Consider the following 72089-nt stretch of genomic DNA (forward strand, 5'->3'; position numbering starts at 1 on the left):
CAGAGAACACGTTTCCACTGCTCCAGAGTCCAATGGCGGCGAGCTTTACACCACTCTATGGTGATCTTAGGCTTGTGTGCGGCTGCTCGGCCATGGAAACCCATTTCATGAAGCTCCTGATGAACAGTTCTTGTGCTGATGTTGGAACTCGGTAGTGAGTGATGCAACCGAGGACAGACAATTTTTACGCGCTATGCGCTTCCTGTTGTGCTCGGCCTCCGACCGCAAGGCACTACAGAGGGTAGTGCGTATGGCCCAGTACATCACTGGGGCCAAGCTTCCTGCCATCCAGGACCTCTACACCAGGCGGTGTCAGAGGAGGGCCCTAAAAATTGTCAAAGACTCCAGCCACCCCAGTCATATACTGTTCTCTCTGATACCGCACTGCAAGCGGTACTGGAGCATCAAGTCTAGGCCCAAAAGGCTTCTAAACAGCTTCTTCCCCAAGCCATAAGACTCATGAACATCTTATCAAATGGCTACCTGGATATTTGCGTTGTCCCCCCCCCCCCCCCTCTTTTATGCTGCTGCTACTCTCTGTTTAGTATCTATCCATAGTCACTTTAATAACTCTACCTACATGTAGATATTACCTCAATTTCCTCGACTAACCTGTGCCCCCGCACATTGACTCGGTACCGTTACCCCGTTACATTTCATAACACTTTTCTCAACACATTTAGTGTGTTCCCTCAGGCCACTACTCTACTACCACATATCTACAATACAAAATCCATGTGTGTGTAGAGTGTGTGTCTTACCATGTTTATGTGTGTATGTGTGATGAGCTTGAAGGGCACCATGGTGTTGAACGCTGCGCTGTAGTCAATGAACAGCATTCTCACGTAGGTGTTCCTTTTGTACAGGTGGGAAAGGGCAGTGTGGAGTGCAATGGAGATTGTGTCATCTGTGGATCTGTTGGGGCTGTATGCGAATTGGAGTGGGTACAGGGTGTCTGGGATGATAGTGTTGATGCGTCCTGGTAATAGTGTTGATGGGTCCTGGAATATAGCCTCGCAATTGTTATTTTACTGCTGCTCTTTAATTATTATTATTTTTATTTTTCATCTTTCTTGAAACTGCATTGTTGGTTAAGGGCTTGTCTGTAAGCATTTCACTGTAAGGTCTACACCTGTTGTATTCGGCGCATGTGACAAATACAATTTGATTTGATTTGATTTGTGTGGCCTACCACTTCGTGGCTGAGTCGTTGTTGCTCCTAGACGTTTCCACCACAATAACAGCACTTACAGTTGACCGGGACAGCTCTAGCAGGGCAGAAATTTCACAAACTGACTTGTTGGAAAGGTGGCATCCTATGACGGTGCCACCTTGAAAGTCACTGAGCTCTTCAGTAAGGCTATTCTACTGCCAATGTTTGTCTGTGGAGATTGCATGGCTGTGTGCTCAATTATTTCGCCTGTCAGCAACGGGTGTGGCTGAAATAGCCAAATCCACTAATTTGAAGGGGGTGTCCACATTTGTATTTGTATTTATTATGGATCCACATTAGTTCCTGCCAAGGCAGCAGCTACTCTTCCTGGTGTCCAGCAAAATTAAGGCAGTTCATACAATTTTAAAAACATTACATTCACAGATTTCACAACACACTGTGTGCCCTCAGGCCCTTACTCCACCACTACCACAGTGTACGTGTGTGTATAGTGTGTATGTTATCATGTGTTTGTATGCATGTGTCTGTGCCTATGTTTGTGTTGCTTCACAGTCCCCACTGGTCCATAAGGTGTATTTTTACCTGTTTTTTAAATCTAATTTTACTACTAGCATCAGTTACTTGATGTGGAATAGAGTTCCATGTAGTCATGGCTCTATGTAGTACTGTGCGCCTCCCATAGTCTGTTCTGGACTTGGGGACTGTGAAGAGACCTCTGGTGGCATGTCTTGTGGGGTATGCATGGGTGACCGAGCTGTGCGCCAGTAGTTCAAACAGACAGCTCGGTGCACCCAACATGTCAACACCTCTCATAAATACAAGTAGTGATGAAGTCAATCTCTCCTCCACTTTGAGCCAGGAGAGATTGACATGCATATTATTAATATTAGCTCTCTGTGTACATCCAAGGGCCAGCCGTGCTGCCCTGTTCTGAGCCAATTGCAATTTTCCTAAGTCCCATTTTGTGGCACCTGACCACACGACTGAACAGTAGTCCAGGTGCGACAAAACTAGGGCCTGTAGGACCTGCCTTGTTGATAGTGTTGTTAAGAAGGCAGAGCAGCGCTTTATTATGGACAGACTTATCCCCATCTTAGCTACTGTTGTATCAATATGTTTTGAACATAACAATTTACAATCCAGGGTTACTCCAAGCAGTTTAGTCACCTCAACTTGCTCAATTTCAACATTATTTATTACAAGATGTAGTTGAGGTTTAGGGTTTTTTGAATGATTTGTCCCAAATACAATGCTTTTAGTTTTATAAATATTTAGGACTAACTTATTTTACATTTACATTTTAGTCATTTAGCAGACGCTCTTATCCAGAGCGACTTACAAATTGGTGCATTCACCTTATGATAGCCAGTGGGACAACCACTTTACAATCTTTTTTTTTTTTTTTTTTGGGGTGGGGTAAGGGGGGGTAGAAGGATTACTTTATCCTATCCCAGGTATTCCTTAAAGAGGTGGGGTTTCAAGTGTCTCCGGAAGGTGGTGAGTGACTCCGCTGTCCTGGCGTCGTGAGGGAGCTTGTTCCACCATTGGGGTGCCAGAGCAGCGAACAGTTTTGAATGGGCTGAGCGGGAACTGTGCTTCCGCAGAGGTAGGGGAGCCAGCAGGCCAGAGGTGGATGAACGTAGTGCCCTCGTTTGGGTGTAGGGACTGATCAGAGCCTGAAGGTACGGAGGTGCCGTTCCCCTCACAGCTCCGTAGGCAAGCACCATGGTCTTGTAGCAGATGCGAGCTTCAACTGGAAGCCAGTGGAGTGTGCGGAGGAGCGGGGTGACGTGAGAGAACTTGGGAAGGTCGAACACCAGACGGACTGTGGCGTTCTGGATGAGTTGTAGGGGTTTAATGGCACAGGCAGGGAGCCTAGCCAACAGTGAGTTGCAGTAATCCAGACGGGAGATGACAAGTGCCTGGATTAGAACCTGTGCCGCTTCCTGTGTAAGGCAGGGTCGTACTCTGCGAATGTTGTAGAGCATGAACCTACAGGATCGGGTCACCGCCTTGATGTTAGCGGAGAACGACAGGGTCTTGTCCAGGGTCACGCCAAGGCTCTTTGCACTCTGGGAGGAGGACACAACGGAGCTGTCAACCGTGATGGCGAGATCATGGAACGGGCAGTCCTTCCCCGGGAGGAAGAGCAGCTCCGTCTTGCCAAGGTTCAGCTTGAGGTGGTGATCCGTCATCCACACTGATATGTCTGCCAGAGATGCGATTCGCCACCTGGTTATCAGAAGGGGGAAAGGAGAAGATTAATTGTGTGTCGTCTGCGTAGCAATGATAGGAAAGGCCATGTGAGGATATGACAGAGCCAAGTGACTTGGTGTATAGCGAGAATAGGAGAGGGCCTAGAACTGAGCCCTGGGGGACACCAGTGGTGAGAGCACGTGGTGCGGAGAAAGATTCTCGCCACGTCACCTGGTAGGAGCGACCTGTCAGGTAGGACGCAATCCAAGAGTGAGCCGCGCCGGAGATGCCCAACTCGGAGAGGGTGGAGAGGAGGATCTGATGGTTCACAGTATCAAAGGCAGCAGACAGGTCTAGAAGGACAAGAGCAGAGGAGAGAGAGTTAGCTTTAGCAGTGCGGAGAGCCTCCGTGACACAGAGAAGAGCAGTCTCAGTTGAATGACCAGTCTTGAAACCTGACTGGTTTGGATCACGAAGGTCATTCTGAGATAGATAGCAAGAGAGTTGGCTAAAGACGGCACGCTCAAGAGTTTTGGAGAGAAAAGAAAGAAGGGATACTGGTCTGTAGTTGTTGACATCGGAGGGATCGAGTGTAGGTTTTTTGAGAAGGGGTTCAACTCTCGCTCTCTTGAAGACAGAAGGGACATAGCCAGCGGTCAAGGATGAGTTGATGAGCGAGGTGAGGTAAGGGAGAAGTTATTCCTTGCCACCCACTCTGAAACTAACTGCAACTCTTTGTTAAGTGTTGCAGTCATTTCAGTCGCTGTAGTAGCTGACATGTATAGTGTTGAGTCATCTGCATACATAGACACTCTGGCTTTACTCAAAGCCAGTGGCATGTTGTTAGTAAAGATTGAAAAAGGTAAGGGGCCTAGACAGCTGCCCTGGGGAATTCCTGATTCTACCTGGATTATGTTGGAGAGGCTTCCGTTAAAGAACAACCTCTGTGTTCTGTTAGACAGGTAACTCTGTATCCACAATATAGCAGGTGGAGTAAAGCCATAACACATGTTTTTCCAGCAGCAGACTATGATCGATAATGTCAAAAGCTGCACCCACAATCTTTTTATCATCAAGTTCTCTCAGCCAATCATCTGTCATTTGTGTAAGTGCTGTGCTTGTTGAATGTCCTTCCCTATAAGCATGCTGAAAGTCTGTTGTCAATATGTTTACTGTAAAATAGCATTGTATTGGGTCCAAACTAAGAGTTGGTAACAGGCTGATTGGTCGGCTATTTGAGCCAGTAAAGGGGGCTTTACTATTCTTAGGTAGCAGAATTACTTTCACTTCCCTCCAGGCCTGGGGGCACACACATTCTAGTAGGCTTAAATTGAAGATATGGCAAAAAGGAGTGGCAATATCGTCCGCTATTAGCCTCAGTAATTTTCCATCCAAGTTATCAGACCCCGGTGGCTTGTCATTGTTGATAGACAACAATAATTTTTCACCTCTTCCACACTCACTTTCCGGAATTCAAAATTACAACGCTTGTCTTTCATAATTTGGTCAGATATATTTGGATGTGTAGTGTCAGCAATTGTTGCTGGCATGTCATGCCTAAGTTTGCTAATCTTGCCAATAAATAAATAATTTAAGTAGTTGGCAATATCAGTTGTTTTTGTGATGAATGAGCCATCTGATTCAATGAATAATGGAGCTGAGTTTGCCTTTTTGCCCAAAATGTCATTTAAGGTGCTCCAAAGCTTTTTACTATCATTCTTTATATAATTTCTTTGTTTCATTAAAAAAAAAAAAATGTTATAGTGTAGTTTCTTCTTCTTAATATTTGTTTCTGTTTAATCAAATTATTTCTCAATTTGCAGTACGTTTGCCAATCGGTTGTGGAGCCAGACCTATTGGCCATCTCTTTTGCTTCATCCCTCTCAACCATACAATGTTTCAATTCCTCATCAATCCACGGGGATTTAACAGTTTTTACAGTCATTTTCTTAATGGGTGCATGCTTATTAGTAACTGGAATAAGCAATTTCATAAATGTGTCAAGTGCAGTGTCTGTTTGCTCCTCATTACACACCACGGACCAACAAATATTCTTTACATCAACAACATAGAAATCTCTGCAGCAGTAGAAAATATATGATCAATACATGTTGTTGATTTCATTCCTGTACTGTTTGTAACTACCCTGGTAGGTTGACTGATAACCTGAACCAGGTTGCAGGCACTAGTTACAGTTTAAAGCTTTCTCTTGAGTGGGCAGCTTGATGAAAGCCAGTCAATATTTAAATCACCCAGAAAGTATACCTCTCTATTGATATCACATACATCATCAAGCATTTCAAACATGTTATCCAGATACTGACTGTTAGCACTTGGTGGTCTATATACAGTTGAAGTCGGAAGTTTACATACACCTTAGCCAAATACATTTAAACTCAGTTTTTGCTAGAGGTTGGGTTCCATAGCTGGACTGAAGACTAAAGGACAAACTATCTTGAGGTGCGGGCCGTTTCTTCCTGTATTGGACACAGACTGTTCATGTCCAGTTTCTGTCCAGGGGGGATTTGTAGGCTCAGCCCTAAACTATGTGCTCTCTGTCACCTCTGGGTCTGCATGGCAAATGGCCCAGGAACACAAGGAAAATACTCCCCCTGTTTAGAGGCCAACATGTCTCTCTCGCTCTCTCTCTCATACACACCCACACACACACACACACACACACAGCATACAGTGGACTGACTATTGGAATGTGTGACAGAATATTACTACTGCAGCCATGTGTGGTATCTATTTGAGACTTCTTGCCTGAAGAGAACACAGATAGATCCAAGATGGCGAGGTAGTGCAGTTGTTTTTTTGTTTTTTGTTGCACTACTTTGCTTTGTCTTGGCCAGGTCACAGTTGTAAATGAGAACCTGTTCTCAACTGGTTTACCTGGTTAAATAAAGGTGAAATAAAAAAAAAAAGAGTGGCCGTACAAGACAAGCTGGGAAGATCATGCTGCCACGATACTGGTACATGCAAGGTTGGCTGTGCGAGGCCAGTGGGGTAGATCACGCTGACATTGGACTGTTACATGCACGGCTGGCAATATGAGGCCAGCTGGGTAGATTACGGTACATTTACATGCACGGCTGGCAACTGATTACGCCGCAACTGTACCTTTACATTTACATTATTAGGTACACCACCCCATTCACGAAAATGGTTTGCCCCTAAAGCAGGCAGACAAGTATCGAGGCATTCATTACAGGTCCCCTGTAGCTCAGTTGGTAGAGCATGGCGCTTGCAACGCCAGGGTTGTGGGTTCATTTCCCACGGGGGGCCAGTATGAAAATGTATGCACTCACTAACTGTAAGTGGCTCTGGATAAGAGCGTCTGCTAAATGACTCACTAACTGTAAGTCGCTCTGGATAAGAGCGTCTGCTAAATGACTCACTAACTGGAAGTGGCTCTGGATAAGAGCGTCTGCTAAATGACTCACTAACTGGAAGTGGCTCTGGATAAGAGCGTCTGGTAAATGACTCACTAACTGTAAGTGGCTCTGGATAAGAGCGTTCTGCTAAATGACTCACTAACTGTAAGTGGCTCTGGATAAGAGCGTCTGCTAAATGACTCACTAACTGTCTAAATGACTCCCTACTATAGTGGCTCTGGATAAGAGCGTCTGCTAAATGACTCACTAACTGTCTAAATGACTCACTAACTGTCTAAATGACTCCCTACTATAGTGGCTCTGGATAAGAGCGTCTGCTAAATGACTCCCTACTATAGTGGCTCTGGATAAGAGCGTCTGCTAAATGACTAAAATGTCATTCAATTACTGTTTGATTGAATGTTAGAATGGGCAAAGCGAGTGACCTAAGTGACGTTGAGCGGTATGATCATTGGTGCCAGGCATCTCAGAAACGGCCTCCTGGGCTTTTCAAGCAGGACAGTGTCTAGGGTTTACCGAGAATGGTGCGACAAACAAAAAACATCCAGTCAGCGGTAGTCCTATGGGCGAAAACAGCTTGTTTATGAGAGGTCGAAGGAGAATAACAAGAAAGGTGCAAGCTAACAGGCGGGCCACAACAGACAAATAACGGCACAGTACAACAGTGGTGTGCAGAACGGCAACTCGGAACGCACAACTCGTTGATCCTTGTCACGGATGGGATATTGTGTATATATATATATATATATATACACACCGGGTTCCACTACTAACAGCTAGAGAGGGGCACGCATGTTGAGTGGAAAAATATTGCCTGGTCCGATGAGTCCTGCTTCCTGTTGTGTCGTGCTACCGGCAGAGTCAGGATTTGGCTTAAGCAGCATGAGTCCATGGCCCCATCCTGCCTGGTGTCACGTTAGGTCCTTTGATACCAATTTAGTCCCGAAGAATTCAGGCTGTTCTGGAGGAAAAGGTGGATCCAACCCGGTACTCGATGAGTGTACCTAATAAATTGGCACCTAAGTGTATATGGATGCATGATCTCCATGGTAACTTGTATCTGTACAGCTTGACGTCTGTATGCAAAGGGATTTAATATTGTTTTTAGGAATTATGCCATATTTGAATTGGTCTCATCCCCTACACAAGCCTTTGGATGCTGTGACATTGTGTCTAGGTGATCAGGTTACTGTAACTTGGTATCATTTGATTGGTCTATGGTGTTTGGTTTTGGTTTGAAAAGGTCACGCCTTCAGATGATATAAATGGAATGAAATGCCTTTGTTCTGTCTCTTGTCCTGCTACGAACTCTACAGAAATACAGTTGAAGTCGGAAGTTTACATACACCTTAGCAAAATAAATTTAAACTCAGTTTTTCACAATTCCTGACATTTAATCCTAGTAAAACTTCCCTGTCTTAGGTCAGTTAGGATCACCACTTTATTTTAAGAATGTGAAATGTCAGAATAATAGTAGAGAGAATGATTTATTTCAGATTTCTTTCATCACGTTCCCAGTGGGTCAGACGTTTACATACACTCAATTAGTATTTGGTAGCATTGCCTTTAAATTGTTTAACTTGGGTCAAATGTTTCGGGTAGCCTTCCACAAGCTTCCCACAATAAGTTGGGTGAATTTTGGCCCATTCCTCCTGACAGAGCTGGTGTAACTGAGTCAGGTTTGTAGGCCTCCTTGCTCGCACACGCTTTTTCAGTTCTGCCCACAAATGTTCTATAGGATTGAGGTCAGGGCTTTGTGATGGCCACTCCAATACCTTGACTTTGTTGACCTTAAGCCAATTTGCCACAACTTTGGAAGTATGCTTGGGGTCACTGTCCATGTGGAAGACCCATTTGCGACCAAGCTTTAACTTCCTGACTGATGTCTTGAGATGTTGCTTCAATATATCCACATCATTTTCCTTCCTCATGATGCCATCTATTTTGTGAAGTGCACCAGTCCCTCCTGCAGCAAAGCACCCCCACAGCATGATGCTGCCACCCCCGTGCTTCGCGGTTGGGATGGTGTTCTTCGGCTTGCAAGCTACCCCTTTTTCCTCCAAACATAACGATGGTCATTATGGCCAAACAGTTCTATTTTTACTTCATCAGACCAGAGGACATTTCTCCAAAAATTACGATATTTGTCCCCATGTGCAGTTGCAAACCGTAGTCTGGCTTTTTTATGGCGGTTTTGGAGCAGTGGCTTCTTCCTTGCTGAGCGGCCTTTCAGGTTATGTCGATATAGGACTCGTTTTACTGTGGATATAGATACTTTTGTACCGGTTTCCTCCAGCGTCTTCACAAGGTCCTTTGCTGTTGTTCTGGAATTGATTTGCACTTTTCGCACCAAAGTACGTTCATCTCTAGGAGACAGAACGCGTCTCCTTCCTGAGCGGTATGACGGCTGCGTTGTCCCATGGTGTTTATACTTGCGTACTATTGTTTGTATAGATGAACGTGGTACCTTCAGGCATTTGGAAATTGCTCCCAAGGATGAACCAGACTTGTGGAGGTCTGCACATTTTTTTCTGAGGTCTTGGCTGATTTCTTTTGATTTTCCCATGATGTCAAGCAAAGAGGCACTGAGTTTGAAGGTAGGACTTGAAATACATCCACAGGTACACCTCCAATTGACTCAAATTATGTCAATTAGGCTATCAGAAGCTTCTAAAGCTATGACATCATTTTCTGGAATTTTCCAAGCTGTTTAAAGGCACAGTTAACTTAGTGTATGTAAACTTCTGACCCACTGGAATTGTGATACAGTGAATTTTATGTGAAATAATCTGTCTGTAAACAATTGTTGGAAAAATTACTTGTGTCATGCACAAAGTAGATGTCCTAACCGACTTGCCAAAACTATAGTTTGTTAACAAGAAATTTGTGGAGTGGTTGAAAAATGAGTTTTAATGACTCCAACCTAAATGTATTTAAACTTCCGACTTCAATTGTAGGTTATATGATCAATTCTAATTTCCCTTCTAGGCTTTGAAGCATCATGGTACTGGTACATGCACTGCTGGCCATATGAGGCCATCTGGGTAAATCATGCCGCCACGGTACTGGTACATGCACTGCTGGCCATATGAGGCCAGCGGGGTAGATCACCCGGCCACGGTACTGGTACATGCATGGCTGGCTGTACAAGGCCAGCTGGGTAAATGACACCGCCACCGTTCAGTTACATGTACGGCTGGCCACATGAGGCCAGCTGGGTAGAGTACACCACTGGAATACTGTGACACGTACAAATGGCCATATGAGGCCATCTGGGTAGATCATACTGCTACAATACAGTTACATGTACGGCTGGCCATATGAGGCCAGCTGGGTAGAGTACACCGCTGGAATACTGTGACACGTACGAGTGGCCATATGAGGCCATCTGGGTAGAGACAGTAACAATACGTTGTGAGAGGATTACCAGACAATTTCTCTTTCTGCGTCTACGGCGGGAAAATCTCTCTGTCATATTTGCAGTTCACAAGACGGAGCTGATTCCCCCACAGTTTTGCTCATTAACAGTTGGGATGTTGGATCATATGTGTTGTAGACTTCTATATGACATGATAAGACTTCTGTTGCACACCACACTTACCTGTTTCCTCCAGCATCTTCACAAGGTCCTTTGCTGTTGTTCTGGGATTGATTCTTGGAAGAAAAGCTGATGGAGTGAAACACCAGTATGACAGACATCAATGTCTATATAGGGACTCACGAAACCCAGAAAAAAATCTAATTTGGGGGGATTTTCATGAAATGTCATTCATAGAATGGTCCTTTGGAGGATGGATTGTTGACACAAAATGTCATAAATATGCAACTTTCATTAAATATTTCTCAATTATGCTTTTAGATACAAATGTCAAATATGTGTCAACAATCTGTCCTCCAAAGGACCATTCTATGAATCTTATAATATCATGAAAATCCCCCAAATCATGCTCTTTTTTTTGTCTGGGTTTTGTGAGGAATCACTCAATAGATTGTTTCCTCTGTGTTGTCTAAGAATCATTACATTTATTTCTGTGGATGAAGGAGTTTTTTATGAAGTAGTGCTACTCCGTTGTGTTGTTCATATCTCCAACATCTGACAGTCTGCTAAAAACAGCTGTGAAATGATCAGCGCCAGTGAATAATATTATATAAGCCAGCTACCATGGGTAGGCCTACATGTTTCCTCAATGTTGTATTTATTAGGGATCCCCATTAGCTGCTGCTCTTCCTGGGATTCAAACATGTTAAAGATGTCTGAAGGATAATTCTACAAGGTTATATTTTACATTTGTTCACACGATTCATGTAAACTATAAGTCCATGTTTTTCACCTAAGCAACTTTCCCGATAAGCCTATGAAGCCTGTCTTTTGACAATCAATCACATGTATTTATAAAGCCCCCTTTTTACATCAGCAGTTGTCCCAAAGTGCTTAACAGTAACCCAGCCTAGACCCCAAAGAGGTTTAGGAAAGCTAGTAATGCATCAGAATACCTATGAAATTGCATCAGTGTCCCGGGTAGAGGCCCAGCTTTCAGACCAGTCCACCAACGCAGGAAGAAAAGTACTACCAGGTGTAGGGTTGGGGATTTACTGTAATCCGTTACGTTACCAGCAAAAATATTGTAATCAGATTACAGATACTTCTGAAAAACGACATGATTACTTCTAGGATTTATTTTCAATGCAGAAAGGATGTTTCTGAGAAAAAAAAAATGTTTCACACCTTTATTTTTCTCAATGACATTCAAATCAGCATTGAAAAAAGGGGCAAGTTTAAGTTTGTCTGCCTGAGTGAATCTGACCACAAGTCAAGTTTGATGGACCATGGGAAAATATCAGGAACAGGCTTTTGTAAGCTACAGTCCAACCTATGTCTTCCAATGGTGCGACTGCTGTCGGTATCCAAAGATTATCCAACTTGAATAAGCGCTTGGAGGATGACAGCAGTGGTGTAGCCTACGGCAGTGGTGTACTGCAGTTTCGCGGGGCCCCCGCAAGGTCCGAGCATGTTTTATGTTCTATATTTAGAACATAAAACAACATTTATAAAGCAAACATTATCCCTTAGGTCTAGCACAACAAATACTTCAATTGTTTAAGCACATGTTGCAGAACAGTGATTTAAATATTTTTCTGAATATTGACAAAAACATATTGACTCCTATCAATGACAGAGTTGACAAACCCCTGACGGAGTTGACAACATATACTCAAAACAGACATATTTTTTCCTCTAAAAATTAAAGTTAAATATAAACATTTGTAAAATGTTGACAATTATTAATTTAGAAAATGCCTGATAAAAACATAACCTATCAGATCTTTCCGCTCTGATGGAGATGATATTTCACGGAGTAATGTTTCTTCTTCATTCAAGAGGTACCAATTTAGTTTTTCCTCAGTTGCATTATGACTCCTAATTAAATGTAACATATTTGATTATATCTTAATCTATCAGGCAGATTGAGTTGACAGTTTATGGTTGTGACCATGGTGATTCCAGTATTGTTTGTTTAAATATATCAAAAGTAGAGAACTTTCCAGATCATGAATGGTCTTGCTGCACTACATGTAATGAGGACATGAATAAGGGGTCCTTATGGTATAGCTGACCCTGTTAATTCCTGATTCATTTAGGATTTTAGACAAATCTGACGAGTTGACCAAATGTTCGGACACTTCTTTTAGGAATCACAGTTTTGAGATTAATATTTTTTTAAGTCTCAGAGGGCTATTGCAAGAAACTACATAACTTGGTATTTTATTAGGATCCCCATTAGCTGTTGCGAAAGTCACAGCAACTCTTCCTGGGGTCCACACAAAACATGAAACATGACATAATACAGAACATTAATAGACAAGAACAGCTCAAGGACAGAACTACATACATTTAAAAACAGCACACATAGCCTACATATCAATACATACACACAAAATATCTAGGTCAAATAGGGGAGAGGCGTTGTGCCGTGAGGTGTTGCTTTATCTGGTTTTTGAAAGCAGGTTTGCTGTTCACTTGAGCAGTATAAGATGGAAGGGAGTTCCATGCAATCATGGCTCTATATACAGTGGGGAAAAAAAGTATTTAGTCAGCCACCAATTGTGCAAGTTCTCCCACTTAAAAAGATGAGAGAGGCCTGTAATTTCCATCATAGGTACACGTCAACTATGACAGACAAATTGAGAAAGAAAAATCCAGAAAATAACATTGTAGGTAAAATCTCATTTTGTCTGTCATAGTTGACGTGTACCTATGATGAAAATTACAGGCCTCTCTCATCTTGTTAAGTGGGAGAACTTGCACAATTGGTGGCTGACTAAATACTTTTTTCCCCCACTGTAATACTGTATGCTTTCTTGAATTTGTTCTGGATTTGTGGACTATGAAAAGACCCCTGGTGGCATGTCTGGTGGGGTAAGTGTGTGTGTCAGAACTGTGCATAAGTTGACTATGCAAACGATTTGAAATGTTACACACATTAATGTATCTTATAAAAAGAAGAAGTGATGCAGTCAGTCTCTCCTCAACTCTTAGCCAAGAGAGACTGGCATGCATAGTATTTATTTTAGCCCTCTGATTACAATGAAGAGCAATACATGCCGCTCTGTTCTAGGCCAGCTGCAGCTTAACTAGGTCTTTCTTAGCAGCCCTTGACCACATGGCTGGACAATAATCAAGAAAATATCAAACTAGAGCCTGCAGGACTTGCTTTGTGGAGTTTGGTGTCAAAAAAGCAGAGCATCTCTTATTACGGACAGACCTCTCCCCATCTTTACAACCATTGAATCTATATGTTTTGACCATGACAGTTTACAATCTAAGTTAACACCAAGTAATTTAGCCTCCTCAACTTGTTAAACAGCCACACCATTCATTACCAGATTCAGCTGAGGTCTAGAGCTTAGGGAATGATTTGTACCAAATACAATGCTCTTAGTTTTAGAGATGTTCAGGACCAGTTTATTACTGGCCACCCATTCCAAGACAGACTGCAACTCCTTGTTAAGGGTTTCAGTGACTCCTTTAGCTGTGGCTGCTGACATGTATATGGTTGAATCATCAGCATACATGGACACACAGGCTTTGTTTAATGCTAGTGGCAGGTCATTGGTAAAAATAGAAAAAAGAAGAGGGCCTAGAGAGCTGCCCTGCGGTACACCACACTTTACATGTTTGGCATTAGAGAAGCTTCCATTAAAGAAAACCCTCTGAGTTCTATTAGATAGATAGCTCTGAATCCACGATATGGCAGAGATTGAAAAGCCATAAAACATACTGTACGTTTTCTTAACAACAGGTTATGGTCAATAATATCAAAGGCTACACTGAACTCCCACAATCTTCTTATTATCAATGTCTTCCAACCAATCATCAGTCATTTGTGTCAGTTCAGTACATAAGATCATTTTTCAGTTAGTATTCAGTAACTGGCAGTTAAAAAAAAAAAAAAAAACTTTTTGGGAGAGTTTGAAATTGGGATCCTTTACGGAGAAGAGCATTTCCAGCCATAGAGCAAACATGGAAATGAATAATATTGAAGGTACTTTGAAAATTCCCAAACAAATATTTTCCCTTATAAAATTCCCTTAAATGTACATTTTAAGTTCAAATAATGCAACAAAATGAAGTTTGCCTGCCGGACAAGGATTGTCCCGACTTTCAAAAATCTCTGAGCTAATTTCCTACTATTCTACACATTTTGCCACGAGGCTGAGAGAGCGTTTTGCAGTTTAAAGCTAATTTCCTGTAATTCTTACGGCATGTTCATATACTATCTGGGGGGCCGACCTCAGGCGGGGTGTGTGCTACGCAAGCGGACTATGGGCGATATGGATATCACTTAAGGTATCATTGATATATACATAGCCCATTGATGTGAATCACACTACTGCTCTCTCATTTAGCTATTTGCACCTTACGGATTGTGGTTGTTGTGGATGGCTGTTCACAAATGTATACAGTGCATTCGTAAAGTATTCAGACCCCTTGACTTTTTCCACATTTTGTTGCGTTACAGCCTTATTCTAAAATGGATTACATTATTTGTTTTCCTCATCAATCTACACACAATACCCCATAATGACGAAGTGAAAACTGGTTTTTAGAAATTGTAGCAAATGTATTAAAATTAAAAAACAGAAATACCTTTTTACATAAGTATGTTTTCTCCTATGTTTGTAAACATTGTAAATGTCAGCAAATGCTGTATAGCCTCATAACATGGTTAAAACAATCATTTCAATGTCATGGATGGTCAGTCCTTGCATCCGTAGCTCTGTTTATTAATCTGAGAGTGGTTACATTTCTCCCCGCCCATCCCTCAGCTTTTTACCAAAACAGAGGCAGGGTGTCAATTTGTTATGGTTTCAACTGTGGATTCACCCTTTAAACAGCTGCAAATGACAGAGATATCAAAGTGTCTCCAACAAAAACATAAACAATAGGCCTATAGCAGCAATATGGAATACATTTTCCACATGCAAATATCCATTTCTGGCCAGCTATGTCAACTCTAACATTGATTTATCCTGCAATAGATGTCATTCAATTGGTAATATTAATTTGTGTCTTCTTCTAATGCCTCTTAAGGGGAAAGTAATCTAAAAGTAACTAAAGAAATCAGATTATGTTACTGAGTTTGGGGTAATCCAAAAGTTACTTTACTGATGACAATGTTGGACAGGTAACTAGTAACTGTAACGGATTACATTTAGAAAGTAACCTAGCCAACCCTGACCATGTGGTTTTTCTCTCCGTCCTATTCAGGGTTTTTTCCGGTTCTCTCCTTTGGACAGAGTAAATGGATGACGTCACGGCAGGGTTGGTCCCTGGTTTATTAGGCGAGGCGGAGTGCCAGGTTGCAAGAGCTGCTTCACACAGCGCTCTGTGTCTGCTGCTAACAGAGGACAACACAAACATTCACTAACTTTAACTAAACGTTCATTCGTTTAAAAGTCAGTTTGACTTTTAAATTAGCACGATAATTGTTTGTCTTTTTGCTGAGGAGCGGATTGCTTGTTAACTCTACTTTTGGGTTAGTTGATATTTTCTTAGTATCGAAAAGAAACTATAAGACTCGATCGAGATGGTTGCCCTGTCACTGACGGTACTAGTAGGATTTATAGGAAGTCTGACTTCAGCCGACAAGGTAAGTGTCTTTCACTTTACCGTTATCTGGATGCTTTGTGTTTGTTAACGACCTTTGAGTTACAAAGTGTGGGAAGCAGAAGTTACAAAGTTGCCTCGAACTTCTAGCAGAACTTTAGCAGAACGGTGCGCCTCTCTAAGATATCTTGAGAAGTTAGTTCAGTGACAGAAAGTATGTCTGAAGTTTGATCTAAAGTCTGGAACTTCGTGACTCCACCTGGTCAGATCACACAATGAAGCATCGAATACGAGCTTCTGAAGTAAAATTGTCAGGAATTTAGATAGGCCTATAGATGTTATTTCTTACCTAAAATATCACAGGCAAATCTAGTTGAAACACCATGCATATTTTATAGAAAAACCTTTATTAAAATGTGAACCATTCATTTTGATTCTGATTAAATTAAAATATGTTTTCTCTCCCTCTTCAGGCTGACGCCATAGATAATGAAGGTACGACTTTGTTATTCTTTTTTACCTTTGATTTATTAATTAACTTTTTTTTTGCATTAATATTAATTAATTAACTTTACTAACTCATTTCTTATTTCTCATGGGTTTTTATTTTGTATTTTTCTGTTATACTGTTTTGATATTGAATACTGCAGTGTTGGGTAGGGTTTGCAAGTTAAGCATTTCACTGTACTGTAGTGCTAACTGTGCCACTAGAGATCCTGGTTCGAATCCAGGCTCTGTCGCAGCCGGCCACGACCGGGAGACTCATGGGCGGCGCACAATTGGCCTGCGTCGTCCAGGGTAGGGGAGGGAATGGCCGGCAGGGATGTAGCTCAGTTGATAGAGCATGGTGTTTGCAACGCCAGGGTTGCGGGTTCGATTCCCACGGGGGGCCAGTATAAAAAAAGATGTATTCACTAACTGTAAGTCGCTCTGGATAAGAGCGTCTGCTAAATGACTAAAATGTAAATGTAAATGTACTGGTGAATGTGACAAATCAAACTTGAAACTTGAACTTAACTCATATATGAAGAGCTGGTTTGTAAACAACAGCTGTAGTGTTATGCTCAACTTAATATGGTAACTAATGTCTACTCTGGGCAAGGTGGGAGGGGAGGAGGTGTGACTGTCTAGTCAGCCAAACACACTCACTTTCATTACATGACTGAGTCGCTTTAAAGGTTTTATTAGAAGGGGAAAACTGCTGTTGCTAGAATCCTTTACATCTGGTGCCACTCTGAGGTTAGGAAGCAGTGAGCTGCCACAATGTCCTGCAGGATCCCAAATACATGTCTGCTAAATGGCATGTTATCATATTATATTATTACATATCCTACTTCCCCATCCAATATCACCACAACATCCTACATCAGGTTCCCCTCTAGCTCTGGTCCAGGGTGCTAGCGCGTTCCTTTCCTATAAACTGTTTAGTAGAGGAACACACACTAATGCACCTGGACCAGAGCTACAGTTGAAGTCGGAGGTTTACATACACCTTAGCCTAATACATTTAAACTCAGTTTTTCACAATTCAATTCAAATCAAATCAAATTTTATTGGCCACATGCGCTGAATACAACAGGTGCAGACATTACAGTGAAATGCTTACTTTAATCCTAGTAAAAATTCCCTGGCTTAGGTCAGTTAGGATCACCACTTTATTTTAAGAAAGAAATGTCAGAATAATAGTAGAGAGAATGATTTATTTCAGCTTTTATTTCTTTCATCACATTCCCAGTGGGTCATACATTTCGGGTAGCCTTCCACAAGCTTCCCACAACAATTCTAGCCCATTCCTCCTGACAGAGCTGGTGTAACTGAGTCAGGTTTGTAGGCCTCCTTGCTCGCACATGCTTTTTCAGTTCTGCCCACACATTTTCTATAGGATTGAGGTCAGGGCTTTGTGATGGCCACTCCAATACCTTGACTTTGTTGTCCTTAAGCCATTTTGCCACAACTTTGGAAGTATGCTTGGGGTCATTGTCCATGTGGAAGACCAATTTGCGACCAAGCTTTAACGTCCTGACTGATGTCTTGAGATGTTGCCTCAATATATCCACATAATTTTCCTTCCTCATGATGCCATCTATTTTCTGAAGTGCACCAGTCCCTCCCGCAGCAAAGCACCCCCATGATGCTGCCACCCCCTGTGCTTCACGGTTGGGATGGTGTTCTTCAGCTTGCAAGCCCCCCTTTTTCCTCCAAACATAACGATGGTCATTATGGCCAAACAGTTCTATTTTTATTTCATCAGTCCAGAGGACATTTCTCCAAAAATACGATCTTTGTACCCATGTGCAGTTGCAAACCGTAGTCTGGCTTTTTTATGGCGGTTTTGGAGCAGTGGCTTCTTCCTTGCTGAGCGGCCTTTCAGGTTATGTCGATATAGGACTCGTTTTACTGTAGATATAGATACTTTTGTTCCGGTTTCGTCCAGCATCTTCACAAGGTCCTTTGCTGTTGTTCTGGGATTGATTTGCACTTTTCGCACCAATGTACGTTCATCTCTAGGAGACAGAATGCGTCTCCTTCCTGAGCGGTATGACGGCTGCGTTGTCCCATGGTGTTTATACTTGCGTACTATTGTTTGTATAGATGAACGTGGTACCTTCAGGCGTTTGGAAATTGCTCCCAAGGATGAACCAGACTTGTGGAGGTCAACAATTTCTTTTCTGAGGTCTTGGCTGATTTCTATTGATTTTCCCATGATGTCAACAAAAGAGGCACTGAGTTTGAAGGTAGGCGTTGAAATACATCCACAGGTACACCTCCAATTGACTCAAATTATGTCAATTAGCCTATCAGAAGGTTCTAAAGCCATGACATCATTTTCTGGAATTTTCCAAGCTGTTTAAAGGCATAGTCAACTTAGTGTATGTAAACTTCTGACCAACTGGAATTGTGATACAGTGAATTATAAGTGAAATAATCTGTCTGTAAACAATTGTTGGAAAAATTACTTGTGTCATGCACAAAGTAGATGTCCTAACCGACTTGCCAAAATTATAGTTTGTTAACAAGAAATGTGTGGAGTGGTTGAAAAACGAGTTTTAATGACTCCAACCTAAGTGTATGTAAACTTCCGACTTCAACTGTTTATAGTAACCAAAAAAGTGTGCATTTCAATTAACAGGTGTGCCTTGTTAAAAGTTAATTTCGTGGAATTTCTTTCCTTCTTAATGGGTTTGAGCCAATTAGTTGTATTGTGACAAGATAGGATATACAGAGGATAGCCCTATTTGGTAAAGGATCAAGTCCATATTATGGCAAGAACAGCTCAAATAAGCAAAGAGAAACGACAGTCCATCATTACTTTAAGACATGAAGGTCAGTCAATACAGAATATGTATATTTTTTTGCTTTAGGTTATAGTGTTAATATTATTACAGTGTTATAGTGTTACAGTGCTTTAGGTTATAGTGTTAATATTATTACAGTGCTATAGTGTTACAGTGCTTTAGGTTATAGTGTTAATATTATTACAGTGTTATAGTGTTACAGTGCTTTAGGTTATAGTGTTAATATTATTACAGTGCTATAGTGTTACAGTGCTTTAGGTTATAGTGTTAATATTATTACAGTGCTATAGTGTTACAGTGCTTTAGGTTATAGTGTTAATATTATTACAGTGCTATAGTGTTACAGTGCTTTAGGTTATAGTGTTAATATTATTACAGTGCTATAGTGTTACAGTGCTTTAGGTTATAGTGTTAATATTATTACAGTGCTATAGTGTTACAGTGCTTTAGGTTATAGTGTTAATATTATTACAGTGCTATAGTGTTACAGTGCTTTAGGTTATAGTGTTAATATTATTACAGTGCTATAGTGTTACAGTGCTTTAGGTTATAGTGTTAATATTATTACAGTGCTATAGTGTTACAGTGCTTTAGGTTATAGCGTTAATATTATTACAGTGCTATAGTGTTACAGTGCTTTAGGTTATAGTGTTAATATTATTACAGTGCTATAGTGTTACAGTGCTTTAGGTTATAGTGTTAATATTATTACAGTGCTATAGTGTTACAGTGCTTTAGGTTATAGTGTTAATATTATTACAGTGCTATAGTGTTACAGTGCTTTAGGTTATAGTGTTAATATTATTACAGTGCTATAGTGTTACAGTGCTTTAGGTTATAGTGTTAATATTATTACAGTGCTATAGTGTTACAGTGCTTTAGGTTATAGTGTTACAGTGCTTTAGGTTATAGTGTTAATATTATTACAGTGCTATAGTGTTACAGTGCTTTAGGTTATAGTGTTAATATTATTACAGTGCTATAGTGTTACAGTGCTTTAGGTTATAGTGTTAATATTATTACAGTGCTATAGTGTTACAGTGCTTTAGGTTATAGTGTTAATATTATTACAGTGCTATAGTGTTACAGTGCTTTAGGTTATAGTGTTAATATTATTACAGTGCTATAGTGTTACAGTGCTTTAGGTTATAGTGTTACAGTGCTTTAGGTTATAGTGTTAATATTATTACAGTGCTATAGTGTTACAGTGCTTTAGGTTATAGTGTTAATATTATTACAGTGCTATAGTGTTACAGTGCTTTAGGTTATAGTGTTACAGTGCTTTAGGTTATAGCGTTAATATTATTACAGTGCTATAGTGTTACAGTGCTTTAGGTTATAGTGTTAATATTATTACAGTGCTATAGTGTTACAGTGCTTTAGGTTATAGTGTTAATATTATTACAGTGCTATAGTGTTACAGTGCTTTAGGTTATAGTGTTAATATTATTACAGTGCTATAGTGTTACAGTGCTTTAGGTTATAGTGTTAATATTATTACAGTGCTATAGTGTTACAGTGCTTTAGGTTATAGTGTTAATATTATTACAGTGCTATAGTGTTACAGTGCTTTAGGTTATAGTGTTAATATTATTACAGTGCTATAGTGTTACAGTGCTTTAGGTTATAGTGTTAATATTATTACAGTGCTATAGTGTTACAGTGCTTTAGGTTATAGTGTTAATATTATTACAGTGTTATAGTGTTACAGTGCTTTAGGTTATAGTGTTAATATTATTACAGTGCTATAGTGTTACAGTGCTTTAGGTTATAGTGTTAATATTATTACAGTGCTATAGTGTTACAGTGCTTTAGGTTATAGCGTTAATATTATTACAGTGCTATAGTGTTAGTGCTTTAGGTTATAGTGTTAATATTATTACAGTGCTATAGTGTTACAGTGGTTTAGGTTATAGTGTTACAGTGCTTTAGGTTATAGTGTTAATATTATTACAGTGTTACAGTGCTTTAGGTTATAGTGTTAATATTATTACAGTGTTATAGTGTTACAGTGCTTTAGGTTATAGCGTTAATATTATTACAGTGCTATAGTGTTACAGTGCTTTAGGTTATAGTGTTAATATTATTACAGTGCTATAGTGTTACAGTGCTTTAGGTTATAGTGTTAATATTATTACAGTGCTATAGTGTTACAGTGATTTAGGTTATAGTGTTAATATTATTACAGTGCTATAGTGTTACAGTGCTTTAGGTTATAGCGTTAATATTATTACAGTGCTATAGTGTTACAGTGCTTTAGGTTATAGCATTAATATTATTACAGTGCTTTAGGTTATAGTGTTAATATTATTACAGTGCTATAGTGTTACAGTGCTTTAGGTTATAGCGTTAATATTATTACAGTGCTATAGTGTTACAGTGCTTTAGGTTATAGTGTTAATATTATTACAGTGCTATAGTGTTACAGTGCTTTAGGTTATAGTGTTACAGTGGTTTAGGTTATAGTGTTAATATTATTACAGTGCTATAGTGTTACAGTGCTTTAGGTTATAGTGTTAATATTATTACAGTGCTATAGTGTTACAGTGCTTTAGGTTATAGTGTTAATATTATTACAGTGCTATAGTGTTACAGTGCTTTATGTTATAGTGTTAATATTATTACAGTGCTATAGTGTTACAGTGCTTTAGGTTATAGTGTTAATATTATTACAGTGCTATAGTGTTACAGTGCTTTAGGTTATAGTGTTAATATTATTACAGTGCTATAGTGTTACAGTGCTTTAGGTTATAGTGTTAATATTATTACAGTGCTATAGTGTTACAGTGCTTTAGGTTATAGTGTTACAGTGCTTTAGGTTATAGCGTTAATATTATTACAGTGCTATAGTGTTAGTGCTTTAGGTTATAGTGTTAATATTATTAGTGCTATAGTGTTACAGTGCTTTAGGTTATAGTGTTAATATTATTACAGTGCTATAGTGTTACAGTGCTTTAGGTTATAGCGTTAATATTATTACAGTGCTATAGTGTTAGTGCTTTAGGTTATAGTGTTAATATTATTACAGTGCTATAGTGTTACAGTGGTTTAGGTTATAGTGTTAATATTATTACAGTGCTATAGTGTTACAGTGCTTTAGGTTATAGTGTTAATATTATTACAGTGCTATAGTGTTACAGTGCTTTAGGTTATAGTGTTAATATTATTACAGTGCTATAGTGTTACAGTGCTTTAGGTTATAGTGTTAAAATTATTACAGTGTTATAGTGTTACAGTGCTTTAGGTTATAGTGTTAATATTATTACAGTGCTATAGTGTTACAGTGCTTTAGGTTATAGTGTTAATATTATTACAGTGCTATAGTGTTACAGTGCTTTAGGTTATAGTGTTAATATTATTACAGTGCTATAGTGTTACAGTGCTTTAGGTTATAGTGTTAATATTATTACAGTGCTATAGTGTTACAGTGCTTTAGGTTATAGCGTTAATATTATTACAGTGCTATAGTGTTACAGTGCTTTAGGTTATAGTGTTAATATTATTACAGTGCTATAGTGTTACAGTGCTTTAGGTTATAGTGTTAATATTATTACAGTGCTATAGTGTTACAGTGCTTTAGGTTATAGTGTTAATATTATTACAGTGCTATAGTGTTACAGTGCTTTAGGTTATAGTGTTAATATTATTACAGTGCTATAGTGTTACAGTGCTTTAGGTTATAGTGTTAATATTATTACAGTGCTATAGTGTTACAGTGCTTTAGGTTATAGTGTTAATATTATTACAGTGCTATAGTGTTACAGTGCTTTAGGTTATAGTGTTAATATTATTACAGTGCTATAGTGTTACAGTGATTTAGGTTATAGTGTTAATATTATTACAGTGCTATAGTGTTACAGTGCTTTAGGTTATAGTGTTAATATTATTACAGTGCTATAGTGTTACAGTGCTTTAGGTTATAGCGTTAATATTATTACAGTGCTATAGTGTTACAGTGCTTTAGGTTATAGTGTTAATATTATTACAGTGCTATAGTGTTAGTGCTTTAGGTTATAGTGTTAATATTATTACAGTGCTATAGTGTTACAGTGCTTTAGGTTATAGTGTTAATATTATTACAGTGCTATAGTGTTACAGTGCTTTAGGTTATAGTGTTACAGTGCTTTAGGTTATAGCGTTAATATTATTACAGTGCTATAGTGTTACAGTGCTTTAGGTTATAGCGTTAATATTATTACAGTGCTATAGTGTTACAGTGCTTTAGGTTATAGTGTTAATATTATTACAGTGCTATAGTGTTACAGTGCTTTAGGTTATAGCGTTAATATTATTACAGTGCTATAGTGTTACAGTGCTTTAGGTTATAGTGTTAATATTATTACAGTGCTATAGTGTTACAGTGCTTTAGGTTATAGTGTTAATATTATTACAGTGCTATAGTGTTACAGTGCTTTAGGTTATAGTGTTAATATTATTACAGTGCTATAGTGTTACAGTGCTTTAGGTTATAGTGTTAATATTATTACAGTGCTATAGTGTTACAGTGCTTTAGGTTATAGTGTTAATATTATTACAGTGCTATAGTGTTACAGTGATTTAGGTTATAGTGTTAATATTATTACAGTGCTATAGTGTTACAGTGCTTTAGGTTATAGTGTTAATATTATTACAGTGCTATAGTGTTACAGTGCTTTATGTTATAGTGTTAATATTATTACAGTGCTATAGTGTTACAGTGCTTTAGGTTATAGTGTTAATATTATTACAGTGCTATAGTGTTACAGTGATTTAGGTTATAGTGTTAATATTATTACAGTGCTATAGTGTTACAGTGCTTTAGGTTATAGTGTTAATATTATTACAGTGCTATAGTGTTACAGTGCTTTAGGTTATAGTGTTAATATTATTACAGTGCTATAGTGTTACAGTGGTTTAGGTTATAGTGTTAATATTATTACAGTGTTACAGTGCTTTAGGTTATAGTGTTAATATTATTACAGTGCTATAGTGTTACAGTGCTTTAGGTTATAGTGTTAATATTATTACAGTGCTATAGTGTTACAGTGCTTTAGGTTATAGTGTTACAGTGCTTTAGGTTATAGTGTTAATATTATTACAGTGCTATAGTGTTACAGTGCTTTAGGTTATAGTGTTAATATTATTACAGTGCTATAGTGTTACAGTGCTTTAGGTTATAGTGTTACAGTGCTTTAGGTTATAGTGTTAATATTATTACAGTGCTATAGTGTTACAGTGCTTTAGGTTATAGTGTTACAGTGCTTTAGGTTATAGTGTTAATATTATTACAGTGCTATAGTGTTACAGTGCTTTAGGTTATAGTGTTAATATTATTACAGTGCTATAGTGTTACAGTGCTTTAGGTTATAGTGTTACAGTGCTTTAGGTTATAGCGTTAATATTATTACAGTGCTATAGTGTTACAGTGCTTTAGGTTATAGTGTTAATATTATTACAGTGCTATAGTGGTACAGTGCTTTAGGTTATAGTGTTAATATTATTACAGTGCTATAGTGTTACAGTGCTTTAGGTTATAGTGTTAATATTATTACAGTGCTATAGTGTTACAGTGCTTTAGGTTATAGTGTTAATATTATTACAGTGCTATAGTGTTACAATGCTTTAGGTTATAGTGTTAATATTATTACAGTGCTATAGTGTTACAGTGCTTTAGGTTATAGTGTTAATATTATTACAGTGCTATAGTGTTACAGTGCTTTAGGTTATAGTGTTAATATTATTACAGTGCTATAGTGTTACAGTGCTTTAGGTTATAGTGTTACTATTATTACAGTGCTTTAGGTTATAGTGTTACAGTGCTTTAGGTTATAGTGTTACAGTGCTTTAGGTTATAGTGTTAATATTATTACAGTGCTTTAGGTTATAGCGTTAATATTATTACAGTGCTTTAGGTTATAGTGTTAATATTATTACAGTGCTATAGTGTTACAGTGCTTTAGGTTATAGTGTTAATATTATTACAGTGCTATAGTGTTACAGTGCTTTAGGTTATAGTGTTAATATTATTACAGTGCTATAGTGTTACAGTGCTTTAGGTTATAGTGTTAATATTATTACAGTGCTATAGTGTTACAGTGCTTTAGGTTATAGTGTTAATATTATTACAGTGCTATAGTGTTACAGTGCTTTAGGTTATAGTGTTAATATTATTACAGTGCTATAGTGTTACAGTGCTTTAGGTTATAGCGTTAATATTATTACAGTGCTTTAGGTTATAGTGTTAATATTATTACAGTGCTTTAGGTTATAGCGTTAATATTATTACAGTGCTTTAGGTTATAGTGTTAATATTATTACACTGCTATAGTGTTACAGTGCTTTAGGTTATAGTGTTAATATTATTACAGTGCTATAGTGTTACAGTGCTTTAGGTTATAGTGTTAATATTATTACAGTGCTATAGTGTTAGTGCTTTAGGTTATAGTGTTAATATTATTACAGTGCTATAGTGTTACAGTGCTTTAGGTTATAGTGTTAATATTATTACAGTGCTATAGTGTTACAGTGCTTTAGGTTATAGAGTTAATATTATTACAGTGCTATAGTGTTACAGTGCTTTAGGTTATAGAGTTAATATTATTACAGTGCTATAGTGTTAGTGCTTTAGGTTATAGTGTTAAAATTATTACAGTGGTATAGTGTTACAGTGGTTTAGGTTATAGTGTTAATATTATTACAGTGCTATAGGGTTACAGTGCTTTAGGGTATAGTGTTAATATTATTACAGTGCTATAGTGTTACAGTGCTTTAGGTTATAGTGTTAATATTATTACAGTGCTATAGTGTTACAGTGCTTTAGGTTATAGTGTTAATATTATTACAGTGCTATAGTGTTACAGTGCTTTAGGTTATAGCGTTAATATTATTACAGTGCTATAGTGTTACAGTGCTTTAGGTTATAGTGTTAATATTATTACAGTGCTATAGTGTTAGTGCTTTAGGTTATAGTGTTAATATTATTACAGTGCTATAGTGTTACAGTGCTTTAGGTTATAGTGTTAATATTATTACAGTGCTATAGTGTTACAGTGCTTTAGGTTATAGCGTTAATATTATTACAGTGCTATAGTGTTACAGTGCTTTAGGTTATAGTGTTACAGTGCTTTAGGTTATAGCGTTAATATTATTACAGTGCTATAGTGTTACAGTGCTTTAGGTTATAGTGTAAATATTATTACAGTGCTATAGTGTTACAGTGCTTTAGGTTATAGTGTTAATATTATTACAGTGCTATAGTGTTACAGTGCTTTAGGTTATAGTGTTAATATTATTACAGTGCTATAGTGTTACAGTGCTTTAGGTTATAGTGTTAATATTATTACAGTGTTATAGTGTTACAGTGCTTTAGGTTATAGTGTTAATATTATTACAGTGCTATAGTGTTACAGTGCTTTAGGTTATAGTGTTAATATTATTACAGTGCTATAGTGTTACAGTGCTTTAGGTTATAGTGTTAATATTATTACAGTGTTATAGTGTTACAGTGCTTTAGGTTATAGTGTTAATATTTTTACAGTGTTATAGTGTTACAGTGCTTTAGGTTATAGTGTTAATATTATTACAGTGCTATAGTGTTACAGTGCTTTAGGTTATAGTGTTAATATTATTACAGTGCTATAGTGTTACAGTGCTTTAGGTTATAGCGTTAATATTATTACAGTGCTATAGTGTTACAGTGCTTTAGGTTATAGTGTTACAGTGCTTTAGGTTATAGCGTTAATATTATTACAGTGCTATAGTGTTACAGTGCTTTAGGTTATAGTGTTAATATTATTACAGTGCTATAGTGTTACAGTGGTTTAGGTTATAGTGTTACAGTGGTTTAGGTTACAGTGTTAATGCTATTACAGTGTGCATTACATCTCAATACTCACCAATGAATCGAGTGCTAATTCTGACTTGTCATTGACCTGGGACCTAATGACTGTTAAGTACAGGCCTGGGCCTACCTAGCCTAACACACCAGGCCGACCACACTGCTCTGATGCAGTAGATCTACCACACTGATTACTGCAACCCAGAACCAAAGTAATGACTTGTTCCACACTGTTCTCATATTCTAACACAATATGATTCAGGATATACAGTGGTGTGGTGGGCGTGTCCCAAATCTGTCTTGCCTACTACTTAGTCTGCAGTAGAGGAATGGGAGGTGCAGTAGAGGAATGGAAGATGCAGTAGAGGAATGGGAGGTGCAGTAGAGGAATGGAAGGTGCAGTAGAGGATTGGAAGGTGCAGTAGAGGAATGGGAGGTGCAGTAGAGGAATGGAAGGTGCAGTAGAGGAATGGAAGATGCAGTAGAGGAATGGAAGATGCAGTAGAGGAATGGAAGATGCAGTAGAGGGATGGAAGATGCAGTAGAGGAATGGAAGATGCAGTAGAGGAATGGAAGGTGCAGTAGAGGATTGGAAGGTGCAGTAGAGGAATGGGAGGTGCAGTAGAGGAATGGAAGGTGCAGTAGAGGAATGGAAGATGCAGTAGAGTAATGGAAGATGCAGTAGAGGAATGGAAGATGCAGTAGAGGGATGGAAGATGCAGTAGAGGAATGGAAGGTGCAGTAGAGGAATGGAAGGTGCAGTAGAGGAATGGAAGGTGCAGTAGAGGAATGGAAGGTGCAGTAGAGGAATGGAAGATGCAGTAGAGGAATGGAAGGTGCAGTAGAGGAATGGGAGGTGCAGTAGAGGAATGGAAGGTGCAGTAGAGGAATGGAAGGTGCAGTAGAGGAATGGAAGGTGCAGTAGAGGAATGGAAGATGCAGTAGAGGAATGGAAGATGCAGTAGAGGAATGGAAGGTGCAGTAGAGGAATGGGAGGTGCAGTAGAGGAATGGAAGGTGCAGTAGAGGAATGGAAGATGCAGTAGAGGAATGGAAGATGCAGTAGAGGAATGGAAGGTGCAGTAGAGGAATGGAAGGTGCAGTAGAGGAATGGAAGGTGCAGTAGAGGAATGGAAGGTGCAGTAGAGGAATGGAAGATGCAGTAGAGGAATGGAAGGTGCAGTAGAGGAATGGAAGATGCAGTAGAGGAATGGAAGGTGCAGTAGAGGAATGGAAGGTGCAGTAGAGGAATGGGAGGTACAGTAGAGGAATGGGAGATGCAGTAGAGGAATGGAAGGTGCAGTAGAGGAATGGAAGGTGCAGTAGAGGAATGGAAGGTGCAGTAGAGGAATGGAAGGTGCAGTAGAGGAATGGAAGGTGCAGTAGAGGAATGGAAGGTGCAGTAGAGGAATGGAAGGTGCAGTAGAGGAATGGGAGGTGCAGTAGAGGAATGGGAGGTGCAGTAGAGGATTGGAAGGTGCAGTAGAGGATTGGAAGGTGCAGTAGAGGATTGGAAGGTGCAGTAGAGGAATGGAAGGTGCAGTAGAGGAATGGGAGGTGCAGTAGAGGAATGGGAGGTGCAGTAGAGGAATTCAGTGCTGAGGCAGAGGGCTCGTAGTGAGGACGACTGGCTGCTACTCTGAACTGTGTGTGGTGAGCTTTCTGGCACCCAGAGCTGCTGAGGCATCAAGTGGGTGCCAGACATTGTGAAGGAGGAGAAGTCCAGTAGCTATAAGATTCAGGCTGGTTCCCAGAGTAGCCTTCTACATGATCGTCACCAGACTCTTCATCAACCATCTCCCTGACCACCTTCCTCTGATCAAGCCATGAACTGTCCCTCTCCATCTTTGGAGAATGGATGCACTCAGACTTGGCCCCTATTGGTTGACCAACTATAGCTAGGCTACTCTATCGCTAGGCTACTCTATCGCTAGGCTACTCTATAGCTAGGCTACTCTATAGCTAGGCTACTCTATCGCTAGGCTACTCTATCGCTAGGCTACTCTATAGCTAGGCTACTCTATAGCTAGGCTACTCTATAGCTAGGCTACTCTATCGCTAGGCTACTCTATAGCTAGGCTACTCATGATGTGTTGCTGGGTTTTTCTTCTTTTGATGCGCTTTGAGATTATGAAAATCTAATCCATTATTATTATGCAAAATATGGTTTCTTTAGTTTAGTAGAGAAAACATCTCTGAAGGCTTTCAACTCCTGAAAAATATGAAAAGGATAGCTTTCAGCATGAAACATATTACATGTAAAGCCCTGTAATATGTATATCATCACACTTACAGCCATTGCATCATCAGAGCAGGACACATGCTGAACGTGGAACGAGAGAGAGCTCGGTTTGTTGTTTTGAAACTTTCTGAATAAATTGTTCCTTGAAATGCTAGCCAGGTTTTTATTTTTATATTTAACCTTTATTTATCTAAACACAGCCCGTGACGCGGTTAGCCCTTGTGTCTGTTTAAATCCCTGCTGTTTTCTATCGGCCCTGTAAGATGTGCTGTTAGCCTACGTTGCTACCAATGTTAGCCTACGCTTTTACCAATGTTAGCCTACGTTGCTACCAATGTTAGCCTACGTTGCTACCAATGTTAGCCTACGCTGCTACCAATGTTAGCCTACGCTGCTACCAATGTTAGCCTACGCTGCTACCAATGTTAGCCTATGTTGCTACCAATGTTAGCCTACGTTGCTACCAATGTTAGCCTACGTTGCTACCAATGTTAGCCTACGCTTTTACCAATGTTAGCCTACGCTGCTACCAATGTTAGCCTACGCTGCTACCAATGTTAGCTTACGCTGCTACCAATGTTAGCCTACGTTGCTACCATCATGCCTCCCAAAGTTAAAGAAGCCTGGAGTAATAGGGAGAGGACAGTGTTTCACTATCACAGGTGCATGATCTTTTATATCAATAAAAAGATGTCTACCAGCAATTGTTACAGCATTAGGAAAAGAACATCAAGAGCTTTGTCCAAATACTAATGGACTCAACTAACAGAAGAACGGCCGATCTGACCAGAGAGGTCCAGGACCTTAAGAACAGTTTGCAGTTCTCCCAGGGAGAGGTGATGTCCTGAAAGAGACTTGCAGCAAGATGACAACAAACTGGAAGTCCAAGTGAAATGACATCAGCACTTTCTTTGAATTGTTATTAACAATGGCTGGGAAAACAGACTATCTAGAGCAGGGGTGTCAAACTCATTTTAGCTCAGGGGCCACATGGAGGAAAATCTATTCCCAAGTGGGCCGGACCGGTAAAATCATGGTATATATATATAACTTAAAAACAACAACTTCAGATTGTTTTCTTTGTTTTAATACTATCAACATAAAACATAAAGCTGGAGCCTGAGGACAGTGTGTCCAAAATAGTACAAGCACAACATCACTATTAATCATAAAACACCTCAAGTTTATTTGAAAATTCTAAAGAAAAAGAACACAAACACAATGCCTCAGTGATTCACAGAACTGTTTCACAGATCACAGAACTATATCAGGGTGTCATTTCTCAGGCAGAAATGTAGATACAAATAATGAAATCCTGTTCCCCAAACAAGTGCAAGAACCACAGAGTCAAGAATAGGTTAAATATACAAATAAAATAAAATCAATTAAAAACAATAGCACATCAACATAAAAACATATAAACATAAAGCTGGAGCCTGAGGACAGTGTCCAAAAGCACAACATCACTATTAATCATAAAACACCTCAAGTTATTTGAAATTCTGAGGACAAACAACACACAAACACACAATGCCTCAGTGATTCATAGAAGTATATCACAGATCACAGAACTATATCAGGGTGTCTCATGCAGCACTTTAAGTGGGGTTGCATAGTTTATTTGACTCCTGATACCTGGCATCTTTTAGCTTTCACCAGCGCATCAAAATCAGGCATCACATCCTGAGTGGCAGCCAACTTCAGGATGTGATTCAAGTGCTTGTGCGTGAGCCTTGAGCGCAGCTTTGTTTTATTTATGCTCATTACAGAGAACTTGCTCACAAAGATATGTGGTTCCAAACATGCACAACAGTTTTGCAGCGAGGGCTGTCAAGTTGGGGTAACCTGGCAAGAGATTCTGATAAAATGTGTCCAAGCCAGCTGCAGCAAATTTGCCCTTCAAATCCGAGTCACACTGCAAGTCTATTATTTCAAGTTGGATGCTGATGGGCAGATCAGAGGGATTCACGGTGAATGGCGAACAAAAAAACGTTGAAGTCTTTCTCCAGTTCACCAAAAATCTGAAAGCGTTGCTCAAACTCCCTTAACAGTCCCGTTATTTTATCTTTGAACCGCTTCATGTCTGCCACATGTTGGGTCGCGCACACATTTTTCAGACAGGGGAAGTGAGCTGCATCACCACCGGCGAGTTGCGTCTCTCACAATGACAGCTTCAACTTGAAAGAACGTATGCTGTCATAATACTGCGTGGCAACTTTGTTGCGCCCTTGCAGCTGTTTGTTCAAGTTATTCAGGTGCTCTGTAACATCCACCATAAATGCAAGGTCCTGCATCCATTCTGCGGAATGAAATTCTAACACTGGTTTGCCCTTTTCTTCCATGAACTGTTCAATTTCTTCTCGTAAATCAAAGAAACGCCTCAGCACAGCACCTCGGCTTAACCATCTTACCTCAGTGTGGTATGGCAGGTCATAGATGTGGTCTTTCTCTCTGAGAAGGCTGTCAAACTGACGGTGATTCAGGCTTCTGGATCGGATGAAATTAACAGTTTGGATGACCACCTTCATGACGTTATCCATCTTTAATGACTTGCAACACAAAGCCTCCTGGTGCAAAATACAGTGAAAAGTCCAAAAATCACATCCTCCATTTGCAGATTGCACTTTCACTCTGAACTTTGTCACAACGCCTGCTTTTTTCCTGATCATTGAGGGCGCACCATCTGTAGCCAGGCTGACAGCGCGGGACCAGTCCACTCCGACCCTGTCCAGCGCGCCGACGAGTGCAGTGAAAATATCAGCTGCTGTCGTTGTATCTGTCATCGGCACCAACTCCACGAACTCCTCGGTGACGGTCAATGTGTCATCAACTCCGCGGATGAAAATGGCCAGTTGTGCAACATCTGTAATGTCCGTGCTTTCATCAATTGCAACCGAAAACGCAATAAATGACTTTACTTTTTGCTTCAACTGACTGTCCAAATCCACTGAAAGATCGGAAATCCTGTCTGCAACTGTGTTTCTTGTCAGGCTGATATTTGCAAAAGCCTGGTGCTTTTCAGGGCACACAATCTCTGCTGCCTTCATCATGCATGTTTTTACAAATTCACCCTCACTAAATGGTTTTGAAGCCACTGCGATTTCATTAGCAATGAGGTAGCTAGCACTGATGTCTCGGCTGTGAGTAAACACAGACTGCTGTTTCTTCAGACCCACCAACAGTTCATTCACCTTCTCTCTTCTCCGCTGTCCTTGAAAGTTGTCATATTTGTCGGCATGAAGACTCACATAGTGGCGACGAAGGTTATATTCTTTCAGCACTGCAACATGCTGTGAACACACCAAACATACAGCTTTCCCATTCAATTCCGTGAATAAATAGAAGGATGACAATTTTTCTTGGAACACTCTGCATCTACTTTTCTCTTTTTTGACAGAGACATATTGGGGCAATGAGGGTGCCAAATCACATAATGTTAAAAGTAGAAGCCGTAATAAATATCGCGGGCAAAACAAAGTAGCTCATCCGGACTGGCTGCACTTGCTTGACCTATTTGCTCTGCCCCGGTATAAACAGTTTGCTTGCTTAACACAATTGCTATTGCGCCATCCAGTGGACACAATTGGAACAGCAGTTTATTTTATTGAAAAATTGCAGCTCATTTTTATACTTTACAAAATCATCTCGCGGGCTGGATTAAACCCGTTTGCGGGCCTGATCCGGCCCGTGGGCCGGACGTTTGACACCCCTGATCTAGAGGGACATTCCAGGAGGAATAACATTGTTGTGGCATACCTGAGTCTCCACATGAGACCTGGATGGAGTCTGAGGAGAAAGTTTAAAAAATGATTCCCGAAAAGTTGCAGATGGATCATAGGCAGATTGAGATGTAGCATGCCCACAGGTCTGGAAAACCTGTAACCAGCCCAGGTGACAGACCCAGGCCGATAGTGGTCAGGTGACAGACCCAGGCCGATAGTGGTCAGGTGACAGACCCAGGCCGATAGTGGTCAGGTGACAGACCCAGGCCGATAGTGGTCAGGTGACAGACCCAGGCCGATAGTGGTCAGGTGACAGACCCAGGCCGATAGTGGTCAGGTGACAGACCCAGGCCGATAGTGGTCAGGTGACAGACCCAGGCCGATAGTGGTCAGGTGACAGACCCAGGCCGATAGTAATCACGTTCCTAAGGTTCAACCTGTAACCAGCCCAGGTGACAGACCCAGGCCGATAGTAATCACGTTCCTAAGGTTCAACCTGTAACCAGCCCAGGTGACAGACCCAGGCCGATAGTGGTCAGGTGACAGACCCAGGCCGATAGTAATCAAGTTCCTAAGGTTCAAGGACAAGATGGCTGTTCTGGAGAGAGCCAAGAACTTGAGAGGAACCAACATCTCCCTCAATGAGGACTTCTTGGAAGCTGTGTGCTAGAGGCAGAAATAACTTATCCCAGCTATAAAAGCTGCCAGAGAGCGTCAGGACATTGCTTACATCCAATGCGACAAGCTCATTGTCCACCCTCCCTCCCAAAAGCCTGGGAGGAGTGAGAGAGCCAAGCTTCAGCCCAACATCACATCACATATACACAAACGCATACACAAACACTCACAAGTGCCTGATCGCCTGACTATTAGCCAAACAATGTTTTTTTATTTTTATTTTACAAATGATTTTCTTCAGGAAAGTGCTAAGAATAGCGCATATTAATATATGTAGCCTTAGAAATAAGGTTCATGAAATCAATAACTTGGTAACATCGGATAACATTCATATACTGGCCATCTCAAAAACTCACTTAGATAATTCCTTTGATTATACAGCAGTAGAAATACAAGGATATAGCATCTATATAAAAGACAGGAATGCCTATAGGGGAGGTGTTGCTGTATAGGTTCACAGTCAAATTCCTGTAACGCCTAGACAAGATCTCATGTCAAATGTTGTTGAAGTGTTGTGTTTGCAAGTTCACCTGCCTCATCTTAAGCCTTTTCGTTTAGGGTGCTGCTGTAGGCCACCAAGTGCTAACAGTCAGTATTTGGATGATGTGTGTGCAATGCTTGATAGTGTGTATGTGATGTTAACAGAGAGGTCTATTTCCTGGGTGATCTGAACATTGACTGGTTAGCAGCTAGCTGTCCTTTCAAGAGGAAGCTTCGAACTGTGACTAATGCCTGTAATATGACCCAGGTTATCACTCAACCAGCTAGAGTGTATATCAATAGTGTTGATCTGTGACTAATGGCTGTAATATGACCCAGGTTATCACTCAACCAGCTAGAGTGTATACCAATAGTGTTGATCTGTGACTAATGGCTGTAATATGACCCAGGTTATCACTCAACCAGCTAGAGTGTATACCAATAGTGTTGATCTGTGACTAATGGCTGTAATATGACCCAGGTTATCACTCAACCAGCTAGAGTGTATACCAATAGTGTTGATCTGTGACTAATGGCTGTAATATGACCCAGGTTATCACTCAACCAGCTAGAGTGTATACCAATAGTGTTGATCTGTGACTAATGGCTGTAATATGACCCAGGTTATCACTCAACCAGCTAGAGTGTATACCAATAGTGTTGATCTGTGACTAATGGCTGTAATATGACCCAGGTTATCACTCAACCAGCTAGAGTGTATACCAATAGTGTTGATCTGTGACTAATGGCTGTAATATGACCCAGGTTATCACTCAACCAGCTAGAGTGTATACCAATAGTGTTGATCTGTGACTAATGGCTGTAATATGACCCAGGTTATCACTCAACCAGCTAGAGTGTATATCAATAGTGTTGATCTGTGACTAATGGCTGTAACATGACCCAGGTTATCACTCAACCAGCTAGAGTGTATATCAATAGTGTTGATCTGTGACTAATGCCTCTAATATGACCCAGGTTATCACTCAACCAACTAGAGTGTTTACCAATAGTGTTGATCTGTGACTAATGGCTGTAATATGACCCAGGTTATCACTCAACCAGCTAGAGTGTATACCAATAGTGTTGATCTGTGACTAATGGCTGTAATATGACCCAGGTTATCACTCAACCAGCTAGAGTGTATACCAATAGTGTTGATCTGTGACTAATGGCTGTAATATGACCCAGGTTATCACTCAACCAGCTAGAGTGTATACCAATAGTGTTGATCTGTGACTAATGGCTGTAATATGACCCAGGTTATCACTCAACCAGCTAGAGTGTATATCAATAGTGTTGATCTGTGACTAATGGCTGTAACATGACCCAGGTTATCACTCAACCAGCTAGAGTGTATACCAATAGTGTTGATCTGTGACTAATGGCTGTAACATGACCCAGGTTATCACTCAACCAGCTAGAGTGTATACCAATAGTGTTGATCTGTGACTAATGGCTGTAATATGACCCAGGTTATCACTCAACCAGCTAGAGTGTATATCAATAGTGTTGATCTGTGACTAATGGCTGTAACATGACCCAGGTTATCACTCAACCAGCTAGAGTGTATATCAATAGTGTTGATCTGTGACTAATGCCTCTAATATGACCCAGGTTATCACTCAACCAACTAGAGTGTTTACCAATAGTGTTGATCTGTGACTAATGGCTGTAATATGACCCAGGTTATCACTCAACCAGCTAGAGTGTATACCAATAGTGTTGATCTGTGACTAATGGCTGTAATATGACCCAGGTTATCACTCAACCAGCTAGAGTGTATACCAATAGTGTTGATCTGTGACTAATGGCTGTAATATGACCCAGGTTATCACTCAACCAACTAGAGTGTTTACCAATAGTGTTGATCTGTGACTAATGGCTGTAATATGACCCAGGTTATCACTCAACCAACTAGAGTGTTTACCAATAGTGTTGATCTGTGACTAATGGCTGTAACATGACCCAGGTTATCACTCAACCAGCTAGAGTGTATATCAATAGTGTTGATCTGTGACTAATGCCTCTAATATGACCCAGGTTATCACTCAACCAACTAGAGTGTTTACCAATAGTGTTGATCTGTGACTAATGGCTGTAATATGACCCAGGTTATCACTCAACCAACTAGAGTGTTTACCAATAGTGTTGATCTGTGACTAATGGCTGTAATATGACCCAGGTTATCACTCAACCAACTAGAGTGTTTACCAATAGTGTTGATCTGTGACTAATGGCTGTAACATGACCCAGGTTATCACTCAACCAGCTAGAGTGTATATCAATAGTGTTGATCTGTGACTAATGGCTGTAATATGACCCAGGTTATCACTCAACCAACTAGAGTGTTTACCAATAGTGTTGATCTGTGACTAATGGCTGTAACATGACCCAGGTTATCACTCAACCAGCTAGAGTGTATATCAATAGTGTTGATCTGTGACTAATGGCTGTAATATGACCCAGGTTATCACTCAACCAGCTAGAGTGTATATCAATAGTGTTGATCTGTGACTAATGGCTGTAATATGACCCAGGTTATCACTCAACCAGCTAGAGTGTATATCAATAGTGTTGATCTGTGACTAATGGCTGTAATATGACCCAGGTTATCACTCAACCAACTAGAGTGTTTACCAATAGTGTTGATCTGTGACTAATGCCTGTAATATGACCCAGGTTATCACTCAACCAGCTAGAGTGTATATCAATAGTGTTGATCTGTGACTAATGGCTGTAATATGACCCAGGTTATCACTCAACCAACTAGAGTGTTTACCAATAGTGTTGATCTGTGACTAATGGCTGTAACATGACCCAGGTTATCACTCAACCAGCTAGAGTGTATACCAATAGTGTTGATCTGTGACTAATGGCTGTAATATGACCCATGTTATCACTCAACCAGCTAGAGTGTATACCAATAGTGTTGATCTGTGACTAATGGCTGTAATATGACCCATGTTATCACTCAACCAGCTAGAGTGTATACCAATAGTGTTGATCTGTGACTAATGGCTGTAATATGACCCAGGTTATCACTCAACCAGCTAGAGTGTATACCAATAGTGTTGATCTGTGACTAATGGCTGTAACATGACCCAGGTTATCACTCAACCAGCTAGAGTGTATACCAATAGTGTTGATCTGTGACTAATGGCTGTAACATGACCCAGGTTATCACTCAACCAGCTAGAGTGTTTACCAATAGTGTTGATCTGTGACTAATGGCTGTAACATGACCCAGGTTATCACTCAACCAGCTAGAGTGTATACCAATAGTGTTGATCTGTCACTAATGCCTGTAATATGACCCAGGTTATCACTCAACCAGCTAGAGTGTATATCAATAGTGTTGATCTGTGACTAATGGCTGTAATATGACCCAGGTTATCACTCAACCAACTAGAGTGTTTACCAATAGTGTTGATCTGTGACTAATGGCTGTAACATGACCCAGGTTATCACTCAACCAGCTAGAGTGTATACCAATAGTGTTGATCTGTGACTAATGGCTGTAATATGACCCATGTTATCACTCAACCAGCTAGAGTGTATACCAATAGTGTTGATCTGTGACTAATGGCTGTAATATGACCCATGTTATCACTCAACCAGCTAGAGTGTATACCAATAGTGTTGATCTGTGACTAATGGCTGTAATATGACCCAGGTTATCACTCAACCAGCTAGAGTGTATACCAATAGTGTTGATCTGTGACTAATGGCTGTAACATGACCCAGGTTATCACTCAACCAGCTAGAGTGTATACCAATAGTGTTGATCTGTGACTAATGGCTGTAATATGACCCAGGTTATCACTCAACCAGCTAGAGTGTATATCAATAGTGTTGATCTGTGACTAATGGCTGTAATATGACCCAGGTTATCACTCAACCAGCTAGAGTGTATACCAATAGTGTTGATCTGTGACTAATGGCTGTAATATGACCCAGGTTATCACTCAACCAGCTAGAGTGTATATCAATAGTGTTGATCTGTGACTAATGGCTGTAATATGACCCAGGTTATCACTCAACCAACTAGAGTGTTTACCAATAGTGTTGATCTGTGACTAATGGCTGTAATATGACCCAGGTTATCACTCAACCAGCTAGAGTGTATACCAATAGTGTTGATATGTGACTAATGGCTGTAACATGACCCAGGTTATCACTCAACCAACTAGTGTTTACCAATAGTGTTGATCTGTGACTAATGGCTGTAACATGACCCAGGTTATCACTCAACCAACTAGTGTTTACCAATAGTGTTGATCTGTGACTAATGGCTGTAACATGACCCAGGTTATCACTCAACCAGCTAGAGTGTATACCAATAGTGTTGGATCTGTGACTAATGGCTGCAATATGACCCAGGTTATCACTCAACCAGCTAGAGTGTATACCAATAGTGTTGATCTGTGACTAATGGCTGTAATATGACCCAGGTTATCACTCAACCAGCTAGAGTGTTTACCAATAGTGTTGATCTGTGACTAATGGCTGTAACATGACCCAGGTTATCACTCAACCAGCTAGAGTGTATACCAATAGTGTTGATCTGTGACTAATGGCTGTAATATGACCCAGGTTATCACTCAACCAGCTAGAGTGTATACCAATAGTGTTGATCTGTGACTAATGGCTGTAATATGACCCAGGTTATCACTCAACCAGCTAGAGTGTTTACCAATAGTGTTGATCTGTGACTAATGGCTGTAACATGACCCAGGTTATCACTCAACCAGCTAGAGTGTATACCAATAGTGTTGATCTGTGACTAATGGCTGTAATATGACCCAGGTTATCACTCAACCAGCTAGAGTGTTTACCAATAGTGTTGATCTGTGACTAATGGCTGTAACATGACCCAGGTTATCACTCAACCAGCTAGAGTGTATACCAATAGTGTTGATCTGTGACTAATGGCTGTAATATGACCCAGGTTATCACTCAACCAGCTAGAGTGTATACCAATAGTGTTGATCTGTGACTAATGGCTGTAATATGACCCAGGTTATCACTCAACCAGCTAGAGTGTATATCAATAGTGTTGATCTGTGACTAATGGCTGTAATATGACCCAGGTTATCACTCAACCAACTAGAGTGTTTACCAATAGTGTTGATCTGTGACTAATGGCTGTAATATGACCCAGGTTATCACTCAACCAGCTAGAGTGTATACCAATAGTGTTGATATGTGACTAATGGCTGTAACATGACCCAGGTTATCACTCAACCAACTAGTGTTTACCAATAGTGTTGATCTGTGACTAATGGCTGTAACATGACCCAGGTTATCACTCAACCAACTAGTGTTTACCAATAGTGTTGATCTGTGACTAATGGCTGTAACATGACCCAGGTTATCACTCAACCAGCTAGAGTGTATACCAATAGTGTTGGATCTGTGACTAATGGCTGTAATATGACCCAGGTTATCACTCAACCAGCTAGAGTGTATACCAATAGTGTTGATCTGTGACTAATGGCTGTAATATGACCCAGGTTATCACTCAACCAGCTAGAGTGTATACCAATAGTGTTGATCTGTGACTAATGGCTGTAATATGACCCAGGTTATCACTCAACCAGCTAGAGTGTATACCAATAGTGTTGATCTGTGACTAATGGCTGTAATATGACCCAGGTTATCACTCAACCAGCTAGAGTGTATACCAATAGTGTTGATCTGTGACTAATGGCTGTAATATGACCCAGGTTATCACTCAACCAGCTAGAGTGTATACCAATAGTGTTGATCTGTGACTAATGGCTGTAATATGACCCAGGTTATCACTCAACCAGCTAGAGTGTATACCAATAGTGTTGATCTGTGACTAATGCCTGTAATATGACCCAGGTTATCACTCAACCAGCTAGAGTGTATACCAATAGTGTTGATCTGTGACTAATGGCTGTAATATGACCCAGGTTATCACTCAACCAACTAGAGTGTATACCAATAGTGTTGATCTGTGACTAATGGCTGTAATATGACCCAGGTTATCACTCAACCAGCTAGAGTGTATACCAATAGTGTTGATCTGTGACTAATGGCTGTAACATGACCCAAGTTATCACTCAACCAACTAGAGTGTATACCAATAGTGTTGATCTGTGACTAATGGCTGTAATATGACCCAGGTTATCACTCAACCAACTAGAGTGTTTACCAATAGTGTTGATCTGTGACTAATGGCTGTAATATGACCCATGTTATCACTCAACCAACTAGAGTGTTTACCAATAGTGTTGATCTGTGACTAATGGCTGTAATATGACCCAGGTTATCACTCAACCAACTAGAGTGTATACCAATAGTGTTGATCTGTGACTAATGGCTGTAATATGACCCAGGTTATCACTCAACCAGCTAGAGTGTTTACCAATAGTGTTGATCTGTGACTAATGGCTGTAACATGACCCAGGTTATCACTCAACCAACTAGAGTGTTTACCAATAGTGTTGATCTGTGACTAATGGCTGTAATATGACCCATGTTATCACTCAACCAACTAGAGTGTTTACCAATAGTGTTGATCTGTGACTAATGGCTGTAACATGACCCAAGTTATCACTCAACCAACTAGAGTGTTTACCAATAGTGTTGATCTGTGACTAATGGCTGTAACATGACCCAGGTTATCACTCAACCAACTAGTGTATACCAATAGTGTTGATCTGTGACTAATGGCTGTAACATGACCCAGGTTATCACTCAACCAGCTAGAGTGTTTACCAATAGTGTTGATCTGTGACTAATGGCTGTAATATGACCCATGTTATCACTCAACCAGCTAGAGTGTTTACCAATAGTGTTGATCTGTGACTAATGGCTGTAACATGACCCAGGTTATCACTCAACCAACTAGAGTGTTTACCAATAGTGTTGATCTGTGACTAATGGCTGTAACATGACCCAGGTTATCACTCAACCAACTAGAGTGTTTACCAATAGTGTTGATCTGTGACTAATGGCTGTAACATGACCCAGGTTATCACTCAACCAACTAGAGTGTTTACCAATAGTGTTGATCTGTGACTAATGGCTGTAATATGACCCAGGTTATCACTCAACCAGCTAGAGTGTATACCAATAGTGTTGATCTGTGACTAATGGCTGTAATATGACCCAGGTTATCACTCAACCAGCTAGAGTGTATACCAATAGTGTTGATCTGTGACTAATGCCTGTAATATGACCCAGGTTATCACTCAACCAGCTAGAGTGTATACCAATAGTGTTGATCTGTGACTAATGGCTGTAATATGACCCAGGTTATCACTCAACCAACTAGAGTGTATACCAATAGTGTTGATCTGTGACTAATGGCTGTAATATGACCCAGGTTATCACTCAACCAGCTAGAGTGTATACCAATAGTGTTGATCTGTGACTAATGGCTGTAACATGACCCAAGTTATCACTCAACCAACTAGAGTGTATACCAATAGTGTTGATCTGTGACTAATGGCTGTAATATGACCCAGGTTATCACTCAACCAACTAGAGTGTTTACCAATAGTGTTGATCTGTGACTAATGGCTGTAATATGACCCATGTTATCACTCAACCAACTAGAGTGTTTACCAATAGTGTTGATCTGTGACTAATGGCTGTAATATGACCCAGGTTATCACTCAACCAACTAGAGTGTATACCAATAGTGTTGATCTGTGACTAATGGCTGTAATATGACCCAGGTTATCACTCAACCAGCTAGAGTGTTTACCAATAGTGTTGATCTGTGACTAATGGCTGTAACATGACCCAGGTTATCACTCAACCAACTAGAGTGTTTACCAATAGTGTTGATCTGTGACTAATGGCTGTAATATGACCCATGTTATCACTCAACCAACTAGAGTGTTTACCAATAGTGTTGATCTGTGACTAATGGCTGTAACATGACCCAAGTTATCACTCAACCAACTAGAGTGTTTACCAATAGTGTTGATCTGTGACTAATGGCTGTAACATGACCCAGGTTATCACTCAACCAACTAGTGTATACCAATAGTGTTGATCTGTGACTAATGGCTGTAACATGACCCAGGTTATCACTCAACCAGCTAGAGTGTTTACCAATAGTGTTGATCTGTGACTAATGGCTGTAATATGACCCATGTTATCACTCAACCAGCTAGAGTGTTTACCAATAGTGTTGATCTGTGACTAATGGCTGTAACATGACCCAGGTTATCACTCAACCAACTAGAGTGTTTACCAATAGTGTTGATCTGTGACTAATGGCTGTAACATGACCCAGGTTATCACTCAACCAACTAGAGTGTTTACCAATAGTGTTGATCTGTGACTAATGGCTGTAACATGACCCAGGTTATCACTCAACCAACTAGAGTGTTTACCAATAGTGTTGATCTGTGACTAATGGCTGTAATATGACCCAGGTTATCACTCAACCAACTAGAGTGTATACCAATAGTGTTGATCTGTGACTAATGGCTGTAATATGACCCAGGTTATCACTCAACCAGCTAGAGTGTTTACCAATAGTGTTGATCTGTGACTAATGGCTGTAATATGACCCAGGTTATCACTCAACCAACTAGAGTGTTTACCAATAGTGTTGATCTGTGACTAATGGCTGTAACATGACCCAGGTTATCACTCAACCAACTAGAGTGTTTACCAATAGTGTTGATCTGTGACTAATGGCTGTAATATGACCCAGGTTATCACTCAACCAACTAGTGTTTACCAATAGTGTTGATCTGTGACTAATGGCTGTAACATGACCCAGGTTATCACTCAACCAACTAGAGTGTTTACCAATAGTGTTGATCTGTGACTAATGGCTGTAACATGACCCAGGTTATCACTCAACCAACTAGAGTGTTTACCAATAGTGTTGATCTGTGACTAATGGCTGTAATATGACCCAGGTTATCACTCAACCAACTAGTGTTTACCAATAGTGTTGATCTGTGACTAATGGCTGTAACATGACCCAGGTTATCACTCAACCAACTAGAGTGTTTACCAATAGTGTTGATCTGTGACTAATGGCTGTAACATGACCCAGGTTATCACTCAACCAACTAGAGTGTTTACCAATAGTGTTGATCTGTGACTAATGGCTGTAATATGACCCAGGTTATCACTCAACCAACTAGAGTGTATACCAATAGTGTTGATCTGTGACTAATGGCTGTAATATGACCCAGGTTATCACTCAACCAGCTAGAGTGTTTACCAATAGTGTTGATCTGTGACTAATGGCTGTAATATGACCCAGGTTATCACTCAACCAACTAGAGTGTTTACCAATAGTGTTGATCTGTGACTAATGGCTGTAACATGACCCAGGTTATCACTCAACCAACTAGAGTGTTTACCAATAGTGTTGATCTGTGACTAATGGCTGTAATATGACCCAGGTTATCACTCAACCAACTAGAGTGTTTACCAATAGTGTTGATCTGTGACTAATGGCTTTAACATGACCCAGGTTATCACTCAACCAACTAGAGTGTTTACCAATAGTGTTGATCTGTGACTAATGGCTGTAATATGACCCAGGTTATCACTCAACCAACTAGAGTGTTTACCAATAGTGTTGATCTGTGACTAATGGCTGTAACATGACCCAGGTTATCACTCAACCAACTAGAGTGTTTACCAATAGTGTTGATCTGTGACTAATGGCTGTAACATGACCCAGGTTATCACTCAACCAACTAGAGTGTTTACCAATAGTGTTGATCTGTGACTAATGGCTGTAACATGACCCAGGTTATCACTCAACCAACTAGTGTTTACCAATAGTGTTGATCTGTGACTAATGGCTGTAACATGACCCAGGTTATCACTCAACCAACTAGAGTGTTTACCAATAGTGTTGATCTGTGACTAATGGCTGTAACATGACCCAGGTTATCACTCAACCAACTAGTGTTTACCAATAGTGTTGATCTGTGACTAATGGCTGTAACATGACCCAGGTTATCACTCAACCAACTAGAGTGTTTACCAATAGTGTTGATCTGTGACTAATGGCTGTAACATGACCCAGGTTATCACTCAACCAACTAGTGTTTACCAATAGTGTTGATCTGTGACTAATGGCTGTAACATGACCCAGGTTATCACTCAACCAACTAGAGTGTTTACCAATAGTGTTGATCTGTGACTAATGGCTGTAACATGACCCAGGTTATCACTCAACCAACTAGAGTGTTTACCAATAGTGTTGATCTGTGACTAATGGCTGTAACATGACCCAGGTTATCACTCAACCAACTAGAGTGTTTACCAATAGTGTTGATCTGTGACTAATGGCTGTAACATGACCCAGGTTATCACTCAACCAACTAGTGTTTACCAATAGTGTTGATCTGTGACTAATGGCTGTAACATGACCCAGGTTATCACTCAACCAACTAGAGTGTTTACCAATAGTGTTGATCTGTGACTAATGGCTGTAACATGACCCAGGTTATCACTCAACCAACTAGAGTGTTTACCAATAGTGTTGATCTGTGACTAATGGCTGTAACATGACCCAGGTTATCACTCAACCAACTAGTGTTTACCAATAGTGTTGATCTGTGACTAATGGCTGTAACATGACCCAGGTTATCACTCAACCAACTAGAGTGTTTACCAATAGTGTTGATCTGTGACTAATGGCTGTAACATGACCCAGGTTATCACTCAACCAACTAGTGTTTACCAATAGTGTTGATCTGTGACTAATGGCTGTAACATGACCCAGGTTATCACTCAACCAACTAGAGTGTTTACCAATAGTGTTGATCTGTGACTAATGGCTGTAACATGACCCAGGTTATCACTCAACCAACTAGTGTTTACCAATAGTGTTGATCTGTGACTAATGGCTGTAACATGACCCAGGTTATCACTCAACCAACTAGTGTTTACCAATAGTGTTGATCTGTGACTAATGGCTGTAACATGACCCAGGTTATCACTCAACCAACTAGTGTTTACCAATAGTGTTGATCTGTGACTAATGGCTGTAACATGACCCAGGTTATCACTCAACCAACTAGAGTGTTTACCAATAGTGTTGATCTGTGACTAATGGCTGTAACATGACCCAGGTTATCACTCAACCAACTAGTGTTTACCAATAGTGTTGATCTGTGACTAATGGCTGTAACATGACCCAGGTTATCACTCAACCAACTAGAGTGTTTACCAATAGTGTTGATCTGTGACTAATGGCTGTAACATGACCCAGGTTATCACTCAACCAACTAGTGTTTACCAATAGTGTTGATCTGTGACTAATGGCTGTAACATGACCCAGGTTATCACTCAACCAACTAGTGTTTACCAATAGTGTTGATCTGTGACTAATGGCTGTAATATGACCCAGGTTATCACTCAACCAACTAGTGTTTACCAATAGTGTTGATCTGTGACTAATGGCTGTAACATGACCCAGGTTATCACTCAACCAACTAGAGTGTTTACCAATAGTGTTGATCTGTGACTAATGGCTGTAACATGACCCAGGTTATCACTCAACCAACTAGTGTTTACCAATAGTGTTGATCTGTGACTAATGGCTGTAATATGACCCAGGTTATCACTCAACCAGCTAGAGTGTATACCAATAGTGTTGATCTGTGACTAATGGCTGTAACATGACCCAAGTTATCACTCAACCAACTAGAGTGTTTACCAATAGTGTTGATCTGTGACTAATGGCTGTAACATGACCCAGGTTATCACTCAACCAACTAGTGTTTACCAATAGTGTTGATCTGTGACTAATGGCTGTAACATGACCCAGGTTATCACTCAACCAACTAGAGTGTTTACCAATAGTGTTGATCTGTGACTAATGGCTGTAACATGACCCAAGTTATCACTCAACCAACTAGAGTGTTTACCAATAGTGTTGATCTGTGACTAATGGCTGTAACATGACCCAGGTTATCACTCAACCAACTAGTGTATATCAATAGTGTTGATCTGTGACTAATGGCTGTAACATGACCCAGGTTATCACTCAACCAACTAGAGTGTTCACCAATAGTGTTGATCTGTGACTAATGGCTGTAACATGACCCAGGTTATCACTCAACCAACTAGAGTGTATATCAATAGTGTTGATATGTGACATCCACTTGTATTGATCATAATACAATAAAGGTTGGGCCTAATGTAATTTATAATAGATCATACAAAATGTTTTTTCAGGACTATTTTGTTGAAGATGTAAAACATGTATGCTGGTCTGATGTGTATGAGGAAGTGAATCCAGATGCAGCACTGGAACTATTTGTAAAATTATTCATGCCAATTGTTGACAAGCATGCACCTGTTAAGAAACTAACTAAGAACTGTTAGAGCCCTCTGGATTGATGATGACTTGAAAAGTTGAATGGTTCAAAGAAATGATGCAGAAAACGTGGCCAACAAGTCAGGCTGCTCAGCTGATTGATTGACATATTGTCTCAATTGAGACATGTTGTGACTAAACTTAACAAAAAGAAGAAGAAATTACATTAAACACAATGGAAAAATACGTTGGAGTACCTTAAATTATATAATGGGCAGAAAACCCTATTAATCTCTGTTCATTGAAGTTGATGGGTTATTTGTAACAAAACCTTTCAATATTGCCAATCATTTCAATGACTATTTCAATAGTAAAGTGGAAAAACTCAGACATGAAATGACAACATTGAACAGTGAACCATCAAAACTATTGTTATCCATCAATATACAGTACCAGTCAAAAGTTTGGACACACCTACTCATTCCAGGGTTAAGGTTTGGACACGCCTCCTCATTCCAGGGTTAAGGTTTGGACACACCTACTCATTCCAGGGTTAAGGTTTGGACACGCCTCCTCATTCCAGGGTTAAGGTTTGGACACACCTAGTCATTCCAGGGTTAAGGTTTGGACACACCTAGTCATTCCAGGGTTAAGGTTTGGACACACCTAGTCATTCCAGGGTTAAGGTTTGGACACACCTAGTCATTCCAGGGTTAAGGTTTGGACACACCTAGTCATTCCAGGGTTAAGGTTTGGACACACCTAGTCATTCCAGGGTTAAGGTTTGGACACACCTAGTCATTCCAGGGTTAAGGTTTGGACACGCCTCCTCATTCCAGGGTTTTTCCTTATTTTTCCTGTTTTCTACATTGTAGAATAATAGTGAAGACATCAAAACTATGAAATAACACATATGGAATCATGTAGTAAGCAAAAAAGTGTTAAACAAATCAAAATAAATGTTATATTTGAGATTCTTCAAATAGCCACCCTTTGCCTTGATGACAGCTTTGCACACTCTTGGCATTCTCTCAACCAGCTTCACCTGGAATGCTTTTCCAACAGTCTTGAAGGAGTTCCCACGTATGCTGAGCACTTGTTGGCTGCTTTTCCTTCACTCTGCCATCTGACTCATCCCAAACCATCTCAATTGGGTTGAGGTCGGGGGATTGTGGAGGCCAGGTCATCTGATGCAGTACTCCATCACTCTCCTTCTTGGTAAAATAGCCCTTACACAGCCTGGAGGTGTGTTGGGTCATTGTCCTGTTGAAAAACAAATGATAGTCCCACTAAGCCCAAACCAGATGGGATGGCGTATCACTGCAGAATGCTGTGGTAGCCATGCTGGTTAAGTGTGCCTTGAATTCTAAATAAATCACAGACAGTGTCACCAGCAAAGCACCCCCACACCATCACACCTCCTCCTCCATGCTTCACGGTGGAAACCACACATGCAGAGATCATCCGTTCACTCACACCGCATCTCACAAAGACACGGTGGTTGGAACCAAAAATCTCAAATTTGGACTCCAGACCAAAGGACACATTTCCACCGGTCTAATGTCCATTGCTTGTGTTTCTTGGCTCAAGCAGGTCTCTTCTTCTTATTGGTGTCCTTTAGTAGTGGTTTCTTTGCAGCAAGTCAACCATGAAGGCCTGATTCACACAGTCCCCTCTGAACAGTTGATGTTGAGATGTGTCTGTGACTTGAACTCTGTGAAGCATATATTTGGGCTGCAATTTCTGAGGCTGATAACTCTAATTAACTTATCCTCTGCAGCAGAGGTAACTCTGGGTCTTCCATTCCTTTGGCGGTCCTCATGAGAGCCAGTTTCATCATAGCGCTTGATGGTTTTTGCGACTGCACTTGAAGAAACTTTAAAAGTTCTTGAAATATTCCGTATTGACTGACCTTCATGTCTTAAAGTCATGATGGACTGTCGTTTCTCTTTGCTTATTTGAGCTGTTCTTGCCATAATATGGACTTGATCCTTTACCAAATAGGGCTATCCTCTGTATATCCTATCTTGTCACAATACAACTAATTGGCTCAAACCCATTAAGAAGGAAAGAAATTCCACGAAATTAACTTTTAACAAGGCACACCTGTTAATTGAAATGCACACTTTTTTGGTTACTATAAACAGTTGAAGTCGGAAGTTTACATACACTTAGGTTGGAGTCATTAAAACTCGTTTTTCAACCACTCCACAAATTTCTTGTTAACAAACTATAGTTTTGGCAAGTCGGTTAGGACATCTACTTTGTGCATGTAATTTTTCCAACAATTGTTTACAGACAGATTATTTCACTTATAAATCACTGTATCACAATTCCAGTTGGTCAGAAGTTTACATACACTAAATTGACTGTGCCTTTAAACAGCTTGGAAAATTCCAGAAAATGATGTGATGGCTTTAGAAGCTTCTGATAGGCTAATTGACATCATTTGAGTCAATTGGAGGTGTACCTGTGGATGTATTTCAACGCCTACCTTGAAACTCAGTGCCTCTTTGCTTGACATCATGGGAAAATCAAAAGAAATCAGCCAAGACCTCAGAAAACAAATTGTAGACCTCCACAAGTCTGGTTCATCCTTGGGAGCAAATTCCAAACGCCTGAAGGTACCACGTTCATCTGTACAAACAATAGTACGCAAGTATAAACACCATGGGACCACGCAGCCGTCATACCGCTCAGGAAGGAGACTTGTTCTGTCTCCTAGAGATGAACGTACATTGGTGCGAAAAGTGCAAATCAATCCCAGAACAACAGCAAAGGACCTTGTGAAGATGCTGGAGGAAACAAGGTACAAAAGTATCTATATCCACAGTAAAACGAGTCCTATATCAACATAACCTGAAAGGCCGCTCAGCAAGGAAGAAGCCACTGCTCCAAAACCGCCATAAAAAAGCCAGACTACGGTTTGCAACTGCACATGGGGTCAAAGATCGTACTTTTTGGAGAAATGTCCTCTGGTCTGATGAAACAAAAATAGAACTGTTTGGCCATAATGACCATCGTTATGTTTGGAGGAAAAAGGGGGTCCCTTGCAAGCCGAAGAACACCATCCCAACCGTGAAGCACGGGGGTGGCAGCATCATGCTGTGGGGGTGCTTTGCTGCAGGAGGGACTGGTGCACTTCACAAAATAGATGGCATCATGAGGAAGGAAAATTATGTGGATATATTGAAGCAACATCTCAAGACATCAGTCAGGAAGTTAAAGCTTGGTCGCAAATGGGTCTTCCAAATGAACAATGACCCAAGCATACTTCCAAAGTTGTGGCAAAATGGCTTAAGGACAACAAAGTCAGGGTATTGGAGTGGCCATCACAAAGCCCTGACCTCAATCCTATAGAAAATGTGTGGGCAGAACTGAAAAAGCGTGTGCGAGCAATGAGGCCTACAAACCTGACTCAGTTGCACCAGCTCTGTCAGGAGGAATGGGCCAAAATTCACCAAATTTATTGTGGGAAGCTTGTGGAAGGCTACCCAAAACGTTTGACCCAAGTTAAACAATTTAAATGCAATGCTGCCAAATACTAATTAAGTGTATGTAAACTTCTGACCCACTGGGAATGTGATGAAATTAATAAAATCTGAAATAAATAATTCTCTCTACTATTATTCTGACGTTTTACATTCTTAAAATAAAGTGGTGATCCTAACTGACCTAAAACAGGGACTTTTTACTAGGATTAAATGTCAGGAATTGTGAAAAACTGAGTTTAAATGTATTTGGCTAAGGTGTATATAAACTTCCGACTTTAACAGTAGATTCCATATGTGTTATTTCATAGTTTTGATGTCTTCACTATTATTCTACAATGTTGAAAATAGTAAAAAATAAAGAAAAACCCTTGAATGAGTAGGTGTGTCCAAACTTTTGACTGGTAGTGTAGATAAGCCACCAGGTAGACAACCATGATGTTAAACTATTGAGAATGGTAGCCAACTATATTGCCACCCCTTTTTGCTATATCTTTAACCAAAGCCTGAAGGACTGTGTGTGTGTGTCAGTCTACTGCCTAAAAATAATAAAGCTTTGCTGGCTCTAAGAGCCGCCCAATCAGTTTGCTGCCTGTTCTTAGTAAACTGATGGAGGGAATTGTGTTTGACCAAATTCAATGTTATTTTCAGAGAACAAGTTAACTACTGACTTTCAGCATGCATATATAATTAATTAATTATTAATTAATATAATATTATAATGATAATGATATTAATATTATAATATAGAGAAGGGCACTCAACTTGTACTGACTCAGATGATGATTGGTTAAAAGGATAATAAGATGATAGATGTAGCTGTATTGTCATTATGTTATTTTTTATTTTACCTTTATTTAACTAGGCACGTCAGTTAAGAACAAATTCTTATTTACAATGACGGCCTACACCGGCCAAACCCGGACGACGCTGGGCCAATTGTGCACCGCCCTATGGGACTCCCAATCACAGCCGGTTGTGATACAGCCTGGAATCGAACCAGGGGGTCTGTAGTGACGCCTCAAGCACTGAAATGCAGTGCCTTAGACCGCTGAGATGCAGTGCCTTAGACCGCTGAGATGCAGTGCCTTAGACCGCTGAGATGCAGTGCCTTAGACCGCTGAGATGCAGCGCCTTAGACCGCTGAGATGCAGTGCCTTAGACCGCTGAGATGCAGTGCCTTAGACCGCTGAGATGCAGTGCCTTAGACCGCTGAGATGCAGTGCCTTAGACCGCTGAGATGCAGTGCCTTAGACCGCTGAGATGCAGTGCCTTAGACCGCTGAGATGCAGTGCCTTAGACCGCTGAGATGCAGTGCCTTAGACCGCTGAGATGCAGTGCCTTAGACCGCTGAGATGCAGTGCCTTAGACCGCTGAGATGCAGTGCCTTAGACCGCTGAGATGCAGTGCCTTAGACCGCTGAGATGCAGTGCCTTAGACCGCTGAGATGCAGTGCCTTAGACCGCTGAGATGCAGTGCCTTAGACCGCTGCGCCACTCGGGATGTTATTGATCATAAATTGTTATTGAACAAACTAACTTGTTATGGTTTTACATCGCCTGTCATCATTTGTCACATGCTTGGTAAACAACAGGTGTAGACTAACAGTGAAATGATTACTTACGGGAAGAGACAGGTTAAAGAAGGATTTTTAAGCCTTGAGACGTTTGAGACATGAATTCTGTGCCATTCAGAGGGTGAATGGGCAAGACAAAAGATTTAAGTGCCTTTGAACGAGGTATGGTAGTAGTTGCCAGGCGCACCGGTTTGTGTCAAGAACTGCAACTCTGCCGGGTATTTTACGCTCAATAGTTTCCCGTATGTATCAAGAATGGTCCACCATCCAAAGGACATTCAGCCAGCATGACACAACTTTGGGAAGCATTGGAGTCAACATGGGCCAGCATCCCTGCGGAACGCTTTTGACACCTTGTAGAGTCCATGCCCCGACGAATTGAGGCTGTTCTGAGGGCAAAAGGAGGTGAAACTCAAAAATAGGAAGGTGACCCTACTGTTTAGGATCCTCAGTATACAGTATTGATGATAAAATATTGATTTTTAACATTGTTGTTGTTGTTTATTCCAGACCAGCTGCGTAGCCGCCTGAGAGAGTATGGCCTCATCACCCCCATCAGCACCGACTCCCATGGTCACTTCCTGTCCCACCTGCTCTCGGCCAATCACAAGCAGCGGGTGAAGAGGGAGGTGGGGACAGAGGGTTCGGAGCAGGCCAGTGATAGGCTGTTCTTCAACATCACGGTGTTCGGCAGGGAGTTCCACCTGAGGCTCCACCCCAACGACCGCCTGGTGTCACCTGGGGCCATGGTGGAGTGGCACGACCAGGTCCCTGAATCAGGCAACGCCAGCAGCAGTGGCACTATCAGTATTGGTGTTGGTGGAGAGAACGGGACTGAGTCGACCAGCGGTGGGACAGAGAGGATTCTCAGGAGGGGGCTGCTGAAAACAGACTGCACCTTTATCGGTGACATCACCGACGTAAAGGGAGCCTCCGTCGCCATTAACAACTGTGATGGACTGGTAAATTCACACACACACTGCCCCCTTGACACTCTCAATGCTTTAGAGATGTTTGGTGAGCTTACCATGTGGTGGTCAGTGGTTTTAGATGGTTGGAACTCTGCTGTCAGCTCTATAGATCTGGTCAATAGCTGAGGGTTGACCTTACCATGTGGTGGTCAGTGGTTTTAGATGGTTGGAACTCTGCTGTCAGGTCTATAGATCTGGTCAATAGCTGAGGGTTGACCTTACCATGTGGTGGTCAGTGGTTTTAGATGGTTGGAACTCTGCTGTCAGGTCTATAGATCTGGTCAATAGCTGAGGGTTGACCTTACCATGTGGTGGTCAGTGGTTTTAGATGGTTGGAACTCTGCTGTCAGCTCTATAGCTCTGGTCAATAGCTGAGGGTTGACCTTACCATGTGGTGGTCAGTGGTTTTAGATGGTTGGAACTCTGCTGTCAGGTCTATAGATCTGGTCAATAGCTGAGGGTTGACCTTACCATGTGGTGGTCAGTGGTTTTAGATGGTTGGAACTCTACTGTCAGGTCTATAGATCTGGTCAATAGCTGAGGGTTGACCTTACCATGTGGTGGTCAGTGGTTTAAGATGGTTGGAACTCTGCTGTCAGGTCTATAGATCTGGTCAATAGCTGAGGGTTGACCTTACCATGTGGTGGTCAGTGGTTTTAGATTAGATGGTTGGAACTCTGCTGTCAGGTCAATAGCTGAGGGGTGACCTTATCATGTGGTGGTTTTAGATGGTTGGAACTCTGCTGTCAGGTCTATAGATCTGGTCAATAGCTGAGGGTTGACCTTATCATGTGGTGGTCAGTGGTTTAAGATGGTTGGAACTCTGCTGTCAGGTCTATAGATCTGGTCAATAGCTGAGGGTTGACCTTATCATGTGGTGGTCAGTGGTTTAAGATGGTTGGAACTCTGCTGTCAGGTCAATAGCTGAGGGTTGACCTTATCATGTGGTGGTCAGTGGTTTTAGATTAGATGGTTGGAACTCTACTGTCAGCTCTATAGATCTGGTCTATAGCTGAGGGGTGAGGCTTCTCTATATCTGCTCTATATATGGTGGTTTACATTCTGCTCCAGATATTCCTCATTCTGACAGCTGGAAGAGGCTTTGTCTTGATGTTTGTCATGGGTAGTATATTTTCCCTGCTAGTTTAAGTAACCCACCGTAGTATATTTTCCCTGTGTTAAGTTTCAATAACCCATGTTTCTATATTTTCCCTGTGTTCGTTTCATTAACGCTTGGTAGTGCACTTGACCTGTGTTTATTTTCAGTAACCCATGGTACTATATTTCCCATGTGTTAATTTCAGTGGTATATATACAGTGGGGCAGTGGGGCAATTGTGCAAGTTCTCCCACTTAAAAAGATGAGAGAGGCCTGTAATTTTCATCATAGGTACACGTCAACTATGACAGACAAAATGAGATTTTTTTCTCTCCAGAAAATCACATTGTAGGATTTTTTATGAATTTATTTGCAAATTATGGTGGAAAATAAGTATTTGGTCAATAACAAAAGTTTCTCAATACTTTGTTATATACCCTTTGTTGGCAATGACACAGGTCAAACGTTTTCTGTAAGTCTTCACAAGGTTTTCACACACTGTTGCTGGTATTTTGGCCCATTCCTCCATGCAGATCTCCTCTAGAGCAGTGATGTTTTGGGGCTGTCGCTGGGCAACACAGACTTTCAACTCCCTCCAAAGATTTTCTATGGGGTTGAGATCTGGAGACTGGCTAGGCCACTCCAGGACCTTGAAATGCTTCTTACGAAGCCACTCCTTCGTTGCCCGGGCGGTGTGTTTGGGATCATTGTCATGCTGAAAGACCCAGCCACGTTTCATCTTCAATGCCCTTGCTGATGGAAGGAGGTTTTCACTCAAAATGTCACGATACATGGCCCCATTCATTCTTTCCTTTACATGTATCAGTCGTCCTGGTCCCTTTGCAGAAAAACAGCCCCAAAGCATGATGTTTCCACCCCATGCTTCACAGTAGGTATGGTGTTCTTTGGATGCAACTCAGCATTCTTTGTCCTCCAAACACGACGAGTTGAGTTTTTACCAAAAAGTTATATTTTGGTTTCATCTGACCATATGACATTCTCCCAATCCTCTTCTGGATCATCCAAATGCACTCTAGCAAACTTCAGATGGGCCTGGACATGTACTGGCTTAAGCAGGGGGACACGTCTGGCACTGCAGGATTTGAGTCCCTGGCGGCGTAGTGTGTTACTGATGGTAGGCTTTGTTACTTTGGTCCCAGCTCTTTGCAGGTCATTCACTAGGTCCCCCCGTGTGGTTCTGGGATTTTTGCTCACCGTTCTTGTGATCATTTTGACCCCATGGGGTGAGATCTTGCGTGGAGCCCCAGATCGAGGGAGATTATCAGTGGTCTTGTATGTCTTCCATTTCCTAATAATTGCTCCCACAGTTGATTTCTTCAAACCAAGCTGCTTACCTATTGCAGATTCAGTCTTCCCAGCCTGGTGCAGGTCTACAATTTTGTTTCAGGTGTCCTTTGACAGCTCTTTGGTCTTGGCCATAGTGGAGTTTGGAGTGTGACTGTTTGAGGTTGTGGACAGGTGTCTTTTATACTGATAACAAGTTCAAACAGGTGCCATTAATACAGGTAACGAGTGGAGGACAGAGGAGCCTCTTAAAGAAGAAGTTACAGGTCTGTGAGAGCCAGAAATTCTTGCTTGTTTGTAGGTGACCAAATACTTATTTTCCACCATAATTTGCAAATAAATTCATAAAAAATCCTACAATGTGATTTTCTGGAAAAAACATTCTCATTTTGTCTGTCATAGTTGACGTGTACCTATGATGAAAATTACAGGCCTCTCATCTTTTTAAGTGGGAGAACTTGCACAATTGGTGGCTGACTAAATACTTTTTTCCCCCACTGTACTCATCACCATGTCAGTAGTTTGTCAGTAGTTATTACTAATCTCCATGTCATTATCTCAGTAGTTATTTCTAATCTCCATGTCATTATCTCAGTAGTTATTTCTAATCTCCATGTCAAAAGTCTGTCATTAGTTATTTGTACTCATCTCCCTGTCAGTAGTCGTTCAATAGTACACTTCCGTTCAAAAGTTTGGGGTTACTTAGAAATGTCCTTGTTTTCGAAAGAAAAAAAGAAAAAAAAGTCCATTAAAATAACATCAAATTGATCAGAAATACAGTGTGGACATTGTTAATGTTGTAAATGGCTATTGTAGCTGGAAACGGCTGATTTTTAATGGAATATCTACATAGGCGTACAGAGGCCCATTATCAGCCACCATCAGTCCTGTGTTCCATGGAAAACAAGGAAATGTCTAAGTGACCCCAAACTTTTGAACGGTAGTGTAAGTACTCATTTCTATCTCAGTAGTCTGTCAGTAGTTATTACTAAGATCCCTGTCAGTAGTCTGTCAGTAGTTATTACTCATCACCCTGTCAGTAGTCTGTCAGTAGTTATTACTAAGATCCCTGTCAGTAGTCTGTCAGTAGTTATTACTCATCACCCTGTCAGTAGTCTGTCAGTAGTTATTACTAAGATCCCTGTCAGTAGTCTGTCAGTAGATAGTACTCATCTACATGTCAGTAGTCTGTCAGTAGATAGTACTCATCTCAATGTCAGTAGTCTCTCAGTAGTTATTACTAATCTCAATGTCAGTAGTCTCAGTAGTTATTACTCATCTCAATGTCAGTAGTCTGTCAGTAGTTATTACTCACCGCCCTGTCAGTAGTCTGTCAGTAGTTATTACTAATCTCAATGTCAGTAGTCTGTCAGTAGTTATTACTCATCACCCTGTCAGTAGTTATTACTCACCGCCCTGTCAGTAGTCTGTCAGTAGCTATTACTCATCTCAATGCCAGTAGTCTGTCAGTAGTTATTACTCACCGCCCTGTCAGTAGTCTGTCAGTAGTTATTACTAATCTCAATGTCAGTAGTCTCTCAGTAGTTATTACTAATCTCAATGTCAGTAGTCTCAGTAGTTATTACTCATCTCAATGTCAGTAGTCTGTCAGTAGTTATTACTAATCTCAATGTCAGTAGTCTCTCAGTAGTTATTACTCATCTCAATGTCAGTAGTATGTCAGTAGTTATTACTCTGTGGTCCTCTGTAGCTCAGCTGGTAGAGCATGGCGCTTGTAACGCTAAGGTAGTGGGTTCGATCCCCGGGACCACCCATACACACACAAAAAAATGTATGCACGCATGACTGTAAGTCGCATTGGATAAAAGCGTCTGCTAAATGGCATATTATTATTATATTATTACTCATTCCATGTCAGTAGTCTCTCAGTAGTTATTACTCATCACCCTGTCAGTAGTCTGTCAGTAGTTATTACTCATCTCAATGTCAGTAGTCTGTCAGTAGTTATTACTCATCTCCATGTCAGTAGTCTGTCAGTAGTTATTACTCATCTCCATGTCAGTAGTCTGTCAGTAGTTATTACTCATGTCAATGTCAGTAGTCATTCAGTAGTTATTACTCATCACCCTGTCAGTAGTCTGTCAGTAGTTATTACTCATCTCAATGTCAGTAGTCTGTCAGTAGTTATTACTCATCTCCATGTCAGTAGTCTGTCAGTAGTTATTACTCATCTCAATGTCAGTAGTCATTCAGTAGTTATTACTAATCTCAATGGCAGTAGTCTCAATAGTTATTACTCATCTCCATGTCAGTAGTCTGTCAGTAGTTATTACTCATCACCATGACAGTAGTCTGTTAGTAGTCATTACTCATGTCAATGTCAGTAGTCATTCAGTAGTTATTACTCATCTCAATGTCAGTAGTCATTCAGTAGTTATTACTAATCTCAATGGCAGTAGTCTCAATAGTTATTACTCATGTCAATGTCAGTAGTCTGTCAGTAGTTATTACTCATCACCATGACAGTAGTCTGTTAGTAGTCATTACTCATGTCAATGTCAGTAGTCATTCAGTAGTTATTACTCATCTCAATGTCAGTAGTCTGTCAGTAGTTATTACTCATCACCATGACAGTAGTCTGTTAGTAGTTATTACTCATGTCAATTTCAGTAGTCATTCAGTAGTTATTACTCATCTCAATGTCAGTAGTCATTCAGTAGTTATTACTAATCTCAATGGCAGTAGTCTCAGTAGTTATTACTAATCTCAATGTCAGTAGTCTCAGTAGTTATTACTCATCTCAATGTCAGTAGTCTCAGTAGTTATTACTCATCACCCTGTTAGTAGTCTCAGTAGTTATTACTAATCTCAATGTCAGTAGTCATTCAGTAGTTATTACTCATCTCAATGTCAGTAGTCATTCAGTAGTTATTACTCATCTCAATGTCAGTAGTCATTCAGTAGTTATTACTAATCTCAATGTCAGTATTCTCAGTAGTTATTACTCATCACCCTGTCAGTAGTCTGTCAGTAGTTATTACTCATCACCCTGTCAGTAGTCATTCAGTAGTTATTACTCACCACCCTGTCAGTAGTCTGTCAGTAGTTATTACTCATCACCCTGTCAGTAGTCTGTCAGTAGTTATTACTCATCACCCTGTCAGTAGTCTCAGTAGTTATTACTAATCTCAATGTCAGTAGTCTCAGTAGTTATTACTCATCACCCTGTCAGTAGTCTGTCAGTAGTTATTACTAATCTCAATGTCAGTAGTCATTCAGTAGTTATTACTCATCACCCTGTCAGTAGTCATTCAGTAGTTATTACTCATCTCAATGTCAGTAGTCTCAGTAGTTATTACTCATCACCCTGTCAGTAGTCTGTCAGTAGTTATTACTCATCACCCTGTCAGTAGTCTCAGTAGTTATTACTAATCTCAATGGCAGTAGTCTCAGTAGTTATTACTCATCTCAATGTCAGTAGTCTCAGTAGTTATTACTCATCTCAATGTCAGTAGTCTCAGTAGTTATTACTCATCTCAATGTCAGTAGTCTCAGTAGTTATTACTCATCTCAATGTCAGTAGTCTCAGTAGTTATTACTCATCTCAATGTCAGTAGTCTCAGTAGTTATTACTCATCTCAATGTCAGTAGTCATTCAGTAGTTATTACTCATCTCAATGTCAGTAGTCATTCAGTAGTTATTACTCATCTCAATGTCAGTAGTCTCAGTAGTTATTACTCATCTCAATGTCAGTAGTCATTCAGTAGTTATTACTCATCTCAATGTCAGTAGTCTCAATAGTTATTACTCATCACCCTGTTAGTAGTCTCAGTAGTTATTACTAATCTCAATGTCAGTAGTCATTCAGTAGTTATTACTCATCACCATGTCAGTAGTTTGTCAGTAGTTATTACTAATCTCAATGTCAGTAGTCATTCAGTAGTTATTACTCATCACCATGTCAGTAGTTTGTCAGTAGTTATTACTAATCTCAATGTCAGTAGTCATTCAGTAGTTATTACTCATCTCAATGTCAGTAGTCATTCAGTAGTTATTACTCATCTCAATGTCAGTAGTCTCAGTATTTATTACTCATCTCAATGTCAGTAGTCATTCAGTAGTTATTACTCATCTCAATGTCAGTAGTCATTCAGTAGTTATTACTCATCTCAATGTCAGTAGTCTCAGTAGTTATTACTCATCTCAATGTCAGTAGTCATTCAGTAGTTATTACTCATCTCAATGTCAGTAGTCATTCAGTAGTTATTACTCATCTCAATGTCAGTAGTCATTCATTAGTTATTACTCATCTCCATGTCAGTAGTCTGTCAGTAGTTATTACTCATCTACCTGTCAGTAGTCTGTCAATAGTTGGTAGTTATGTCTGTACTGTCTCTCAGTAGTTATTACTCATCACCCTGTCAGCAGTCTGTCAGTAGTTATTACTAATCTCAATGTCAGTAGTCATTCAGTAGTTATTACTCATCACCATGTCAGTAGTTTGTCAGTAGTTATTACTAATCTCAATGTCAGTAGTCATTCAGTAGTTATTACTCATCACCATGTCAGTAGTCATTCAGTAGTTATTACTAATCTCAATGTCAGTAGTCTCAGTAGTTATTACTCATCTCAATGTCAGTAGTCTCAGTAGTTATTACTCATCTCAATGTCAGTAGTCATTCAGCAGTTATTACTCATCTCAATGTCAGTAGTCATTCAGTAGTTATTACTCATCTCAATGTCAGTAGTCATTCAGTAGTTATTACTCATCTCAATGTCAGTAGTCTCAGTAGTTATTACTCATCTCAATGTCAGTAGTCATTCAGTAGTTATTACTCATCTCAATGTCAGTAGTCATTCAGTAGTTATTACTCATCTCCATGTCAGTAGTCTGTCAGTAGTTATTACTCATCTACCTGTCAGTAGTCTGTCAATAGTTGGTAGTTATGTCTGTACTGTCTCTCAGTAGTTATTACTCATCACCCTGTCAATAGTCTGTCAGTAGTTATTACTAAGATCCATGTCAGTAGTCTCTCAGTAGTTATTACTCACCACCCTGTCAGTAGTCTGTCAGTAGTTATTACTCATCACCCTGTCAGTAGTGTCAGTAGTTATTACTCATCACCCTGTCAGTAGTCTGTCAGTAGTTATTACTCATCTCCATGTCAGTAGTCATTCAGTAGTTATTACTCATGTCAGTAGTCTCTCAGTAGTTATTACTCATCACCATGTCAGTAGTTTGTCAGTAGTTATTACTAATCTCAATGTCAGTAGTCTCAGTAGTTATTACTAATCTCAATGTCAGTAGTCATTCAGTAGTTATTACTCATCTCAATGTCAGTAGTCATTCAGTAGTTATTACTCATCTCAATGTCAGTAGTCTCAGTAGTTATTACTCATCTCAATGTCAGTAGTCATTCAGTAGTTATTACTAATCTCAATGTCAGTAGTCTCAATAGTTATTACTCATCACCCTGTTAGTAGTCTCAGTAGTTATTACTCATCTCAATGTCAGTAGTCATTCAGTAGTTATTACTCATCTCAATGTCAGTAGTCTCAGTAGTTATTACTCATCTCAATGTCAGTAGTCATTCAGCAGTTATTACTCATCTCAATGTCAGTAGTCATTCAGTAGTTATTACTAATCTCAATGTCAGTATTCTCAGTAGTTATTACTCATCACCCTGTCAGTAGTCTGTCAGTAGTTATTACTCATCTCAATGTCAGTAGTCTCAGTAGTTATTACTCATCTCAATGTCAGTAGTCATTCAGTAGTTATTACTCATCTCAATGTCAGTAGTCTCAGTAGTTATTACTCATCACCCTGTCAGTAGTCTGTCAGTAGTTATTACTCATCTCCATGTCAGTAGTCATTCAGTAGTTATTACTCATGTCAATGTCAGTAGTCTCTCAGTAGTTATTACTCATCACCCTGTCAGTAGTCTGTCAGTAGTTATTACTCATCTCAATGTCAGTAGTCTCAGTAGTTATTACTCATCTCAATGTCAGTAGTCTCAGTAGTTATTACTCATCACCCTGTCAGTAGTCTGTCAGTAGTTATTACTCATCTCCATGTCAGTAGTCATTCAGTAGTTATTACTCATGTCAATGTCAGTAGTCTCTCAGTAGTTATTACTCATCTCAATGTCAGTAGTCATTCAGTAGTTATTACTCATCTCAGTGTCAGTAGTCTCAGTAGTTATTACTCATCTCAATGTCAGTAGTCATTCAGTAGTTATTACTAATCTCAATGTCAGTAGTCTCAATAGTTATTACTCATCTCAATGTCAGTAGTCTCAGTAGTTATTACTCATCACCCTGTCAGTAGTCTGTCAGTAGTTATTACTCATCACCCTGTCAGTAGTCTGTCAGTAGTTATTACTCATCTCCATGTCAGTAGTCTCAGTAGTTATTACTCATCACCCTGTTAGTAGTCTGTCAGTAGTTATTACTCATCACCCTGTCAGTAGTCTCAGTAGTTATTACACATCTCAATGTCAGTAGTCTGTCAGTAGTTATTACTCATCACCATGTCAGTAGTCTGTCAGTAGTTATTACTCATCACCCTGTCAGTAGTCTGTCAGTAGTTATTACTCATCTCCATGTCAGCAGTATGTTAGTAGTTAGCACTGATCTCCATGTCAGTAGTCTCGCAGTAGTTATTACTCATCACCCTGTTAGTAGTCTCTCAGTAGTTAGTACTCATCTCCATGTCAGTAGTCTGTCAGTAGTTATTACTAATCTCAATGTCAGTAGTCTCAGTAGTTAGTACTCATCTCAATGTCAGTAGTCTCTCAGTAGTTATTACTCACCACCCTGTCAGTAGTCTGTCAGTAGTTATTACTCATCACCCTGTCAGTAGTCTGTCAGTAGTTATTACTCATCTCCATGTCAGTAGTCTGTCATTAGTTATTACTCATCTCCATGTCAGCAGTCTGTCAGTAGTTATTACTCATCTCCATGTCAGCAGTCTGTTAGTAGTTAGCACTGATCTCCATGTCAGTAGTCTCAGTAGTTATTACTCACCACCCTGTCAGTAGTCTGTCAGTAGTTATTACTCATCACCCTGTCAGTAGTCTGTCAGTAGTTATTACTCATCTCCATGTCAGCAGTCTGTTAGTAGTTAGCACTGATCTCCATGTCAGTAGTCTCAGTAGTTATTACTCATCACCCTGTTAGTAGTCTGTCAGTAGTTATTACTCATCTCCATGTCAGCAGTCTGTTAGTAGTTAGCACTGATCTCCATGTCAGTAGTCTCAGTAGTTATTACTCATCACCCTGTCAGTAGTCTCAGTAGTTATCACTAATCTCAATGTCAGTAGTCATTCAGTAGTTATTACTCATCACCCTGTCAGTAGTCTGTCAGTAGTTATTACTCATCACCCTGTCAGTAGTCTCAGTAGTTATTACACATCTACATGTCAGTAGTCTGTCAGTAGTTAGTACTCATCACCCTGTCAGTAGTGTCAGTAGTTATTACTAAGATCCATGTCAGTAGTCTGTCAGTAGTTATTACTAAGATCCATGTCAGTAGTCTGTCAGTAGCTATTACTAAGATCCCTGTCAGTATTCTTTCAGGAGTTCGTAGTTTGTACTCATCCGACTTCCTGCCTACTACTACTTACTGAGATCTGTATTTCTACTACCACTGACTTCCTGCCCTCTACTTCCTAATGATAACTGTATTTCTACTACCACTGACTTCCTGCCCTCTACTTCCTAATGATAACTGTATTTCTACTACCACTGACTTCCTGCCCTCTACTTCCTAATGATAACTGTAGTTATATTACCACTGACTTCCTGCCCTCTACTTCCTACTGAGAACTGTAGTTATATTACCACTGACTTCCTGCCCTCTACTTCCTACTGCGAACTGTAGTTATATTACCACTGACTTCCTGCCATCTACTTCCTACTGCGAACTGTAGTTATATTACCACTGACTTCCTGCCCACTACTTCCTACTGAGAACTGTAGTTATATTACCACTGACTTCCTGCCATCTACTTCCTACTGAGAACTGTAGTTCTATTACCACTGACTTCCTGCCCACTACTTCCTACTGCGAACTGTAGTTCTATTACCACTGACTTCCTGCCATCTACTTCCTACTGAGAACTGTAGTTCTATTACCACTGACTTCCTGCCCTCTACTTCCTACTGAGAACTGTAGTTCTATTACCACTGACTTCCTGCCATCTACTTCCTACTGAGAACTGTAGTTATATTACCACTGACTTCCTGCCCTCTACTTCCTACTGAGAACTGTAGTTATATTACCACTGACTTCCTGCCCTCTACTTCCTACTGAGAACTGTAGTTCTATTACCACTGACTTCCTGCCCTCTACTTCCTACTGAGAACTGTAGTTCTATTACCACTGACTTCCTGCCATCTACTTCCTACTGAGAACTGTAGTTATATTACCACTGACTTCCTGCCCTCTACTTCCTACTGAGAACTGTAGTTATATTACCACTGACTTCCTGACATCTACTTCCTACTGAGAACTGTAGTTCTATTACCACTGACTTCCTGCCCTCTACTTCCTACTGAGAACTGTAGTTCTATTACCACTGACTTCCTGCCCTCTACTTCCTACTGAGAACTGTAGTTCTATTACCACTGACTTCCTGCCCTCTACTTCCTACTGAGAACTGTAGTTATATTACCACTGACTTTCTGCCATCTACTTCCTACTGAGAACTGTAGTTCTATTACCACTGACTTCCTGCCCTCTACTTCCTACTGAGAACTGTAGTTCTATTACCACTGACTTCCTGCCATCTACTTCCTACTGAGAACTGTAGTTATATTACCACTGACTTCCTGCCCTCTACTTCCTACTGAGAACTGTAGTTCTATTACGACTGATTTCCTGCCCTCTACTTCCTACTGAGAACTGTAGTTCTATTACCACTGACTTCCTGCCATCTACTTCCTACTGAGAACTGTAGTTCTATTACCACTGACTTCCTGCCCTCTACTTCCTACTGAGAACTGTAGTTCTATTACCACTGACTTCCTGCCCTCTACTTCCTACTGAGAACTGTAGTTCTATTACCACTGACTTCCTGCCCTCTACTTCCTACTGAGAACTGTAGTTGTATTACCACTTACTCCTACTGACTTCCTGCCTACTGATCACTTCTACCTCTTTTTAGTTTTTTCAAATCTTTAGACATTTGCAATTTGCCATTAGTTAGGGTTAGTTTTGATGATGACGTAGGTTTAGGGTTAGTTTTGATGATGACGATGGTTTGCACACATTTCTAAAGCAAATACACCTTTAAACAACACACCCGATGAAAGGTGGCAGTCTTCTCTGAATCCAGGCTTTTTAAAAGCAAGTTCTGAAGTAGAGAGTGGAGAGGCCATTTCAGAGAACTGGACCCCTTCAGTCAGCAGGCTGTTTGTTTTGGCAGGGAGGTGCAATCTGCTTGGCCGACACCTTAGACCCAGGCTCTACAACCAGTCCTATACCTCAGACCCAGACCAAGCCCTATACCTCAGACCCAGTCCAATACCTCAGACCCAGTCCTATACCCCAGACCCAGTCCTATACCCCAGACCCAGTCCTATACCCCAGACCCAGTCCTATACCTCAGACCCTATACCTCAGACCCAGTCCTATACCTCAGACCCAGTCCTATACCCCAGACCCAGTCCTATATCTCAGACCCAGTCCTATACCTCAGACCCAGTCCTATACCCCAGACCCAGTCCTATACCTCAGACCCAGTCCTATACCTCAGACCCAGTCCTATACCTCAGACCCAGTCCTATACCTCAGACCCTATACCCCAGACCCAGTCCTATACCTCAGACCCTATACCTCAGACCCAGTCCTATACCTCAGACCCAGTCCTATACCTCAGACCCAGTCCTATACCTCAGACCCAGTCCTATACCTCAGACCCTATACCTCAGACCCAGTCCTATACCCCAGACCCAGTCCTATATCCCAGACCCAGTCCTATACCTCAGACCCAGTCCTATACCTCAGACCCAGTCCTATACCTCAGACCCAGTCCTATACCTCAGACCCAGTCCTATACCTCAGACCCTATACCTCAGACCCAGTCCTATACCCCAGACCCAGTCCTATATCCCAGACCCAGTCCTATACCTCAGACCCAGTCCTATACCCCAGACCCAGTCCTATATCCCAGACCCAGTCCTATACCTCAGACCCAGTCCTATACCTCAGACCCAGTCCTATATCCCAGACCCAGTCCTATACCCCAGACCCAGTCCTATATCCCAGACCCAGTCCTATACCTCAGACCCTATACCTCAGACCCAGTCCTATACCCCAGACCCAGTCCTATACCTCAGACCCAGTCCTATACCTCAGACCCAGTCCTATACCCCAGACCCAGTCCTATACCCCAGACCCAGTCCTATACCTCAGACCCTATACCCCAGACCCTGTCCTATACCCCAGACCCTATACCTCAGACCCAGTCCTATACCTCAGACCCAGTCCTATACCCCAGACCCAGTCCTATACCTCAGACCCAGTCCTATACCTCAGACCCAGTCCTATACCTCAGACCCTATACCTCAGACCCAGTCCTATACCTCAGACCCAGTCCTATACCTCAGACCCAGTCCTATACCTCAGACCCTATACCTCAGACCCAGTCCTATACCTCAGACCCAGTCCTATACCCCAGACCCAGTCCTATACCTCAGACCCAGTCCTATACCTCAGACCCTATACCTCAGACCCAGTCCTATACCTCAGACCCAGTCCTATACCCCAGACCCAGTCCTATACCTCAGACCCAGTCCTATACCTCAGACCCAGTCCTATACCCCAGACCCAGTCCTATACCTCAGACCCAGTCCTATACCCCAGACCCAGTCCTATACCTCAGACCCAGTCCTATACCCCAGACCCAGTCCTATACCTCAGACCCAGTCCTATACCTCAGACCCAGTCCTATACCTCAGACCCAGTCCTATACCTCAGACCCAGTCCTATACCTCAGACCCAGTCCTATACCTCAGACCCTATACCTCAGACCCAGTCCTATACCTCAGACCCAGTCCTATACCCCAGACCCAGTCCTATACCTCAGACCCTATACCTCAGACCCAGTCCTATACCTCAGACCCTGTCCTATACCCCAGACCCAGCCCTATACCTCAGACCCTATACCTCAGACCCAGTCCTATACCTCAGACCCAGTCCTATACGTCAGACCCAGTCCTATACCTCAGACCCAGTCCTATACCTCAGACCCAGTCCTATACGTCAGACCCAGTCCTATACCTCAGACCCAGTCCTATACCTCAGACCCAGTCCTATACCTCAGACCCAGTCCTATACCTCAGACCCTATACCCCAGACCCTGTCCTATACCCCAGACCCTATACCTCAGACCCAGTCCTATACCTCAGACCCAGTCCTATACCCCAGACCCAGTCCTATACCTCAGACCCAGTCCTATACCTCAGACCCAGTCCTATACCTCAGACCCTATACCTCAGACCCAGTCCTATACCTCAGACCCAGTCCTATACCTCAGACCCAGTCCTATACCTCAGACCCTATACCTCAGACCCAGTCCTATACCTCAGACCCAGTCCTATACCCCAGACCCAGTCCTATACCTCAGACCCAGTCCTATACCTCAGACCCTATACCTCAGACCCAGTCCTATACCTCAGACCCAGTCCTATACCCCAGACCCAGTCCTATACCTCAGACCCAGTCCTATACCTCAGACCCAGTCCTATACCCCAGACCCAGTCCTATACCTCAGACCCAGTCCTATACCCCAGACCCAGTCCTATACCTCAGACCCAGTCCTATACCCCAGACCCAGTCCTATACCTCAGACCCAGTCCTATACCTCAGACCCAGTCCTATACCTCAGACCCAGTCCTATACCTCAGACCCAGTCCTATACCTCAGACCCAGTCCTATACCTCAGACCCTATACCTCAGACCCAGTCCTATACCTCAGACCCAGTCCTATACCCCAGACCCAGTCCTATACCTCAGACCCTATACCTCAGACCCAGTCCTATACCTCAGACCCTGTCCTATACCCCAGACCCAGCCCTATACCTCAGACCCTATACCTCAGACCCAGTCCTATACCTCAGACCCAGTCCTATACGTCAGACCCAGTCCTATACCTCAGACCCAGTCCTATACCTCAGACCCAGTCCTATACGTCAGACCCAGTCCTATACCTCAGACCCAGTCCTATACCTCAGACCCAGTCCTATACCTCAGACCCAGTCCTATACCCCAGACCCAGTCCTATACCTCAGACCCAGTCCTATACCCCAGACCCAGTCCTATACCTCAGACCCAGTCCTATACCTCAGACCCAGTCCTATACCTCAGACCCAGTCCTATACCTCAGACCCAGTCCTATACCTCAGACCCTATACCTCAGACCCAGTCCTATACCTCAGACCCAGTCCTATACCTCAGACCCAGTCCTATACCTCAGACCCAGTCCTATACCTCAGACCCAGTCCTATACCCCAAACCCTATACCTCAGACCCAGTCCTATACCTCAGACCCAGTCCTATACCCCAGACCCAGTCCTATACCTCAGACCCAGTCCTATACCTCAGACCCAGTCCTATACCTCAGACCCTATACCTCAGACCCAGTCCTATACCCCAGACCCAGTCCTATACCTCAGACCCAGTCCTATACCTCAGACCCTATACCTCAGACCCAGTCCTATACCTCAGACCCAGTCCTATACCCCAGACCCAGTCCTATACCTCAGACCCAGTCCTATACCTCAGATCCAGTCCTATACCCCAGACCCAGTCCTATACCTCAGACCCTATACCTCAGACCCAGTCCTATACCCCAGACCCAGTCCTATACCTCAGACCCTATATCTCAGACCCAGTCCTATACCTCAGACCCAGTCCTATACCTCAGACCCAGTCCTATACCCCAGACCCAGTCCTATACCTCAGACCCAGTCCTATACCCCAGACCCAGTCCTATACCTCAGACCCAGTCCTATACCCCAGACCCAGTCCTATACCTCAGACCCAGTCCTATACCTCAGACCCAGTCCTATACCTCAGACCCAGTCCTATACCTCAGACCCAGTCCTATACCTCAGACCCAGTCCTATACCTCAGACCCTATACCTCAGACCCAGTCCTATACCTCAGACCCAGTCCTATACCCCAGACCCAGTCCTATACCTCAGACCCTATACCTCAGACCCAGTCCTATACCTCAGACCCTGTCCTATACCCCAGACCCAGCCCTATACCTCAGACCCTATACCTCAGACCCAGTCCTATACCTCAGACCCAGTCCTATACGTCAGACCCAGTCCTATACCTCAGACCCAGTCCTATACCTCAGACCCAGTCCTATACGTCAGACCCAGTCCTATACCTCAGACCCAGTCCTATACCTCAGACCCAGTCCTATACCTCAGACCCAGTCCTATACGTCAGACCCAGTCCTATACCTCAGACCCAGTCCTATACCTCAGACCCAGTCCTATACCTCAGACCCAGTCCTATACCCCAGACCCAGTCCTATACCTCAGACCCAGTCCTATACCTCAGACCCAGTCCTATACCCCAGACCCAGTCCTATACCTCAGACCCAGTCCTATACCTCAGACCCAGTCCTATACCTCAGACCCAGTCCTATACCTCAGACCCTATACCTCAGACCCAGTCCTATACCTCAGACCCAGTCCTATACCTCAGACCCAGTCCTATACCTCAGACCCAGTCCTATACCTCAGACCCAGTCCTATACCCCAGACCCTATACCTCAGACCCAGTCCTATACCTCAGACCCAGTCCTATACCCCAGACCCAGTCCTATACCTCAGACCCAGTCCTATACCTCAGACCCAGTCCTATACCTCAGACCCTATACCTCAGACCCAGTCCTATACCCCAGACCCAGTCCTATACCTCAGACCCAGTCCTATACCTCAGACCCTATACGTCAGACCCAGTCCTATACCTCAGACCCAGTCCTATACCTCAGACCCAGTCCTATACCCCAGACCCAGTCCTATACCTCAGACCCAGTCCTATACCCCAGACCCAGTCCTATACCTCAGACCCAGTCCTATACCTCAGACCCAGTCCTATACCTCAGACCCAGTCCTATACCTCAGACCCAGTCCTATACCTCAGACCCTATACCTCAGACCCAGTCCTATACCTCAGACCCAGTCCTATACCTCAGACCCAGTCCTATACCTCAGACCCAGTCCTATACCTCAGACCCAGTCCTATACCCCAAACCCTATACCTCAGACCCAGTCCTATACCTCAGACCCAGTCCTATACCCCAGACCCAGTCCTATACCTCAGACCCAGTCCTATACCTCAGACCCAGTCCTATACCTCAGACCCTATACCTCAGACCCAGTCCTATACCCCAGACCCAGTCCTATACCTCAGACCCAGTCCTATACCTCAGACCCTATACCTCAGACCCAGTCCTATACCTCAGACCCAGTCCTATACCTCAGACCCAGTCCTATACCTCAGACCCAGTCCTATACCTCAGATCCAGTCCTATACCCCAGACCCAGTCCTATACCTCAGACCCTATACCTCAGACCCAGTCCTATACCCCAGACCCAGTCCTATACCTCAGACCCTATACCTCAGACCCAGTCCTATACCTCAGACCCAGTCCTATACCCCAGACCCAGTCCTATACCTCAGACCCAGTCCTATACCTCAGACCCAGTCCTATACCCCAGACCCAGTCCTATACATCAGACCCAGTCCTATACCCCAGACCCAGTCCTATACCTCAGACCCAGTCCTATACCCCAGACCCAGTCCTATACCTCAGACCCAGTCCTATACCTCAGACCCAGTCCTATACCTCAGACCCAGTCCTATACCTCAGACCCAGTCCTATACCTCAGACCCAGTCCTATACCTCAGACCCTATACCTCAGACCCAGTCCTATACCTCAGACCCAGTCCTATACCCCAGACCCAGTCCTATACCTCAGACCCTATACCTCAGACCCAGTCCTATACCTCAGACCCTGTCCTATACCCCAGACCCAGCCCTATACCTCAGACCCTATACCTCAGACCCAGTCCTATACCTCAGACCCAGTCCTATACGTCAGACCCAGTCCTATACCTCAGACCCAGTCCTATACCTCAGACCCAGTCCTATACGTCAGACCCAGTCCTATACCTCAGACCCAGTCCTATACCTCAGACCCAGTCCTATACCTCAGACCCAGTCCTATACCTCAGACCCAGTCCTATACGTCAGACCCAGTCCTATACCTCAGACCCAGTCCTATACCTCAGACCCAGTCCTATACCTCAGACCCAGTCCTATACCCCAGACCCAGTCCTATACCCCAGACCCAGTCCTATACCTCAGACCCAGTCCTATACCCCAGACCCAGTCCTATACCTCAGACCCAGTCCTATACCTCAGACCCAGTCCTATACCTCAGACCCAGTCCTATACCTCAGACCCTATACCTCAGACCCAGTCCTATACCTCAGACCCAGTCCTATACCTCAGACCCAGTCCTATACCTCAGACCCAGTCCTATACCTCAGACCCAGTCCTATACCCCAGACCCTATACCTCAGACCCAGTCCTATACCTCAGACCCAGTCCTATACCCCAGACCCAGTCCTATACCTCAGACCCAGTCCTATACCTCAGACCCAGTCCTATACCTCAGACCCTATACCTCAGACCCAGTCCTATACCCCAGACCCAGTCCTATACCTCAGACCCAGTCCTATACCTCAGACCCTATACCTCAGACCCAGTCCTATACCTCAGACCCAGTCCTATACCCCAGACCCAGTCCTATACCTCAGACCCAGTCCTATACCTCAGATCCAGTCCTATACCCCAGACCCAGTCCTATACCTCAGACCCTATACCTCAGACCCAGTCCTATACCCCAGACCCAGTCCTATACCTCAGACCCTATACCTCAGACCCAGTCCTATACCTCAGACCCAGTCCTATACCCCAGACCCAGTCCTATACCTCAGACCCAGTCCTATACCTCAGACCCAGTCCTATACCCCAGACCCAGTCCTATACCTCAGACCCAGTCCTATACCCCAGACCCAGTCCTATACCTCAGACCCAGTCCTATACCCCAGACCCAGTCCTATACCTCAGACCCAGTCCTATACCTCAGACCCAGTCCTATACCTCAGACCCAGTCCTATACCTCAGACCCAGTCCTATACCTCAGACCCAGTCCTATACCTCAGACCCTATACCTCAGACCCAGTCCTATACCTCAGACCCAGTCCTATACCCCAGACCCAGTCCTATACCTCAGACCCTATACCTCAGACCCAGTCCTATACCTCAGACCCTGTCCTATACCCCAGACCCAGCCCTATACCTCAGACCCTATACCTCAGACCCAGTCCTATACCTCAGACCCAGTCCTATACGTCAGACCCAGTCCTATACCTCAGACCCAGTCCTATACCTCAGACCCAGTCCTATACGTCAGACCCAGTCCTATACCTCAGACCCAGTCCTATACCTCAGACCCAGTCCTATACCTCAGACCCAGTCCTATACCTCAGACCCAGTCCTATACCTCAGACCCAGTCCTATACCCCAGACCCAGTCCTATACCTCAGACCCAGTCCTATACCTCAGACCCAGTCCTATACCTCAGACCCTATACCTCAGACCCAGTCCTATACCCCAGACCCAGTCCTATACCCCAGACCCAGTCCTATACCCCAGACCCAGTCCTATACCTCAGACCCAGTCCTATACCTCAGACCCAGTCCTATACCTCAGACCCTGTCCTATACCTCAGACCCAGTCCTATACCTCAGACCCAGTCCTATACCTCAGACCCAGTCCTATACCTCAGACCCAGTCCTATACCTCAGACCCTATACCTCAGACCCAGTCCTATACCCCAGACCCAGTCCTACACCCCAGACCCAGTCCTATACCCCAAACCCAGTCCTATACCTCAGACCCTATACCTCAGACCCAGCCCTATACCTCAGACCCTATACCTCAGACCCAGTCCTATACCTCAGACCCAGTCCTATACCCCAGACCCAGTCCTATACCTCAGACCCAGTCCTATACCTCAGACCCAGTCCTATACCCCAGACCCAGTCCTATACCTCAGACCCAGTCCTATACCTCAGACCCAGTCCTATACCTCAGACCCAGTCCTATACCTCAGACCCAGTCCTATACCTCAGACCCAGTCCTATACCCCAGACCCAGTCCTATACCCCAGACCCAGTCCTATACCTCAG

The 72089-nt window shown here is 41.6% G+C and overlaps 1 protein-coding gene across 1 annotated transcript; it reads left to right on the top strand.

The window, feature by feature from the left end:
* Positions 1-15777: 15777 nt before the first annotated feature.
* Positions 15778-52563, top strand: LOC311144425 (A disintegrin and metalloproteinase with thrombospondin motifs 3-like; the record flags this gene model as incomplete). The annotated part of the gene is made up of 3 exons (XM_084180432.1): positions 15778-15920; positions 16351-16372; positions 51977-52563. The coding sequence occupies exons 1-3, from the start codon at positions 15858-15860 to the stop codon at positions 52561-52563; spliced, it is 672 nt and encodes a 223-aa protein (XP_084036558.1). The 5' UTR covers positions 15778-15857.
* Between the last annotated feature and the right edge of the window lie 19526 nt (positions 52564-72089).

Source organism: Coregonus lavaretus, assembly GCF_964263955.1.
Source record: "Coregonus lavaretus genome assembly, chromosome: 17".
Taxonomy (NCBI): Eukaryota; Metazoa; Chordata; class Actinopteri; order Salmoniformes; family Salmonidae; genus Coregonus; species Coregonus lavaretus.